Consider the following 70,806-nt stretch of genomic DNA (forward strand, 5'->3'; position numbering starts at 1 on the left):
AGACATATTTACATAAAACATTCAAATAACAAAGATAATGGGCACACTGTTCATCCTCCGGCTTCTAGTTATTGCTCTAACATCTTTACAATTTGTTCGGCTATAGGCTCAGCTTCTTCGACATACTTGGCAAATTTGTCGTCATCACATTTGACGGACATGCCATCTCCAAGAAGAGCTATTCTTGCTGATGGCCAATAGGACTTGACGAGTCCTAGGACCTGCGCAATATACCCTTTGGAGTTCTCAGTTAGGTAGCTTGCAGTTCTTTGAGGAGCTCCACGCAGACACTCTGCCAAAGTCTTGCTAGTCGATGCAATCTCCTTGACTGGATCTATCAAATTAACCACAGCCTGTGCAGCTGTCTTGAGCTCTGACAGCTCTTCCTTCAGGAGATCCCTTTCAGCAGAAACAGCTTTGCACTGTTCCACACTCTTTGTCAGCTTTTCCTGGTCTGCTCGAGAGATATTTTTTTCCTTTTTCAGGACATCATTCTTCTTTTTGAGCAGTAGAAGTTTCTGCCGATCAGCAGAAGTCTCCTTCAGTTTCTGTGACTTCAAATATGATCGATTGGCCATTTGCTGCAAAACAAAAACAGTCATCAAACCCAATCATCCATATACAAATGAAGACAGAAATCAACTGGTTTCTTACCACAGTAGACTTGGAGAACTTTAGGATGTTTGCTTAGAATTTCTTCAAATTCTCAAGAGTTAGCTGCGGATCATCTTCAAGGTCTTCATCATGATTATACACACAAGGGGGAGGAGATGCTTGAATTTCTTCCACTAAGTCATCATCTGACTCTCCCTCCCCCGTGTTTCCTTCTGGAGCACCTGTTGGTTCATCCGCATAAAGGAAGCAAGCAACTGGCAGTTTGATAGAACCATTATATGGTGGCATGATGGGATCACCAGTGGGGATTTCTTGTGACGACAATCCTCCAGTAGCCACTTCAGCTTTTTCCTCGGCCCGTCGTTTCCGATTATGAGATTCATCAGGACTAACAAAAAGCAGTTACAAGCGTCAGAGACTTACCGTCTCCATGGTTAAAGAATACACAAATCGACTACTTACCTGGCAACGGTACTGGCTTTTCTCTTGCGTACAGTTGTCCTCGGCTTCTTAGGACAACTAGTCGCAGCTTCCTCGTCAGGTGACCCGCTGCGTGTGTTGGAATCAACACCTGTTTTACCCTTCATAATGTCTCCAAGGGTAGTATGATCATCGGAATCAGAATCCAATAAATCTTCTGTAACAACAGGATATATGTTGGGTCGAAGAACACGTTATGGCTGATGAGCACTAGGCATCAGATGTCATGGCCAAAAGACTTCAGGCAGCGGAGGATCACTCCGAAACACTATCAAATCAATATGCAAGATAGATAACAAACATCAGCTCATGACAACAGTTACAACTCAATATAACTACTCGATGCAACAGATTATCACCTGATTTGGAGGATTCTTTACATGATACAACTGAGAGATTTTCGGAACAACATTTACTCCTTCAAACACATTATGAATATGTTCCATTGCTTCATCCTCATAAATCCTTTCCGAAGAAAAATGAGATGGATCTGTCAGACCAGCATATTCAAAACAAAGATGACAGCAATTCTGTAATGGCTGAATTTGCCTCCTGATCCAAGACACCATCATCGTCGCGCCAGTCACTTTGTTTTCCCTCAGACGGGCAATTCGCTTCAATAGTTCATCTTCTTGTTCCTTGATTTGACTATGAACAAACCACTCGCTACATACTTGGAGAGGTCCAGGGAGGGCAGGAGCGTGGTTATCTATATAGAACCACTCGGCTCTCCATTCTCCAATTTGGCGACGGGGAGTATATGGGATACACTTTTCTGCCATTTTTTGGCACAGTTGCAATTCGGCACCCCCAACTCTGGCAATGTTTTTGGCATTTGGATGGGGGCTCAAGGAAAAGAGACTTTTGAAAAGATCAACATGGGGATGGATTCCAAGAAAAGCTTCGCACAGATGAACAAAAATCAAAATGTGAAGAATGGAATTAAGAGTAGGATGATAAAGTTGAATCCCCCAATGAAAGATCAAACCCCACAGAAAGTCTTGCAATCGAATTGGAATTGCAAGACCCTGCTCTACAAAAGACTTAAACAAGACCATCTCTACAACCTTCTCATAAGGCCTATTGTGACCTTCTGCTAATTGCCATTGGATTATTGCCCTAGACTGCAGCATGTGTTGGTTGACAAGGGAGGAGATTTCAGATTCTGACAACTTACTTTTCTTCCAGTCGTTAGCCATAGTCACCTCCTTAGTGGTTTTGCCTGATCTCTTGGGCGCCATCCGGAATGTCATGAGTTTCTTCTCTCGCATATGATCGGGGGCTGATGGATTGATTTGGGATCAAAGAATCGAAAGAAGATGGAGTATTTCAAGGAAATTCGCAACGGCGATTCAAATCGGAGATGGCTAGAGCAAGGGGGGAACCCTAGATTGGTTCGTCGCACTTAAATAACTTGGTCAGTGGCAATTTCGAAAATATTGTGAAGTTCAAAAGTCACGCACTAGTTACGGTCCATTTTAAGCAGTAAAATTCGGGATATCTTATAAATTCCAAATCTATTGCAAGTTACAATCTCTGCACTAGTATGCCATGACTTTGGATCCTTAATTCCAAATCATGGGATTTAGATTCAAGGCTCGGGGGCTACTGGATATATGTCATAAATGCCATATTTTTCAAAGGCAATTTGAATTTCAAATGAAGATTTGAAAGATTTTTTGAAGACAGAATTGACCCTCAGCCTGATTATGTGATTCAACCTAAGCCTCGGGGACTACTCCATATGGAGCGCGAGTACATCGCGCACCATATATAGAAAAAGATTCGGGGCCAGAGCACCTCATAGCCTCGATGCAGCCAAGGAAGTACTCGCAAGACTACTCGAAGCACCGGGGCAGCGGGACTGCTCGCAGGCGTGGAATATTCTAGAGTAAGGGATAGCGCATGGGTGTACCTTACCTCTTTTGTAACTACTCGTACAACAGTAGAACTAGTTGATGTACAAGGAAACTACCCGACAACGTTGGAGTAGGACTCCAATAGTACTCAGCTAGGACTTTCTATGTAACTCTGTCCCTTCTAACTATATAAGGGCGGGCAGGGACCCCTCCAAAACATCGAACAACACCTAAGGGAATATAAATCACACACAGAACGTAGGGTATTACGCTCTGGTGGCCTAAACCTGTCTAAATCTTTGTGTTCCTTGCACCATCGCGTTCTGATCTTGGCGAGTCCCTGCCTACAATCAATCTCCTCGGGTATACCTCGGAGAGCTTGGCGGTTAAACGCCGACAGAATCCTTCATCAACTTTGCTTAGGGATTTTGATAACCGAGTTCTTTTTCTAAGAATATAGCACTTCCAACCAAAAACCCGAAAATATGATATTTTTGGCTTCCTTCCAATCAGCAGTTCATATGGTGTTTTGTTGTGAAATCTATGACAATATAGCCTATTTGAAGCATGACAAGCGGTGTTAATTGTCTCAGCTGAAAAACTGTCCGAAATATTATACTAGGAGAGCATTGATTTTGCCATATCAATCAAGGTTCTATTTTTCCTCTCAACAAGACCATTTTGTTTCGGTGTGTATTTGGATGAGAACTCATGCTTGATTCCTTTGTCATCACACAACTCTTCAACTCTTGTATTTCTAAATTCACTTCCATTATGACTTCTCACTTTCTTCACTTTGAGATCAAATTCATTTTCAGCCCTTGTCAAGAATTTTTTGATAATGTCATATGTGTCGCCCTTATCATTTAGAAAGAATACCCAAGTGTATCTTGAGTAATCATCGACACAATCAGCATGAAATGAGCCATCTGTGTTTACCTGACCCATCCTTCACTAGGCGGTTTCCAGCGTTCCATTCCCCGGGCAACCTTCACCATAGAAGGATGCACATCTAGACACATTAGGGCCTCAACCATCTGAGAAATATGATGGGCGGCCGCTGCGGGGTTCCAGCTTTGGCGTCCATGCTTCCTGTAGTTTCTTCCATTCCACAGTGACTAAGTTCCACAAATGATGAGAGCTGCATCAGCCTGGGAGCACACATTTGCTGAGAGAAGATCACTAGTCCATGATACTGGGCGCAGGTCGGGTAGCTTACATCCTGTGATTGTATTTGCCGCCTTCCAGAATTAATTGCTTCGCGGGAGGGCACTGCACAGCAATGTGATATAGATCTTCCACCGGATGACCACAAGCAGGGTCGAAACTCTCCTTCAATGTGCCACCCTTTCAGTTCAGCTTTAATTGGCAGATAGTTATCGATAGCACGCCACCGAAAAATACGCACCTTGGGAGGAACTTGCGGTTGACATAGAGCTTTCCACCATAAAGCCTGATGTGAGGACGATGGATCATCCTGGGCTGCTGCCCCCCGTCAGTTTTGAAAACATATTTAGTTTCAAAATATAAAAGCCATATAGGTAGCGAAGGACAGACAATATCCTAAGCAAACGAACACTGCTAGAAAAACTTACATTAGTACCGGGCGGGAACTCCCGGTTAGTACCGGTTTTCCGCCCGGTAACGCTCCTCCGATATTTAGTACCGGTCACCACGTCCGGACTAAAATGCGACCGGTACTAACGTGCAGGGACGAATGAGCCGTTTTCTGGCAGTGGAAGTATCAGAACTAACCACACAAAAGTTACATGGCGAGAACCAAAGGAGCAAAAGCAGCGAAGCTCGAAGCCAGTGGCGAAAGCAATGGTGAAGAAAGGAACCAGCGGAGGTAACAAACTCAGAAAGCGAGACGAAGGAAAAGGAGGAGGAAAAGAAGAGCAGGTAACACGCAGCCGCAGGACTTACTCCATCCAAGTGCGAGCACGCCACAAACCGGGACGCAACACAGAGGAGCAGCTCAAGTAGGACTTATCCAAGCGCGAGCACGAAACCAATCAGGACGCAACACAGAGGCAGCTCAAGTGGGGCACGTGGCAACTGAAGGCACTGTTCGGTGGTCAACCGACGACTCACACCGCGCAGCTGCGAAAAAATTTACTTGACTGCCGTGAGCCGGCCGATCAAGATCGCAGGGCAATAGATTTTCAGCTGACGTGTCCGGGCTGCCCACGCGCCTCCCCCCGCCACGAATGTTATCGGAGATGCGCACTCGCCGATAATGTAAATTAACATGTTATTATCAAGTCCAGCTAACTTAGTGGGCCATCTCGCGGTCTATTTAACTCATCTCATTCAGTTCGTGTCCCTCTTTGAAGTTCAACCACAAAGTCCTAATAAACCAAAGCCAAGTAGTAGTCTAGAGTAGTTTGCCTCGACAAGGCAGCGATGGCCTCAAACAGCGGAGGAGCCGGCCACCGCGTGGTGCTCTTCCCGTTCCCGTACCAGGGTCACCTCAACCCCATGCTGCGCCTCGCGGCGGCTCTGCACGCTCGTGGCCTGGCGATCACGGTGGTGCACGCCGAGCACCACGCACCGGACCCAGCCGACCACCCTGCTGACTACCGCTTTGTGCCCTTGCCGGCCGACGTGCCGGCGGGGCTTCTGTCCTCCGAGGACGTGGCCAGGCTCTTGACGGAGCTGGACGCCATCTTGGCGGTGCCTTTCGGAGACCGGCTGGTGGCGCTGCTTGCCGAGCAGGATGCCGGAGGTATCTGTTGTGTGATCGCCGACGTTCAATGGTACTCGGCGCTGGCGGCGGCGAGGAAGCTCGGCGTGCCGACGCTGGGGCTCATGACCAGCAGCGCGGCGAGCTTCCGGACGTTCATGGCCTACCCCACGCTGATTGATAAGGGCTACTTGCCTGTCCAAGGTAACTAACTAAAGAACCACCGTACGTGTAGATCGATCTGAAGGTAATAGAGTGTCTGTCAACTAGATACAACAAGAGTATCTTCGTTTATTTGCTATATATTTTCTACTGCATGAAGAGGGGCACAAGGACGATCCAGTACACGAGCTGCCACCGTTCCGTGTGAGAGATCTGCAGCGCATCGACAAGAGCATCCTCGCTGAATTCGCCAGCCAGCTCGAGCGCATCGTCGCCGAAGCACGGCGGTCCTGCGGCCTCATACTCAACACCTTCGACGCCATCGAGGCCGCAGACGTCGACAAGATCCGCCAGGACTTGTCCATCCCTGTGTTCGCCATAGGCCCGCTCAACGCGCTCTCGCCGTCGGTCAGATCAAGCCTGCCGCAAGACCGCGGGTGCCTCAACTGGCTCGACACGCAGGAGCCGGGCTCCGTGCTGTACGTGAGTTTTGGGAGCCTTGTCCCCATCGACGCCGATGAGTTCACGGAGCTGGCCTGGGGCCTCGCTAACAGCAAGCGCCCGTTCATCTGGGTCGTCAGACGGGGGCTCGTTCGTGGCTTCGAGTCAGGCGAGCTGCCTGACGGGCTTGAAGAGGAGATTCGTGATCGAGGCCGGATCGTCCACTGGGCGCCGCAGGAGGAGGTACTAGCTCATCCTGCGATCTGCGCCTTCGTGACGCACAACGGGTGGAACTCGACGGTCGAGGCCATATCGGGAGGTGTCCCAATGATATGCAGGCCTCTTGTGGGTGACCAGCTGGGAACTGCCAGGTATGTGTGCAACGCGTGGAGAGTGGGAATGGAGGTTGAGGTGGAAACTCAGCTAGAATGGGGGAAACTCCAACTGGCCATTGACAAACTCATGGCTGATAATGACGAAGGCAAAGAGGTTAGAGAGAGAATGAAATATTTGACCAACATGGCAGGCAAAGGTGTGAGTGAAGGCGGATCATCTCACACATCTTTCGTTAATTTGGTTGAGTTCATCTTGTCATTTACATGTTGAATGCAACAAATGCAAACTTGATGAGTAATCTTTTGCGAGTTACAAGGGGACGACTTCAATGCATCGATTTAATTGTCACTTTGTGAGCAACTAATCTTGAACGCACGGCACTCGATTCAAATCTCTTTCGGCACTCGATCCCCGGACCAAGCTTAGATTTTTTTTTCCTTTATAAAACTATTGATTCTTGAACGCACGGCCGTCTTCTCCTTCCTCCCATCCTGCTTTCGCCTTCAGACATTTCCCAATGTCCAAATGTCAGCCCCAGATAGCAAAGTGTTTTTTTTTATAAGAAATAGCAAAGTGTAGTTTGTGCGTTCTAGATCAGCTATCGTGTTTCCCCTTTTTAGAGAAAGTTATTTAAACAACATTCTAAAAAATTGTTTAAACAACTTTTCTTAAAAAATAATTAAACAACTTTTTTCAAAAATATTTGTTTAAATTAAATTTATGCAAAATGTTAAATAATGACTATGAAAAATAACTTTTTGTTTAAAGCATTGTAACCAAAAGGAAAAGGAGAGAAACCAAAAGGATTTAGTGGTTCGGTTCTACTCATGAATGAGAGTGAGACTAAAGGTAAGAAAATGCAAGTGAAACGATATGAGAATCAAAGATTGGGAACATATGATCGGTGGTCAGGTATTTAGTGATCCAAGATTTTAGTTAAAAATCAAGATTTCGCCCGTTCCCTCAATTCTAAGATTATTGTAATGGTTGATGAGATGAGAAACGAAGTGAGGTCAAAGAAATGTGATTCCAGATACGTCCGTTCCTGTACATCGTTTGATATCGTCGATGCTAGCTCCCCTCCACATTGTGGCGTCACCATCTCGGGTTGGGCATTCAGGAGAAACCAAACGGTTCGGTTCAGATGTAGGAACCGACGAATTTTGGTTTTGGTTTTTTTAGTTCGGTTCTGATTCTAATCGAGAGAACCAAAAAATTTTAGGATGCACAGATCTGGCGGGTGGGCGACTACACTGCAGCAGCGTGCCCCATGCTCGGTTTGGCCGCACGTCGTCCATCGGCCGCCGCCGCGCTGTCCGGCGGGCCGCCGCCATCGATCCACCGCCGTCGTGCCCTCCCGCGTCGATCCATGGACGCGCGCCGTCGATCCACCACCATCGTGCCCTCCCGCGTCGATCCGTGGCCGCTGCCGTCGATCCATGGCCAGGGGCGCAGGTCCAAGGGCTGGGGGCGGTGGACCAGGCCACCGGGGGCGCAGATGGCGACTTGGCGTCGTCGAGCCGAGCGTACCAGCACTAGGTGTTGGCGGCTGGCGGCGCGGCAGGGTCTGGGGTCGCGGTTCCAACCGTCTGGCGAGTGCCAAGTGGGCGAGCGGAGCGGAGCGGGCAGGGTCTGGGGCTTTGGCCACTAGGGGTGGCGGACGAGAGTGTGGGGCGGCGGATGCGGCGTGGAGGCTGGGTGGGAGCTCCCTAGGGTTTTGTTAGTAGGCTATTGAGCTCAATGCTTACATCGAGGGTAGTAGGCTCAATATTTCGGTTCTTTTCGGTTAACAGAGAACGGAACCGAATTAACCGAGAAAATTTGGTTCCTGAGATATAGGAACCGAATTTCCCGGTTCCGGTTCCTTCGGTACCGATTCTCGGTTAGTTCGGTTCAGTTCTCGATTTTTTATTAAACTAGCAAAATGCCCGTGTGTTGCAACGGGAGAAAAAAAACTCCTTCAACATCTTTTCTATTTAGGTCCAGTTTGTTTCCGATTACAATTGGCTTATCGGTGGAAATATGCGAGAATTCCACTAAACGCCTCGCTTATTCTCGCTTCTGTGGTAATTCGCTTCAGAGATTTGAACTACGAAAATCGAGAAGTGAAAAAAATCTTCATTTCTCTCGGCCCCGCTTAAATTATAAACTAAGCGAAAACAAACGGGGCCTTGGTATGGCTAAAAACTTAGTCTTCTGCAGGAAATAAAATTAATGATTGTTCAATGTTATAAGTAATAAAATGGTATATTAAATTAATACCAACATTATCCGGATAATCCATCTAGTCAAGTAGAAAACCATAAACCCCAGTAATCTTCTCAGCCATATATTTTCCCTAAAAAAAATCGACGTGTGTCATATGCCGTTGCCTGTAAACACTTTTTTACTGTTGTACTGTAGTAGCTATCTCTACTGATTGCACTGTACTGATGCTAGTCTTGTACTGAACACATTTTTTTTTTGTAAACAGCTGCTAGCCTTGTACTGATTGCATCAGAGTATCATAGCTCTGTTATACTGTATTAGCTAGTATATACTGCTAACTGCCTTGTTGAAATTGTAGTTCTCTAATCCGAAAAGAATCCCTTTCAGTTTAAATCTGAAAAAACAAGCCTATCTGTTAGGCCTGTGTTACTTAAATCTGCAGCTTGCTGTTGCATATTTGAACTTGGATGGGATACCATATGAGTGAGTGGACCTTGGAAAACCCCCAGATTGATCCCTTTCGCAGTCACCCCTTTTCATCAGTTGTTCTCATTTGACAGAGCTCTGCGTGCCTCCTGATGCCCTCATTTTGCTTGTTCAAACGATAGCTCAGCTTAGCCTGAATAAACTGTAACATAGTGTTGTGTACTTCTGCTTGCCAGATCATATGCCATATGAAATGGGCCATGCGATCGGGCGCTGGGAAACCTTTGTAGCAGTACTGCTGCGTTCAATTTCATCCAATACAAAAGCATTCCGAGCTAAGGCAACAGGTCGTACAATATTACTGAATTCAGATCATGCCCATTCACAAGAAGTTCACAGATAACAACATTCACGTTCACAGAGCTGCTCACAGATAACTCAAATCACAGAATTTTACATCTCTTGCTAGGACATAAAACAACACAGAAAACATGCTACGACAGCAGCAGCAGATTCCTGTCAACATCTTCAATCTTCAGCAGCAGCTCCCAAATGCCTCTTATCTGACTGTGCAGTAGCAGAGAAGTGAAGACCATCTTCTGACCGGCGACAGAGGCAAAGGCAGGGCTGGGCGCAGGTCGGCACGAGGAGGCCAGTGCGGCAGGCCTGGAGAATGGCGTCACGCGGAGGTCAATGGAGGCTGCTGCGGCCGGGTTCGGCGGCGGAGGCTGCCACGGCCAGGCTCGGCAGCGAAGGCTGCCACGACGGAGGCAGGGGCCAGGGCTGCTGCGGGAGAATGGCGACTCGCAGGCGCGTGGGGCTGTTTCGCGGGCGGCCGTCGGCGGCGAATCGCGGGCGAGGTCGGCGGCGAATCGCGGGCGAGGTCGGCGGCGAATCGCGAGCGGAGGGCGGGCTCGGGCTCGGCGGCGGAGGCTGCCGCGGCCAGGCTCGGCGGCGAAGGCTACCGCGACGGAGGCAGGGGCCGGGGCTGCTACGGGAGAACGGCGACTCGCAGGTGCGCGGGGCTGGTTCGCGGGCGGCCGTCGGCGGCGAATCGCGGGTGGAGGTCGGGGTCGCAGAAAAGAAACGACGCGAGGCAGGCGGGCCTGACTCGACGAAGAAAAGTGTTGTCTGTTTGACTGCGAGTGGGGCCCACCTGTCAGGGCGAACCAAAATCAACGATACCGCGTAAATGGTCCGCTCTTTGTAAGCAGTCTAATTATACTAGTATTTTGCCCGTGCGTTGCTATGAATAATATAAATTTTATCCATAAATATATGAGCTTAATAATTTTTTTTGTGGAAACTCCATATACAACATATACCGTGACTGCGTGAGGTATTAATTGTCCGGTTTTCGATTGTATTGGTATTTGTATTGATTTGTTCGGGTTCCTATTATGATTCCGATTGATTTATTTGGATTCCGATTAGGATTTCGAAACCAAAAATTTAGGTGGAAACCTTACTCGTTTTAATAATAGATATAGATATAGGTATAGATTTTCCCAGCCCCATCACCATCATGCTAGCTCCTTGGGGCGCCGACCTCGGATCCTCTGTAGCGACTAAGGCCAGTCTCAGTGAGGGTTTCATGAAAAATTTCATGATATTAAATACCATCAATTTTGCTGATATGGTAAGGAAAGAGAAGGATGGAGTTTCATGGGATGTGAGGAGAGTTTTATCACCATAAAACTCATCTGACACGATTATTTAATTCTCAATCTAAATATCTGTGTACATAAAACTTCCACTGATCCGACCCCTACACGTTAGTGACAGCAGTACTGCGGATGAATCTCGTCCCCTTGCGGCAGGGTACATCAGTCGCTCTCCAGGCCACGCGGATCAATACAAATCATCCACGAACTAACCGCGCCAATCCAGTAATTCTTCTTCTTCTTTTTTCCCTTTGCTTTCCAAAGAGAACACAGTACAGATTAATCACATCACCACTAGTATCCTGAGATGGTCGAGATCTCTTCGCCAGTGGTGGAGCATGGCAGCGAGGGGCTAGGGTGACCGGTCGCTGCGTTGTCGAGCCAATCAGTGGACGCGTCGCTTCGCTTGGCTTCTCTCTATGTTTTCCTCCCCCAATCTTCAGACTTTTTCTTCTTCCTCAGCCGGACCGTCCCAAGACTGGATTCCTACCTCTGGTGCTGCGATTATTTCTGTCTCGGTCTCGGTTCTTACCTCCTTGGCCGGAATCCTCAGGTTCGGGGTGCCCAGCCCAGCCATGGACGACGTCGTGACGGGGGCGATGACCACGCTCCTGGCCAAGCTGGGCGACCTGCTCGCGTCGGAGTACCAGCTGCAGGCGGGCGTCCGCGGCGACGTCGCGTTCCTCCGGGCCGAGCTGGAGAGCATGGAGGCGGCGCTCCTCCGGATCGCCGAGGCGCCGGTCGACCGGCCGCCCGGCGCCCAGGACAGGCTCTGGGCGCGGGAGCTCCGGGAGCTCACCTACGACGCCGAGGACTGCGTCGAGGCCTTCCTCGTGCGCCTGGGCCACCGCCACCACGCGCCGCCGCCCAGCAACGGCCTGCAGGCCGGCCTCAGGGGCTTCGTCCACAGAGGGCTCAGCCTGCTCCGGAGGGCCAAGGCTCGCCGCGACATGGGCGCCGAGGTCAGGGACATCAAGAGGCGCGTCGTCGAGGTCAGCGAGCGCCGCGTCAGGTACAAGGTTGATGGTGTGGCTGCCAAGCCTGATGTCCCGACCGTCGACAGCCTCCAGTTGCCAGCGCTGTACCCGAAGGCGGCAGAGCTCGTCGGCACCGGAGAGAGGAGTGACGAGCTGGTCAGGATGCTGATGGAGGGCGATGAGGCGTCGAGCCGGCAGTTGAAGGTGGTTTCGGTGGCTGGTTTTGGAGGATTGGGCAAGACCACTCTTGCTAAGCTAGTGTACGAGAAGCTGAAAGGGCACTTTGATTGCGCGGCTTTCGTTACCGCCTCTCTGAATCCTAACATGGAGAAGGTGCTCAGGAACATGCTCTGTCAACTCGGCAATGGATGTGATTCCAACGATGCAACTTGCGGTGGCGAAGCACGGATCATTGATAAGCTAAGAGAATTCCTTCAAAACAAGAGGTACATGCATTACCTCTGTGAAATGGTTATTCAGCATTTCCTTCCCAACTAGGTAGAAATCAATCTTTCCAGGCTATACAATACCTTTGTTTTCACTTGGATAGCTTGATCGTTCTCATGACAGATAATTCACAGTGATCCCTATACTAACATAGTCCTTTGGTTCAATCAAACAGGTACTTGATTGTTCTTGATGACATATGGAGCTCTTCAGTGTGGGACACAGTCAAATATGCTTTGATTGAGAATGGACGTGGAAGCAGAATAATCACAACTACTCGCATTCTTGATGTCGCGAAACAAGCCTCTGGTATAGTCTATCAACTAAAACCTCTATCTCTTGCTTATTCAAGAAAGTTATTCTACCATAGAACATTTGGCATGGAAGACAAATGTCCTCCAAATCAATTAGCTGAAGTATCTGAGAATATTTTAAAGAAGTGTGGCGGTGTACCTTTAGCTGTGATTACAATAGCTAGTCTATTAGCAAGTAAAAGGAGAAAGGAAAATGCAGAGAAGTACTGGTATCAAGTATATCAATCCATGGGTTCTGGAGTAGAGGAAAGCACAGTTGTGAAGGACATGAGAAGGATATTATCTATCAGTTACTATGCTCTTCCCCCACATCTGAAGACTTGCTTATTGTACCTAACTTTATATCCAACTGAGGATTATGGTATAATGAGAGAACAGGTAATATGCAGATGGGTTTGTGAAGGTTTTATCCAGAAAAAACATGGCAAAACATTATATGAAGTAGGAGAGGAGTACTTTGAAGATCTCATCAGTAAAAGTATGATCCAACCACAGTTATATAACCATGGTAATACGGTATGATCTTGTTGCGTGCATGATATGATGCTTGATCTACTCACTTCCATCTCCGAGGAGGAGAATTTTCTAAAAGTATTAAGTGGTTTGCAGCCAATTTCTGTGCAAAGTACGATCCGCCGACTGTCCCTCCAAAACATCAATGCCGAAGACAGCAAGCAGTTGGCCACCATGAACTTGTCTCATTTGAGATCACTTACTGTGTCACCAGAAGCATTCACTTATTTGTTGCCAGCCCTTTCCTGCTTTCCGGTCATACGTGTGTTGGATTTACATGGTTGTAGTCAAGTGGATGACAATCACTGCAAGCAGATCTGCAATTTGTTTCACTTGAGATATCTGAGGCTATCTGGGACATCTATAACTGAGATACCGAACGAGATTGGCAATCTGCAGCTTTTGCAGTTTCTAGACTTATATATGACTAAAATAAAACAGCTCCCATCAACCTTTGTTCAACTTAGTCATCTAGAATACTTGTCTCTTGATAACCAGACTAGATTACCAGAATGCTTGGGGAACCTAAAGTCTCTGCAGAAGTTATCACCACATATAACAATCAGGTCTCCAACCATGCTGCATGATTTGGGCAGGCTCTCCGAGCTGAGGCGTTTGTTTGTCCGCTTCGATGAATGCGACGAGAGCTATGACGAACCTTTTGTTCAATGCCTATCCAACCTGGTCAATCTTGAGTCCATGCAGATATTTGATTGTCACAATGGCCTAGGTTCCAGCATTGGCATTTTAACTCCAGGTCCTCAAAAGCTCCGGTCCATTAACATAGGACCCGGCACGATCAATAGGGTGCCAAGATGGATGTCATCACTCTCAGCCCTGTCAGCCCTCGATATCACATTACTAGCACTACAAGAGGTGGACCTTCAAATCCTTGGGAGTGTGCCGTCTCTTCGTAACCTCTACGTATGGGTGAAAGAGCACAGGAAAGACAGGCATGAAAGGTTGGTAATTGGCAGTGACTACCCATTCCGATGCCTAGCACGGTTCCGAATTGGGCGTGGTGCCATGGAGGTGGAGTTCGCACCAGGAGCCATGCCAAAGCTCCAAACCCTTCATCTGGACTTCCATGTGCGGCACACCATGGATCAGTTTGGTAATTTCGACTTCAGCCTGGAGAACCTCCCTTCCCTCGAGCGTGTCATTGTTCACATCAACTGTTACTATGCGGAGCTTGGAGAGGTGCAGGAAGCAGAGGCCTCAATAAAGAAAGCACTCGACTTGAATCCCAATAAACCCAGACTTGAGTTGGAGAAGGTAATTCAACCCTTAAATCAGCACAGATAGACTTTTTATTTAATCTTTTGTAGTGCACCCAGAGTTATACTAATTCTTACTTCATCTATGTACCTGGTCAATTGAAGCATGGTGATTCATGGAGATCTGGCTGATGTGTCTTCTCTAACGCTTATTAGAGCGGATATTATGCTATCGTTGGTAAGACCTCACAACTTGAATGTTTCGCGCAAGCCATTCATATTATTTGTGTGGTTTGTTGGTTTGCCTAATACAACTTATTGGTCATCTGAATTTTTAATCTTTTTCCATGTTTTTCCTCATTCCAGTGTTTCTCCTCGCGTGTAAATGGACAGTGGCTCCTTTTGAGGTTAGATTATTGGACACTAGTTTTGTATGCCAACCATGCTTTGTGGTGCCTTTGAGGCTTTGTTGCACCGCACCCCTTTGTTTTATTAATATTATAATTATTATTCTTATTACTATATATATAATTATTTTCTTTTTCCGTGTATATGCATCAGACACAATCAGTTAACTGATCTATATTCTGGCACCCAGTGGCTCAATTCATCCTTTCGGTCTACTAGCTTCCTGTAACAACTGTAACAAGGTGTTTCAATAGTTTGTATTTCTCACAATAAATTAGGCTATTTGGCTTAGAATTTGATATCCCACCAATTTCCAAAATTTAGGTATAAGCCTAACCTAAATTCATAGGGTGGAGGATGGAAATTGATTCTATACACCACCAAGCTACGTTTCTATTCCGTAATTTATAGCACGCTCTTTGCCTCACTCCTCTATAGTACAAATATATAGCACATAGATATCTCACTCATATGGCCAACAATAGTATACAAATATATCACATATATAATCATATTAGCTTAATGAAATTGTGTATAAATTATGATAATTAGAATGTAATCCAATTCCAAAGTTCCAAACGAGACCTAATAGAAAAGCAGATATAAGGAAATGAATGCGTAGGCACAAGAATGCTTAAATGCCAGAAGAAAGGCAATACGCAGCTTTGGGCTGGCGTGGGCCAAAACAAAATCACAGGCCGGTGACGGCTAGGAAAGAGAAATGTAGGTGGCTAGTGGGATGATGGTTTTGGAGTTTCAACTTTCAACCAGGGCAGGAATTCCCGTGAAAATTGGGAGAAAAGAATGAAAAGGAAAAGGATTCTTGAGTTGGCTTGGACTTTTGGCTCAAAGTCGTGATAGGTTCAGAAAATGTTTTGGGTATTTTCAAGAGGACAAATTATTCGAATTTTGTTTAAATCCAAATTTGAAAAGGATTGTGTTGGTCATAGTTTTAAAGCACATATAATTGAAAGTGTTCATGTTGGACACTAGTTTTGGATGACAAATATATCACGTATATAATCATATTACTTTAATAGATTTGTGTCTAAATTATAATTATTAGAATCTAACTCAATTCCAAAGTTCCAAAAGAGACCTAATAGAAAAGCAGATATAAGGAAATGAATGCATAGGCACAAGAATGCTTAAATGCCAGGCTTTGGGCTGGCGTGGGCCAAAACAAAATCACGGGCCAGTGACGGCTAGGAAAGAGGAATGGAGGTGGCCAGTGGGATGGTTTTGGAGTTTCAACTTTCAACCCGGGCAGGAATTCCGGTGAAAATTGGGAGAAAAGAATGAAAAGGAAAAGGATTCTTGAGCTAGCTTGGACTTTTGGCTCAAAGTTGTGATAGGTTCAGAAAATGTTTTGGGTATTTTCAAGAGGATAAATTATTCGAATTTTTTTAAATCCAAATTTGAAAAGGATTTGTGGTGGTCATAGTTTTAAGTGAAAGGTGCCTGTTGGACACTAGTTTTGGATGACAAAACATGCTTTGTAGTGCCTTTGAAGCTTTCTTGATACGGGTGGGCTTTGCACTGCCTTTGAAGCTTTGTTATACACAGCACGCATCATAAACGCAGGGAATGCGCGGCCTTTGGCTGTCGTGGGCCAAGACAAAAAATGATGGGCCGGTGTCGGGATGGAAAGAGGAAAGGAAGTGAGTTGGTTTTTGGAGTTTAAGCCCAGCAGGAAAAGAACGAAATGGAAAAAGATTGTGAGATTTTTACCTCTGCATCCTTATGTTTGCTCATGACCTTCGTATCTCTATTTTTTTTCCGTTGCACCTGTATTTCCTACCGCCAACTTATCTTTACTCATATACCCTTTCGGACGGAATGAGCACTAACAGCACCTAACGGAGATGGAAAAAGACAATTTTGCCCTTATATGGAGGAGGAACAGCAACAGCAACCGAGGAACGAGGACTCGAGGAGGGATTAGGGATCCGATGGCCGAGACCTCCGTCCCAGCCAGCCGCCGTCATCGCGCGCCGCCGCTTGTCTTGCCGTCGTCGCGGCTCTCCTCCTCTTCACCACCCGTCTGCGGCGCCCGTCCCCGCCGGCTCGTCCTCGCGTCTGCGCTGCCACCCACTCCGCCCGCACGTCTGTCATGCGGAGCCCGTCTGTCGTGCCCATCGCGTGGCCGACGTCCGCTCCGTCTATGCCTGGCCGCCATCCGCCGCCTCCTGCGCTGTCGCAGCCATCCAGTCGTCGGTCGTCCTCTGCAGCGCCTCGTCCGCCCCATCGCAGCCTTCCTGTCGTCCGCCTGTTGCGGATCTCGCCAGGATGCTGCTGCCCGTGCGGCTCTGCGGCCGGGATTGGAGCAGCAGAGGCTTACTCATCTTTGGCTCCTTCAAATCACGGCCGGCCATATTCTCCGTCATCCTACCGCCCATCATCGCAGAGGAGGTCGCCATTGCTTGTTCACCTGCATCTTCCACTCGTGAGTAGCAGGTTTATCTGTTTCCGCCCGTCTTCAGTCTGTCCGTGCCTTGTTACTCTGTGCTGCAATTGTCTTCTGTTCTGCGGTGCTCTGTTCTGCTACTTGCTGCTGCTGGTGGCCCGTTCTGAAATTGATCTTGTTGGTAGTATTGCTTTGCTTCATTGCACTTGCATCTGCATCCACGCCAATCCAAGTCTGCTAGGCCACTTCTATCCATCATTTGCATATGCATGCTGCTGCTATCTGTCTGTGTGCGCAGCTGTGCTGCTCTGCTCACCTGCTCATATGGTCGGCTGTCCATCCATATCATCTTTTGCTTGTTGCTTGCTGCTGCTTGCATCCATCATCATATCAACGACGACCACGAGCTGGTGGTGGCCAACACGGTGGACCTGCGGGGCCTCACGGCAAAGGGGATGGGGAGGGGGGCGGCCGGAGCGGGGCGGGCCGGAGGGGTTCGGTGTGACACCCTAGGTGTCTGCACAGTAAAACTGTATTTATTTTATGCACCATGTGCTTAATTGCTTGAACAAGGGTATTATTTTAAAAATATAAGGTTAATTGTGTAAATATGAATTAATACATGGTCTTTCCTATAAATAAATTTGAATAGGATGTGCAAATGTTGCTTTTGTGGAGGGTTTATTTGCAAAATTCAGTGTAATTATTACTTGGCAGAAAGTTTTACTTTTTAGTCTAAAATTAAGGTGAATTTGCTTTAAAAAAGACAAAAGTCCATAAATTCAAATTCCCTTCTATGTTTTCAAAATAACTCTCCAACCTTTGGTCAAATCAATTTTTTGCACAACATCAAAGTTGTAGATCTTGAAAAGTTGAACAACTTTTATGTTGGAAACTTTTTCATTTGAGTCCTAGTTTAGGAGTTATTTTTGTTTTACAGTAGGACCCCTGAACTTTTCAGGATTTGCAACTAAGTCCACCCTTCATCTTCCACCTCCCTCCCTCCCTGCTTCCTCTGCCGCTGGCGCAGAGCGGCGCCGCCGGTCGCCGAGGAGGGCCGCAGGCCAGCTCCTGCTTCCCCACCGCCCCACGCGGCACCTCCGCGACCCCTTGGCCCCACTCCCCTCCGCGCTGGATCCCTCCTCCCCTCGCCACGCCGCCCCGTCGAGCTTCGTGGCCGCCACCTCGCCGCCGTCGTGGCAAGCTCGGGATAGAGCCCCAGCTCCCCATCTCTCGCGCGCCTCAGCACCAGGGGACACCCCGCAACGCATTCCCCTCACTCATTCGCCAACTCCCCACCCCGAACCCCCAGAACACCGTCGTCGTCCGCCCGCACGCCGGCGAGCTCGAGCTCACCGTCGCCCCGCCTCTCTAGACCCGCTCCGCCCACGCAGACCCCGCCAATAGCTTCGCCTCGCTCTCGCGCAGCTCACCGACCGCTCCTCGTCGCCTATCCTCCACCAGAACACCCTCGCCGCCGATCCCGTGCACCGACCGCCGCTGCTCTCCGTCGACGACCTCCTTCTGGCCGCCTCCTCCTCGACCCAAACCCACCAGAAGGTAGCGCTTGGCGCCCTGAAGCTCCACAGCCCCTCCACCCTCGCCGCCGGCGACCAGAGCCGCCGGAATCGGCCGGTCAAATCCCTCCCCCTGCTCTGACTCCGGCCAAGGGCCTTTCTGCAAGCATCTTTTTCTTTCTAGGGGCCTAGCTGCAAGATTTCAATCCTTTTCTTTTTGTTTCTAGGCTGAAATTTGATAATGCCTAGAAATTCGTAGAAAAATCAGAAAGATTCAAATCCAAATGTTTTGGAATCCTTGTTATAAGGCCTACAACTTTTGTTACATGCACATCTTCAGTTTAGGTCTGCTTTTTAATCCAAGAAAAAGAATAGAATAAATAGGCTTTAATTGTTCTAGGAGTTGTACTCAGTACTTTTATGTGGTTTTTGGCTACCAAGTGTCTTGCAGTGCTACTAGTGCCTGGTAAAATTTTGAACCCTTTTTGACATGTTTAACTAGGTCAAAGTTTCAAGATTCCTAGATCTACTAGTTTTACTAATGTATTCGTGCTGGTAAAAATATTATAGTTCTGAGTGTGAAACTTTTTCCATGGTTGTATGTTACTAAAGCCTTGTTGTTGCACAAGTTTGAGAAATTTTAGATCTGTTTAACTACATCGTTGAATTAATGCTGGTTAAGTAGGCTTCAATTGTGATAAATAGTTTCCTTGCTTAGAAAAATCTGAGAAAATTTATAGAACTCTATTTTGGTCATATATTCATGCCTGTAAAATTTGAGAACCAGAAATAATATAGAACTTTCTGTAATAATTAGTTTTACCCTATGTGGTTTAATTTTGCCAAAATTATTACTTATTTTTTATGCCTAGATAAATTCAGAAAAATTTATATGATGTTCATAAACATATGAAGCATGTTCTGAGAAATGTTGAGCTTCATAAGTGTTGTAGTTTGTTCTATAGAATTTAATTTTTTTTTCTAGGTGCTATCTGAATAAATATTTTATTCTGAATAATTGGCTGCATAATTTGGTATAAATTTACAGGATAGATTGCTCTCTGTACCTCCTGTTTGCAGTAATGTTTCTGAATTTAAATGCTGCTTGTGTGCTGAGTTATTTAATTCTTAGCAAACCATGATTTACATGCTATATGAGTTAACTAAAACTTAGTTTGTGAGGTTAATCATGTTGTTTGGTGTAGTAAGACTTGTTAAGCAACTACTCTATAAACAATTGCCCATATGCTAAGTATGATTGCTATTTGTTAGACTACAATTTTATCGTGAAATGTATGTGTTTGTAATATCGTTTCTTGTATCACATATAGATACGACTGTTTTATCGGACATGACATACGAGCTGATCCCGGATTTCGAAGAAGGTGATCAAGAAGCCTAGCTGAACGCCACTGTACTGACTGAAGACCCGGACCAAAGTCCGGAAGAGCCCAAGGCTGTTTTAGCTAGTGACTACCGCGAAGGCAAGCCCCGGACATAAACTCAGTATTTCAAATTATGCACTTTTTATACTACTTACTTGTGCATTTACAGTTCTTAGGATTTGAATTGAAACCCTAGATGCATGATCCTAGGAACCTATGTGTTGAACACTAGACTTGAGTTCGATTAATTGCTATACTAATAGGACCGGTAAAAGTCGAGTGATTGCCTGTTACTCGCGAGCTCTATAGGAGTTGCTTGTTTACTTTCTGCAATAACTATAAGGACGACGGACGGGGTCGTGTTCGATATCATGACCTTGGGTGAGACCCCGTCTGTGTTGATGAAATCTGTTAAGGTTGCGGTGTGTGGTAGCGGTGGTTAAGTGTTTGAACATACTAGCCACATGCCGTAAATATGGTACGCGGTAAGCCTAGTAGCTGATCGGACCGGTGAGTGGATATACCTTTCACTCTCTCTTAGAGATAGATTTTTATTTATGTTTATGTTACGCAACACCACGGGTGCAGGGAGGAAATTGGTGCCCTGTAGTCAGGGAGAGTGACCCTATCCACAGGCCGGAATGAAAGATCAACGGTTGTTTGGGAACGACCCGACGGTGTTCCAAACATGTGTGTTAGGTTTACCTTGCAAGGTTGGAAATCCGATTCGAATCGTCCGTCTCTCGCAGATATTGAGACTACTTGATCTCTTTGCCACACAGAGTAATAAGAGCAATGTTATGATGATCAATCTTGATGTTTGACTAAAGTTCTACCATGGTTGATTAGAATTAGTTGCTTACATAGAATGGTTAATCAACTAGAATGTTGAAAGCTAAAATGTGAAATTAAGGACATACTCTTTATTGCTTTTCAGCAAAAAAAAAACCAAAACCTCACAGAACCCTGCATAGTCTAGCTAAGTGGACTAAGTATATCCGTTGACGGTTAAGTCTTGCTGAGTATTAGTATACTCAGTCTTGCTGTTGAATCCTATTTCAGGTATGAGTTTTGAGGACCAGACCGCTAGTCTGACTTGGCCCTATTCTTTGCCCCCTGGCTGGTCCGTAGAGTGGGATCCGTCTTCGGCCGGCAATGACCCTGACGAGTGATATATTGCTTGGGTTAGCTTGGTATACTTTTGCGACGTGTTGTACCCGTCGTGTTTTCTCTCCGCTGCTTAACTCTGAACTTTAAACTTATATTTTGTATAATGTTTTACTGAGTTTATGTTTGTAATAATACTTTGAACTTGTTGTAATAACTGATATGCATGTGTTGTAAAATATATGGTTGTGATATCTCTGGACTCGCCTTCGTGCGGGGTATGCTTGTTCGATCCGAGATCCAGTGGTTGTATCGGGACGTTACCCGACAGACCAAGAATTGTTCTGTTTGAAGTGCGTTGAGTCGGTGTTGCCTTTATGGTGATCTCCAGCGCACTTGAGCCAGGATAATTCAGGTGGTTCTGCCACATTCAGCCGGAGAGGGGCGCTGGCCGGAGGCCGCGGCCAGCGACGGCAGGGGCGTCGGCGCGTGCCTCCCGATCCGATCTGATCGGGGGAGGGGGGGCTTCTTTTTTTTGACTTGGGAATATGAGTAAAGGGATACCCAGGGGCAATAGGTCATTTCCAGTGTTGAGTCCCACCTGTCAGGGCATTGCTTCCGTTATCTTCTAACGGCACATGGACGGAAGGGTATAGGGGTAAAGATAAGTTGGTAGTAGGACATACAGGTGCGACTGAAAAAAATAGGGATATGAAGGTCAAGAACACTTAACATAAGGATAAACAGGTAAAAGTCTCAAAGAGAGATTGTTGAGCTTGCTTGGACTTTATTGGTTTGATTAAAGTGCCATAGGTTTAGAAAATACTTCAGGTATTTCTGACGAGGATAAATTATTCAAATTTGGTTTAAATCCAAATTGGAATAGTAGATTGGTCGTAGTTTCAAAACAAACAAATGCATCACACATGTCGACCTTTATGAAAATTTCAAATTTCGAAAATATTATTATTAGTTATTCCCAAAACTATATTTAGTTATTCCGAGGCTAAAATAAAATAATTTGAGTTTCATTGAAATTCAAAACGGTCCACATTTCTAGTCAAATTGGACAAGTCCTACTTGTATGATACGGCAGTCAACGCTATACCTGACGGACAGTTTAACTTCGGCCGAAGGAATTCAAGTTTTCAACTCTCCAACAGTAAAACTCCACACTTTGTATTATGCGGTGTTCAAGCTTTATACAATATTGAAATTAGGCTAAAATCTAAAGTTAACTGCGAGGCAACATACGCTCGCTTAATATGCAAATTGATAACATTTAGTTACACCTTTAATTCTCTTTAATTTAAATATTTATACTACTTTAGAACCTTATTTTGGACAAATGGAGCTCCGTCCTGGCGTGGTGGCCTGACCAAGCCAGCCCTAGCCATGGTCGTGCATGTTTCTTCAACGGCAAGGCCCGAGGAGCAGTCCGAGGTCAATGCTACACGATCATGTCTGAACGAGTGGTTTCACTAAGAACGCATCTCGAGGAAGAATAAACGTGTAATTGCGAAAATAACTTAAAGCTCTCATGTCGTTCGTTTCTCGACAGATTTTTTTATTTGAAACAACTATCGGCTGATCTTTGCTGCCCCGGTTCACAATGCAGGGAGAGGGAAACACGAGTTTTGTGTCCGCCTGTCTGTCTGAAAGGAAATAAAGAGCATCCTCATCACTCACTCGGATCAGGGTAGTCCAATGCAGACTCCACTCATAGAGTTTAAGGCCGTGTTTGATTGCCTCATGTAAAGTTTTTGAAAAGTCATCTTTCTACATTTGAAGTACTAAACATAGACTAATCACAAAAATAATTACAGAACTCGTCTGTAAATCGCGAGACGAATCTAATGAGCCTAATTAATCCGTCTTTAGATGTTGTTTACTGTAGTATTACTGTAGCAATTTAGCATCTAATTACAGCCTAATTAGGTTTATTAGATTCGTCTCGCCATTTACAGACAGCAGTCGCAATGCGTTTTTTATTTCGTCTAGATTTAAGTCTCCATGCAGGTGCCGGAAAAAAAAATTTGGAATTTGAAATTTTGCAACCAAACACGGCCTAAGTCTCAAAGACTCCATCACAAGAAACTATACTTTTCAATGTAAAGTGTGTTATTTTAATTTATATGACTCACTTGTCTCTCTCACATTCATTCTTGATTTGCGTGAAGACTTGGAGTCTTGATTTCTCTCCCTCTCTCTTTCATAAATATACTGGCACATCAGCAAAACACAATAAATATGAGGTTTAGACTCCATAGTAGAGTCTGGGTTGAGACTGCCTCATGCGCCAATAGGGTTCTAGACTAGGTGGGCCCTCCTTTCCTAAAAAGAAACAACAGCAAGAAACGCTGGCTGCTGGACCCACCGCGCAGCGATAACACAACACGGTGGTGGCCCCCCCCCCCCCCCCCCCCCCCCCCTACCGCTAGTTTCCCCTGTTCCTCCGTCCAGCCTCCCTCCCGGCAGGCCGTGTTGCCCTTCCCGTCGGCGGCGCTACCATACATGGCCACCTTATCGGCCGTCTCCGCCATTGCCGGCGGCTTCGGTGCGGCGACGGCGACCACCCTGAGCTGGAAGGTAAAGCGCCGGGAGTGTGGATTCGGACGGCTCTGTCTGTGCTCGGTAGCATGCATTTATTTATTTCTTCGCCCAATTGTTTTTTCCAGTTTGTGCTTAGTAATTACTAGCACACCACAATTCAGTAATTTCAGCCCAAGTGAAATACTATAGTAGCTTGTCTTAGCTGTTTCTTTCTTTCTCCTCGTCCTCGATGGTTCGTGGCTTGCCTGCTTTTTCAATTGTTTTTTCTCAATCGTTTTTTCCCAAAGTAGAGTACTTGTTGCCTCAAGCAAATTCAGAGTAATGGCGAGTGTGTTTAGAGTTTTTTTTCCTAATAATGAAGGAAAAAAGAAATAAACACCAGCGGCTAATCCGGCCCAGGTGCCGGCCGCTCAACAGGATGTGATACAAACTTTTTTCCCCCTCTCATTTGGGGGTGTACCAGCTAGACCATAACGGAGTTTCCTGATTTGGAATTTTGGATAATTGGGTTGAACATGGTTTTTGATAGGGAACAAAATTGTAAAATCCTCCTACAGTAAGTTACTCTGCCTGCTTCAAGATCTCACCTCCCAAGGCATTTTGTTGCAGAGAGAGCCAACTATGCTCCATACATGTTTTTTTAGGGGTGTAAAGAGGTGATCCTTAGATGCACCTCCAACACAAAATTTTGAATTAAAGAGGGTTGGAGGTGCACCTAAAAGATATCACTTTGCACCCCTATGTTTTTTTATCTGTCAAAACAAACAAAAACTACCCTACGTTTTCACCTCTCCTCTGAATAATCTGACTGTGCCACTGAAACTTTCAGGGAAGCAGGGTTTCAGGCCGGAGCCTCATCTCCATGGGGGCGACGAGAAGCCGCCTCGTCTCCCTGCGAACACCTCGCTTCCGCGTCTACGCGGTAACGTCCAGCGGCGGTGCTTGCAAATTTTAAATTTCCCCCCCCAACAGTTTCGATCTATCTGAACTGGGAAGCGACACCTGCTGCTGCAGGCCAAGCCGGAGACGGTGAGCAAGGTGATGGACATCGTGAAGCAGCGGCTGGCGCTGGGCGCGGACGCGGCGGCGGCGCTGACGCCCGAGTCCAAGTTCACGGACCTCGGCGCCGACTCGCTCGACACCGTGGAGATCGTCATGGCGCTCGAGGAGGAGTTCAAGATCACCGTCGAGGAGGACAACGCCCAGAACATCACCACCATCCAGGACGCCGCCGAACTCATCGACAAGCTCGTCGGATGATTCCATCATTTTATTTTATTTTTGTTGGAAGAATGATGAACGTTGTTGGTTGGCCAGGATCGATTTTCTTCTTCTTCCTCTTAGCTCCTTTCCAGCCTAGCGTACGTCTTTACTTTATTTGTTTGGGCTCCGATCCCCAGCTCTTGTTCCCGCCAATTTTTAGCTGTACGTGACGTGGCTGCGTCTTTTTGAAAGATTCTTCATGTTAGGATTCATCACCATGTTCCTGCACCGACGCACTTGTGAATTGTCAGTACAATCATTGACGAGGCATTGGAATATCATTTTCACAAGATTTGTTTGAACTCTCTGTGTGCCAAACTGATATAGTGGAAAATTGTTGCTTGATTCGGAATTCATGCTATATTGCTATATATGCTGTGGATTGGTACAGATCATCACCTAGTTAGTCCATCCATACCTTTGTTTTGAAATTATCCGAAAAAAGATCCCATATGATTGTCTTGTTCCAGTTTTCCTTTTTACTCCAGTGATCTAATCCAATTATATTACATGGGTTAATTCTTTACCGATTACATTATTGACTCCAAAAAGATATAAACATGCATACATACTGTGGAAAAGAGAACAGGAATAGTTAGCACTGCCATCAAGCACATTCCGTGGCCACATGAATGTTGAACATATATATCATTCTGTTCTGCTGGCAACTAGCAGCAGTGCTTTTCTCTCACACCAAATCAGCACCGGCCACCAGCTAGCTAGCAATATTTTTCTTTCACAGCAAATCAGCACCACCAGCTACCCGCCACAGCCAGCCGAACAGAGTAATAGCGAACGAAATCAGCTTCGTTCCAATCCATATGTTGGTTTGCTGTACTTCCATCGGTCATGTGTACTCATCTGAACCTAAATGCATGCGTCTTTGCACGGGTCATAAAAGCGCAAATGAAATTTCATACCAAACAAGTATCAAAATTCAGGCCAGGGCATCAGATTGGACCCAAATTAAGAGAGAGAGAAAAATAAATCATACAGTATCACGGAAGAGAAAGGCGTTACGCATTTGTATGTGTTCCATCATGTATGTAACTAATTTTGCCAAGCTATATATATTCAAGTAATTTCGACACTAGCCCCTTGCAATTTTTAAACAAATAAATAAATATACGACATTGTGTTGTCCTACAAAGAAAGAAAATAAATTATTTTTAGAGGACTTTTACAGTGCAACTGCACCGTAAAAGAGCTCTACCAGATAGGGCCGGCGTCGCCAACGGCCTTGCGCGTGGCAAGGGCCACCAGCGCCTGTCCAGGGGCGGGAACCCGATCTTCTAGCCGCCAACGACGATGATGCCCGACGCACGCAGTCATAGGGTCGGGGAGGAGGCTGTGGCCGGTCAGGGGCGCCACCACGATTAGCGTCCGATGAGGGCCGACGACCTGGAAGGGAGGAGGAGGGGGCACGATTGACGGCCCGGCGATCGTGAGATTCACGACGCACGGGAAGGGCGGGCGGGCGGGCGGCGGCGACTGGCGGCCTGGTACGAACGAGAGAGCAGATGGATTGATGGGGCTAAATTGTAAAAAAAAAAAATTCTTCCCAATTTATATTAAGCTAATAATGACAATCCTAACGGTAAGGATCACCGGGGTGTCCCACCCTAGAGGGGGAGGGGGTGAATAGGGTCGCTAATCGCTTTCTATCCTAGGCCTCAATCTATTTGCATAGGATAAACCTAACACGTCCTACGCATACTAGTTATGACTAAGGTTTATCTATACTACTCTCTACTTATCCCTAAAAGACTTGCAACCTATAACCAATCCTAATCAAACTAACTAGGAAAGTAAATGCACGCAAGATAGAGTAAATATGGAAACGTAACACGGTAAGTAAAGAGTTAAGGAAGAGAATATGCAAACTCCCGTGAAAACACCAAGACACATGATTTAATGTGGTTCGGTTAGGACACCAAGTCCCTCCCTACGTCCACGGCCACTTGTCCAACACAAACAAGTGTGATGCCGAGTCTCTTCGCTTGATCACCGTCTTGCGTTCGCCACCAAGGCTCCCGACAAGCAAAGCCTAAGTGACCCCAAGTCACCAAGACAAGGCCACCGCCACCGTCTCTCTCAAAGCGTCACCAACGGCACCGTCTTCACTATCGGAGCTTCTCACCAAGAAGGGTCTCCTTACCCGCACAAAGTGTCGTTGCCGCTCTACACCAAGTCGGAGGGTCACACGACGAATACAATGATTGCTTGCCGCAGCAAGACTTTGCTCAAGGTTGATCTCGCAAGATCAAGTCCTCCCAAGCACTAAGCTTTTCAAGCTCACACTTGCACTAAGCTATTCTAAGTTTGAATGTGGCACTAAGCTCAATATGGTGGATGGAGTTGATGTTGATCTTCAATAGAACTTCCAGTCTCCAACAACCTCAAATGACCTGGCCTTGGGGGTATATATAGGCAGCACAAGCAAATATAGCCGTTGGAGAAAAGCTGTCAAAAAAATACTTAACGCCGGTTAATCCGACACACCTCCAATAGCCATCGTCGGTTCAACCGTTGATACTAAACAGCCCGCCTCAAAAACTAGCCGTTACGTGTACGGGCAATCAACCGATGCTGCGTCGGTTTAACCGGTGAGTGTAGTTGTCCTGTGAACTCTGAAAAACAAACTCTTTGGACAATTGCACCGACGTTCACCAAGACCCGATCGTCGGTTCATCCTGTGTATAGACCTTGCCTCAGCTTCTGGGTCCATTGCACCGACGTTTTCAACTTTCCTAACGTCGGTTCAACCGGTGAAACCAAAATTCCTGGTGTGCTCCAAGTCAATGCACCGACATGTCATTTTTTCAGCGCCGGTTCAACCGGTGATACTAAAGTATCTCTGTCTTGATTTCTTTGACTTGGATTTCTTCACGGTCTCTTCAATTCTTATCATTTGTCATCACGGTCTCTTCAATTCGGGCCTAGTTACGCCTATCTTCTCTTTGTCATCACTTGAATCTAAAAGCCTGAGAATGGTCATCTTAATAATCATATTAGTCCAAGTGTTGTGTTGTCTATATCAATCACCAAAACATTATATTGAAATATGGCATGAGAGACCATTTTCGCTACACTAACCCTTCTAATAAGCAGTTGGATCTTTTTTATACTACATACTATCAAGTGGTAGTATTGTGCATCGTAAAAGACCTCTATTTTTAACTCGTGCATTATGGTTAGGATTACTCACTCACCTCTCTGCTCATCTATCTTCATAGAATCAAAGCACCGACCAGCGACCACACGTGATGAAGTGTTTTTTAAATAAATAATATGCATACTACTGCGTTATGGTTAGGATTACTAATTCACAGACTCGCTCATTTGTTCATCTCCACTGAATCGAAGCACGGACCAGGCGGTATGAAGCTACTATACTAGCTACTAGAGGGCCGGTCCAGGGCAGAGCAATGCTCTGCTTGTACACTATTCGAGCGGGGTGGGGGGGGGGGGGGGGGGCACATGCCCATATATCCTACACAACAATACGATTACACCGACTCCGATCCATCATCATCCCTTATAGCAGGGTGGGGGGCGCCTTTTTTTTTTTGCTTGTTGACCCTTTTCACAAAAGATTTTCACAAATAGACCCATGATAAAATGATTTCTGTTTTTGTATCCAGGAGGTCAGCGCCACATGTCGTGGCACCGACCTTTCACGCCACATGTACACCGACGTGGCAGTTGACGTGGCCGAGGTCGGCGCCGTAGATCTTGACGCCATAATCTTGGCGCCGAGTGGGAGCAATAAAGAGCAGACGTTCCTCCCTTCCGAGCCGACCCGCCTCTCTCTTCTCCCTCTCTCGGACGCTCACCTCGCTCGGTCACTCCCCTTCTGCGCCGCCGCAGCCCCCGCCCGCCGTTGTGGATGGCCTTGCCGAGGCTCAGCGCGGCAGCCCAGGCTCGGCTTGGGTGGGCACGACGCCCACCGCGGCTCGGTGAGGTCGGCCACGGCACGCCCTGCCGCGGCGGCGGCGAGGCTTGGCCCGGCCAAGCGAGCAGCGGAGGCCCGCCTTGGCTCGCCGGCGTGGGGGCGGCCGCAGCAGCTCCGGCCTCCGGCTCACCGCCCTGCCCCGCGGCCCACAGACGCCCTGCCCTAGCGTCAAGGTGAGATATTTGTTCATCAATTTAAATATGCTAGTTCAGCTTAAAGTTACAAATGGTTAGTAATTAATTAGCAAAATTGTATATAGAAATTTAGTTTATACTTGATTTTGTAATTTAGTTAGTAATTTAGCAATTTAGGTAGTAATGTAGCTAGCAATTTAGCTAGTACTTTTGTAATGAATTCAGCAAATATTTAGTAAGTTTCTGCGAACAATGAATTTAGTTCGACATTAGTTAGAAATTAGTAAGCAAGCGTCAATAACTTGAGATATTTTGAGGTTGGAATTAGTTAGAAATTAATTAGCAAGTCTCCATATATGAACCATTTCATTTATCTACATTGTATCTGTAATTACTCTCGTGGGGGGGTGGGGGGGGGGGGCACATGCCCATATATCCTACACAACAATACGATTACACCGACTCCGATCCATCATCATCCCTTATAGCAGGGTGGGGGCGCCTTTTTTTGCTTGTTGACCCTTTTCACAAAAGATTTTCACAAATAGACCCATGGTAAAATGATTTCTGTTTTTGTATCCAGGAGGTCAGCGCCACAGGTCGTGGCACCGACCTTTCACGCCACATGTACACCGACGTGGCAGCTGACGTGGCCGAGGTCGGCGCCGTAGATCTTGACGCCGTAATCTTGGCGCCGAGCGGGAGCAATAAAGAGCAGACGTTCCTCCCTTCCGAGCCGACCCGCCTCTCTCTTCTCCCTCTCTCGGACGCTCACCTCGCTCGGTCACTCCCCTTCTGCGCCGCCGCAGCCCCCGCCCGCCGTTGTGGTTGGCCTTGCCGAGGCTCAGCGCGGCAGCCCAGGCTCGGCTTGGGTGGGCACGACGCCCACCGCGGCTCGGTGAGGTCGGCCGCGGCATGCCCTGCCGCCGCGGCGGCGAGGCTTGGCCCGGCCAAGCGGGCAGCGGAGGCCCGCCTCGGCTCGCCGGCGTGGGGGCGGCCGCAGCAGCTCCGGCCTCCGGCTCACCGCCCTGCCCCGCGGCCCACAGACGCCCTGCCCTAGCGTCAAGGTGAGATATTTGTTCATCAATTTAAATATGCTAGTTCAGCTTAAAGTTACAAATGGTTAGTAATTAATTAGCAAAATTGTATATAGAAATTTAGTTTATACTTGATTTTGTAATTTAGTTAGTAATTTAGCAATTTAGGTAGTAATGTAGCAAGCAATTTAGCTAGTACTTTTGTAATGAATTCAGCAAATATTTAGTAAGTTTCTGCGAACAATGAATTTAGTTCGACATTAGTTAGAAATTAGTAAGCAAGCGTCAATAACTTGAGATATTTTGAGGTTGGAATTAGTTAGAAATTAATTAGCAAGTCTCCATATATGAACCATTTCATTTATCTACATTGTATCTATAATTACTCTCGTGTTCTGCATACAAGTAGATGGACAATGTAGTCACCGTTTATCATGGAGGAAGTGTCGAGTAAGATGATTTTTGGAAATATTAGATTTGTTGGAATGCAAAGGATCCCTTTCTTGTTCGTTAGACGTCCGTTGTTTGCTGAGGTGCTTGCAAGGGCTCTTGATCAGATTCATTGCAATTCAAATGAGGGTGAACTCAAAGTTGAAGGGGTACTTCACTATGTTAAATCAGACTTAACTTACCATAGTCGGCTGCTCACAATTGCATGCCAGGATGATTGGGAGAATTACATAAATGGTGTCATGAATAATGAAATTCCAGTAATGGATTTGCTAGTGCGCAAGTTGTCAAGTGATTCAAGCCCTCGTATGCATTCTCCCCCTCGTAATATTGCCATTCACGCCCCTCTCCACGCTCGTGGGTTATCGCGGGAACAAGAGTTTGCCGGACCTCCTGACCCTCCAATACAAAACCGTCCGAGAAATGTGCAAGATACGGTTTTGGTCTCTAATGCAGAATCCGGCCCTAATTTGGATGGCAATTTTCCTGATCCCGCCGCACATTGTCGTAATCATGATGTTGTAACGACTGCTCATGAGATTCCTTTGAGTCAGAACCATCCAAGTAAGTCGAGTGGTCTTTTACACTCTTGATTCCAATTCACGTTTCCACTTTCATATGAATATTTCTAATTCACTTAGCCAATATTTTACTTCATTATGGTGTGAATGCAGTAGACATTCCAAATAATGCAGCTGTTCCTCCTGTGCCTCCAGCAACCAGTACCGGAGTACCCCATGGAGTTGATTTCCTTCAAGCATTTATTCATCTTCTTTACTTGCTTGTAAAGGTAGGGGTTCATTGGCTCTTGATCATCACTTGAGGAGCTTTGGCATGCCTCCTCTTCTTCCTCTTCACTTGAGCTACCTTTGATGGCCATCTTCTTCAACTTTTTGACTTACTTGCATGCAAGTGCACTATGTGTTGGTGAAGAAGGTGGCGCTCCTGGCTTGATATCATGACGTAGCTCATGGGTGATCACCTTGTTTAGGACTTTGTTTGGTGTCATTGTGTTGAGATCTTTTTCATATAAAATTGTTGTCACCAAATCATAGTCCGGCCTTCGGAGTGAGTGAAGGATCTTGCGAATGAGTTCCAAATCTTCAATTTTCTTCACATCTAAAGAATTAATCTCATTCACAAGAATATTCAACCGTGAGTACATAGCTTCAGCATTTTCATGATCAAGTTGTTTGAAGCTATTAAGTTTATCAATGAGAACATGATATTTTTCATTTTCAACATCTTTTGTGCCTTCATGGTTCTCACTAATAGTTTTCTATAAGTCATTAGCATTTTCGCAAGCAAACACACGGTTGAACACATTTTCACTAAGAGAGTTTAAAATAGCACACTTGGCTATAGCATCATATTGCTTCTCTTATTGACTATTACTCTTAGTTCCTTCACTCGTTACTCTCCAAACATTTAGGCCCTTTGCTTGGAGGTGTGATTGCATCAAGATCTTCCACCGTTGGAAGCCCGTGCCATCGAAACGTGGAGGAGATTCTAGAGAATCTATCCCTTCCCCTAAAAGAGCTAACTCACTAGGCGGTGAAGCCTAACCGATCAAGTGAGCCGGTAAATACAAATTGCCAATAGAATTGGCTTCCTTTGTGAGAGGAGTGAGTCATGGCTCTTATACCACTTGAAAGGGATCGGGTGCTCTAGCCTAAGAGGGGGGGTGAATTAGGCACTCTCAAAACTTAGACCTATGGCTCCAACTAGTTTGCACAAAACTTAAACTAAAACAAACTCTATAGATGTGCAACTATGGTTGTTCTAGTGTGAAACCCCTATCCCAAAAGAATTTAGCAACCTATAGCCTTTCCTATCAAGAAACTATTTTATGAAAGTAAATGCATATAAATTGCTAGTATGAAATGCGGAAGCTTAATGAGCGGGATAGGAGATAGCAAACTCTTGACGCGGGTGTTTATCCCGTGGTTCGGTTAGCCACAAAGGCACACCTACATCCACGTTGTTGTAGCACTCACTAAGAGTATTGCTACTCGGCCACCAAATCTCTTCCGTGAACACAATCACGGTCACCTTGGCCCCGAGTTCCACTAAGGAGCTTCTCCACAAAGGATGGGGTCTCCACGTCCCCCCGCACAAAGTGTCGTCGCCGCTCCACACCAAGTCGGAGGGTCGATGACGATGCCGGCGAGCTTCACAGCTCTAAGGGGCCGGCGCACCAAGCTCTTCTTTTGGTTCACTAAAGAACCACAGCACAAAGGCTCAAGGCCTTGCAATCTCACTCACTAAGAGCTAATCTAGCACTCACACTTTATAAGGTTAGTGCTCAAGGATAAGGATATGATCAATGGGCTCTTGTATGGCTTGGAGATGATCTTGGGTGTGTGTGTGTGACTTCTAGCAACTCCAGCAAACTTCAAATGACCGGGGTGAGGCGTATATATAGGCCATCAAGTCTTGTAGCCGTTGCTCCAACGGTCAGCAGAAAATCTGCGTATCATCGGATGAACCGATGCCTCTGGCTGGGGTAGCGTCGGTTCATCCGGTCACTCTAAGACCCGAAGTAGCCGTTGAACTCCTGACAGCTGACACAGTGACCACCGGTTGAACCGATGCTTAGCCGTCGGTTAAACTGGTCACTCACAACACTCAACTAGCCGTTGGCCCTCTTCTCTTCTGCTGGCGTCATTGCATCGATGGTATGCACCGATGCTTCACCGGTTCAACCGGTGCTAAAGACTTGGCTCTTACGCGACTTGCATCGTCTCTGGAACACAGTACGTCCAATGCACCGATGCTTCTCTTGACACCATTGGTTCATCCGGTGCTTCACTTGATGTCCAGAGGCGCATAGACTTGTGCCACCCAATAGGGCGTCGGATGCATCGATGCTAGGGCATCGGTTCTTCCGGTGCTACTGGTTTCGGTAGAACTCGTCCAATTCAGCGTTTCTTTGAGTTCTTTCTTCGTGTTTTGCTTGGCATGACCTTTTTACTTCATCCATGAGACTATAAATGTTCTCTTAACAAAATCATTAGTCCCATTGATTGATTTTTCATTTGATCACCAAAATCACTCGAAATGGCATAAATGGTGCCATATTCGTTACAATATAAGATTCACATATTTCTTTTATTTTTTTTTTATTTTTATGTTAAAGTTGGCTGCAAAGTTTCAATCCATCCGTACTTTTTCGACTCTTCTCTCAGTTCTACCTCAGCGTTTAATTCAAGGGTTTTTTTGATCTATGCCATTACAATTTTCTAACTTCTGAGATACGCCATTACAATTCACCTATTTTGAAACTTGCCATTACAATTCTTCGTTTCTTTGAACCGTGCCATTTTATACGTCTTTGATGCCCTTGGACTCACTCGCAGACCTGCGTATTTTCGTATGGCCTAAAATGCCCCTACTGCTTCTCTCCCTTCAACTCACTGACGTGTGGGCCCCACACGTCAGTTTCTTCTTCAACCTCTGGCCTCCACCCCACACGGCTCACTTCAGCCCTCCCCCGCCACTGCCGGCGGCCTGCTCCCCTCCGCCCTCACCGCCCCCTCCCCAGCGAGCTCCTCCCGCCGCTGGCGGCCTGCTCCCCCTAGGGCGAGCTCCTCCCCCGCCTGGCTTCGCGCGGGCAGGCCGCCGCCGCGCCCTTGCCCGGGCTGGCCGCCGCCGCGCCCTCGGGCGGGCTTGCCGACGCCGCGCGAGGAGGCCAGTTGCGCGGGCTTGCCGCCACCGGCGGCCTGCTCCACTCCGCCCTCCCCCTCCGGCGTGAGGAAGGCCGCGCACGCGAGGAGGGCGCCAGGGAGCTGCAGGTGCGCCTGGATCGGGGTCGGGCGGTTCACGAGGACGAGATCCTGGGCGCCCTGGGCGGCAAGGAGCTGCAGGCAGCGCGGGAGCTCGTCCCGGTGCGTGGCCATGGGGGTGGCCATGAGGTGGACGCGGCGGAAGGGGTCCGGGTGCCTGGCGAGGGCGTGGGACACGAAGGCGGGGATGCGGGCGGCGGCGGCGTGGGTGGGGAGCAGGTGGTTCGCGCGGCGTCCCTGGCAGGGAGGCGGCCACGGCGACGGGCCCACGCGAGGGCGGCGGCGTCCCTGGTGGGATGCAGCCACGACGGCGGGCCGTGGAGGGGCTCTCCCGGCGGGGAGCAGTCCTGCGGCGGCAGGGGGGCGGAGGTGAGTAGCGCATGGTGGAAAAGAGGAAGAAGGTTGAAGAAGAAGCTGACGTGTGGGCCCCACACGTCAGTGAGTGCAGGCAGGGAAGCTGCAGGGGTATTTTGGGCCATACTAAAATACGAGAGTCTGCAGGTGGGTCCAAGGACATCAAAGACATATAAAATGGCACGATTTAAAGAAATGAAGAATTGTAATGGCAAATTTCAAAATAGGTGAATTGTAATGGCGTATCTCAGAAGTTAGGAAATTATAATGGTATGGATAAAAAAACCCTTAATTCAAGCAGCGAGAGAAGGAACAATCCTGAGCATGACGTCAGCGTGTCGCCGCGCCGCCATCTGCTTCCTCCCCGCCGTAGCAGACGTGTCCGCATCTTGCACCGTCCAACTCAAACCCCGACGGTCGGATCCCGCCCGGCGTGCTCTACACCTCCGTCTCGTCACCCCCCTTCCCCCGCCCCTCTTCCTCGAAGCCTTTTTTTCTCCCCAAATCTCGCGTGCTGCCCCCGACCAGCCCCCCCCCCCCCCCCCCCCCCCCCCCCCGCGCGTGCGTGGCCGTCGATTGGCGCTGCTGCTGTGGTGCGGGAGCGCTCGTTGCCGGCGCGGGCTGCGGATCGAGGCCCGGGTCGGCGGATTCGGGCGCCGCGGACGAGACCTAGGCGGCGGTGCGCCGGAGTTTGTGACGGACTTTTGGGCGGCTGTTGGTGGAGGGAAGTAGTAGTAGGAGGTGGGGTTGCATATGCGCGTGACGGTCACGCCCAAGGACGAGGAGCGGCTGGTCGGCTTGATGGCGCGGGAGCGGCCGCGGTCGGCGGTGGTGACGGCGGGCGGGGATTTGGTGACCGCCCCCGGCGGTGGCGAGGGGTCGGACGGGGACTCGTCGGGGTCGATACAGGAGATCACCGCCGACGACTTCAGGAAGGACTCGTCGTCCGGCGGCGCGTTGGGGGCCGGTGCTTCGGCGCCGCTGAGATCTAGGTCTTGGACGGGCCCGCCGGCCATGGGGTACATGGCGCGGAGCTACGGGCAGGCGTTCCACAGCTTCGCGTGGCTGCAGGCCGTGCAGAAGAAGCCGCTCGTGGCGCGCCCGGCCCCGGAGGAGGAGGTGGACGAGGACGAGGTGGAGCACGCCGTGGACGACGCCTCGGACGGGGAGAAGGAGGAGGGCGAGATTGAGGAGGGGGAGGCTGTGGAGGGCTCGTCCTCGCCCCCGCGACCGCCTCCCGAGACCATCGATTTGGACTCCGATGAGAAGTCGGAGTCGGTGGTTGCAGAGGGGTGCGGCGGCGCGGCGCCTGCTACGGCCGCCCAGGAGGTGGAGGTGGACTATGACCAGCGCGTGGGGAGTATCCTGGAGGAGCTCGAGATGATCTCCATTGAGGAAGCTGAGAAGTACGGATGGATGCTTCATGTTTTTGTTGAAGTGTGGCTTCAACGTCAATTTTGAACTCTGAGAAAAACCAGTTTTCGTGCTGATGTGTTGCAGGTCGTTCGAGGGCACGTGCGCACGTCTGCGTACATGCTTTGAGAACCTGAAGCCGCTGTACCCGGAGAATGGGAGCCCAGTGCAAATTCTTGATCCCCTAGTGCACCAAGCGTTCATTGGAATTGACACACTCACCACTGTAAGGCCTGGACCAAGTGTAGGTTGGTTCCCTTCCTTGACTACAAGGCTGACCCTTCACATTGCATTGCTGCAGGTGGCGAAGTCGTTCAACTTGCCGAGGAGGGAGCATAATAAGACAATGCTTTTGAAGTACACGACTCATCTTCAGCTAATTACAGAAGAAAACTGCCACATTTTGTGTGACTGAAATGATTTCCTCTGAATGATGTAGGTTGTTGTTTCACATCAAGAACAGATATTCATGCATGCTGACACCCGACCAGAGAGATGAGGTCAGTAATGTTTCTGTTCTGCTACTTGCGAGCTGAATTCTGAAGTTGCAACCTCAATTTTCTGTCCTGTTCCTGTGCATCAGCTGGACAGCCGTGTGAGGCAGTTAGTTTTCGAGGAAAAAGACAACGTCAGTGACCCAAGTACCAGTGCTGGCACAAAAGTGACAAATGTACCGGATACATCTGGTCAGATTTCATCAGGGAGATTGCCATTTGAATCTGGAGCAGCAAATCCATTAAGTGCCTCTAGCTTGCTGAGGTTGGAAGTACCTGCAAAAAGGATTAGTCCCTTGTTGGATCTTCATGCAGACTATGACGAGAACAGCTTACCTTCGCCCACACGGGATAATGCACCTCCTTTTCCTGTGCCAAAGCCTGTTGGGTTTGGATCATTTCCAATGGTACCTGAGCGTCCATCTTTCCCAGAGAGAGCTGAGCCTGGAAGGAATTCGATATATCCATCCTTAAATGATCCTCTGAAGGCTGTTTCATCATATCAGCAGAAGTACGGGCAGAAATCTGTCTTTCCAAGTGATGATCTGCCAAGTCCAACTCCTTCTGGTGATGAGGGTAAATCTGCAGACAAAGGAGCTGATATATTTGGTGAAGTTTCCAGCATCCCAGCTCCAAAGAAGACTGCACTGCCAAGTACAAGTCAGATGCCTGCCTCCCAACCTAACACAGTCAGCAGCAGCAATGTTAGTTATGCAGGTGGTCCACCTGGCTATGGTAAACAAGCTGAGCAGTTGGCTGCTGGTCCAAATCATGCACTAAAGACTACATCCAAAAGTAGAGATCCAAGGCTCAGGTTTTTGAACCGTGATTCTGCTGGTGCCACAGATGTGAATCAGCGTGTGAAGGATGGGAATTTGGGTGTTGGAGTTCCAATTATTAACCGTAAACACAAGGCAGCGGATGAACCTCAGGTGGATGAAAACTTGTTAAAAAGATTTAGGAATGGTTCCGGGGATCCAAGAAACATGCTGGTGCCAACAGGGAATCCGAATCAGCTTATGACCAACATGAGGGCTCTGCCAAATAGCAGTGGAACAAATACATCATTTTTGCAACCCCATCAAAGTTCTGCACAAATCAGTGCACCTCCTGCTGTTTCATTGCCGCCTTCTCTATTAAAGGATATTGCTGTGAACCCAACAGTGCTGATGAATTGGATTAAAATGGAACAGCAGAAGATGTCAGCATCGGAACCTCAGCAGGTAGCTACTGCCAGTGCCATCTCTAGTGGTATGACCAGTATTGGAACTGCTGGCATGGTTTTACCACCTGGCACTGCTCCAAAGACCACAGAAGCTGCACAAGTTCCCTCCATTAGGCCACAGGTTCCTATGCAGACACCACCTTTGGTAAAGCTTGTAATACTTTATTATGGTCTTCTGTACATACTGTTTACCTTGATTTACTTTTTTTATATGTTATTAGTCGAAGGTGTACTCTATATTCATTTAATGCCAACTCTTTTCTCTGTTAGAATATTTTACTAACATTAAGTTTATTTATGTAGAACTCACAAAACGATGCCGGTGTACTACGTATGAAGCCCCGTGATCCCAGGAGGATCCTTCATAGTAACGTAGCCCAGAAAACTGATGCAGTGGGCTTGGAGCAAGTCAAATCTAATGGAACTACTAAGCCAGATTCTCAGGGAACCAAAGATCAGACTACTTCAATGGTTTCTCAACCAGCATTGCTGCCTAGCATTGCACGGCCGTTCACCATGGGCACAAAGCATGTCGATCCTGTCTCAAATTCACAGTTAGCTGCTACAGCTCTTATGGCTTCCATGGTACAAACCTCAGGCAGCATAAATAGGGCAGATCCGAGGCTAGCAGTTGAACAGAATGGTCATAATGCTGATGCAGCAAATGCTCCTGCAATACCACTTGAAGCTGTGCAGCCAGTTAGCCCATGGGGTGATGTTGATCATCTCCTTGATGGTTATGATGAACAACAGAAAGCTCTCATACAGAAGGAAAGGGCAAGACGGATCACAGAACAGCAAAAAATGTTTTCAGCGCGGAAGCTATGCCTGGTGCTTGATCTGGATCACACTCTACTTAATTCTGCAAAGGTATTAGACGCTTTAGCCTTTGAGTTCTAAGTTTAATTGTTTTCTCATTAATGTTTTGCATACTTCTTCAGTTTATAGAAGTGGACTCTATATATGAAGAGATCTTACGGCAGAAAGAGGAACAGGACAGGTCATTGCCAGAACGCCATCTCTATCGTCTTCATCATATGAATATGTGGACGAAACTGAGACCAGGAATATGGAACTTCCTTGAGAAGGTTTGTTGTGTATTTTTTTCAAGGAAAAAGATGGAGACTTTAGTGTCTCTGCGCTGATGTTATTTTTTGACGTGTCTGTTGCCTTGCTATAGGCGAGTAAGCTCTTTGAGCTGCATCTGTATACCATGGGAAACAAACTCTACGCTACTGAGATGGCCAAGGTTCTTGACCCTACTGGGACCTTGTTTGCGGGGCGAGTCATCTCAAGAGGTGATGATGGTGATCCATTTGACAGTGACGATCGAGTGCCCAAGAGTAAAGATCTGGACGGTGTGTTGGGGATGGAATCTGCAGTGGTAATCATAGATGATTCTGTGAGAGTGTGGCCTCACAACAGACATAATTTGATAGTTGTAGAGAGGTTTGTGTCACTGTTTATTTTTATTCTACCTACACGAACTGATGGCAGCTACATTTGACTGAACACTTTCCATGAGATTTTCTGCAGATACACATATTTCCCCTGCAGCAGACGTCAATTTGGCCTTCCTGGACCATCGCTTCTCGAGATAGACAGAGATGAGAGGCCAGAGGATGGTACCCTTGCTTCTTCACTGGCGGTACACACTTGTTTCTCCACAATTGAGCTTACGTTGGGCTGAAGTCCATCTTTGATTGTTCTAACAGAGTTATTGTGCTCTCTGGGAGTAGGTCATTGAGCGGATTCACCGCAACTTCTTTTCTCATCCTAACCTCAATGAGGCTGATGTGCGAAGCATACTAGCAGCTGAGCAGCAGAGGATCCTTGCTGGCTGTCGTATTCTCTTTAGCCGGGTTTTCCCGATTGGGGATACCAAACCCCACGTGCATCCTCTGTGGCAGACTGCAGAGCAGTTTGGTGCAGTCTGCACGAACCAGATTGATGATCGGGTCACTCATGTTGTTGCCAACTCCCTCGGGACAGACAAGGTGAACTGGGCACTATCCACTGGCAGATTCGTGGTGCACCCAGGATGGTGAGGAATATTACTACTCTCATTTGCTTAAACCTTTTTTTCTACTACATACATAACCTTGTTTTCTAACTTGTCGAGATAACCCATCACATGATTGAAATTCTGTAACATGTTTGCCATCAACAGGGTAGAAGCTTCAGCTCTGCTGTACCGGCGCGCAAATGAGCTTGATTTTGCCGTCCAAACAACCTGCTGAGGCCCAGTTCTCCATAGGCCCCGGGGAAGAATTATTAGAATTATTCTTCTCGGGTTGGGATCCGGTCATGCAAACATAACATGATAAAAAAAAACTAACACACTAAGACCGGATCCATAAATCGCGACCTCCAACAGAATTCCAGGCTTTAATACAACTGGTAACAAAAAAAATGATTTATGAAAAGCCGGAAAAGAGGGGTCTGGGAGAAGCGGCCGATGTCATTATCAGAGGTGGTGAGTCACTTGGTTCAGAAGTATCTCAGAAAAGAGCCGAATGTGCGCCAAAGGGAAGTCCATTGTGCGCTCACCACGTGCCCTTTGTATAACATGTAAAATTATGCAATTTTGGTAGGAATCGTAGGTTCAGATGCCACCACAAAAATGGGATATTTTGGTAGCCGCCGTGTGGGTCACCCATAGAAGTGGCAGTTGAACTCACAAGGGCGGCAGCAATTTTGAATAAGGAAGTTTGTGCATGTATGTCTTGGGGTAACCTCTTTGGGTAAACGCTGAAAAAGGCACGTGGACAGTGACAACAGGGGCGGCTCGTTGGCTGGTTTAGTGGGTCCGGATAAAGGGTATGGAGAATTGGGAGGTGGCTGCGAATGTGATCGGTTGGTTACATGTTATTACATGTGAAAGATTATATTGAAAAAAAAAGAAAAGCGTGACCGGGTGTTACCCAAAGTGTATGCAATCTTTAGGGTTAAAACCAAAAAATCGTTAAGATTTCCCCGTACCTGACTAGTTTTTTTTTCTCCTTCCGGGTGAAAGTGCTGCCGGTCTTTGGAGTCTTCTTTGGCCTGGAGTCCACGTACTATAGGTGACTAGGTGTAGATGCTTACGTACATGTATACACGCTTTTAAAAGTTTTTTTAAAAAAACTTTATATTTATATGTGGAAAATAACATTGTTGACATTTTTGAAAAGTCATAAACGTTATGTAGAGAAGAAGTAGACAGTAATACTCTTTGAACGTTGATGAAAAATTATGACATTTTATGTTTTGTATGAGCACGTTTTAGGAAGAGCTAAAATTGCATAAGAAAAGATATGCCCTTTTGAACACTCCCAAAGGGCGACTATATTGCTACACGTTAGCAATTTTATAGGTTGGCTCATATATCCACTTCATGTAGAATTTTTATGATGCAGAGAAGAGAGGGAGGGAGAATGAGGTGGTTGCTTCCCAAAACAACCAACTCATATATTAAAATTAAGAATAATGAGACCGCTTACTCACCATTGTACGATTAGTTGGCATGCTAATCATAATATTTTTTTTCATTTTGCAAATTTGGGAATATAGTACTGCTACGATAACATCTTATAGAGGTCGTCTATTTAATCGTCTTATGATGATGTGTAATTGCATTAGATCGCCTATTAGACATGTCCAATATATACTTGCCCTAAACAAAGAAAAGAAGAGATTTTATAGTTGGATGAAATTAGGGATGAAAATATATGGGTATTATTCCTATCTTGAACCGAGCCCTTCTGAACTTTAAGAGAAAGAAAACATGAGAATCTACAGTTGGATGAAATTAGGGATGAAAATCTGTGTATATATTCAAGTTTCCTATCGTATCGGATATTTAGAGTCGTATGTTTGATATCCAATGCTGCTAACACTATTTGTCAAATAGGATCCTAGATAAAAAAAGATAATTATTTGTATTTGTTCCTGTATATATCCATTCATATCTTATATGTTTCATCTAGATAGCTGATAGAAAGAGTAAAATCATTATTTTCTAAAAAAACATGTCACTAAATTTGGTACCATTTCACATCATATCAAGAACATTTTTTTTACGTCACCATCATATGAACTTGTACTCTATCTAACTAGATTCTCGAAACGAGAATCTGACTCCCTATACCTTCGTGATAGTGCCTGGATCAGTCAGTACCACGTACGGATCTCATTTTAAAAATATATCACAATCATACAACACACTAAATCAATACACAGGTTTAATTATTATATAATTCGAAGGATTGCAGCACGGTTCCATTACAAGCCCCTCCGGCTAAAATCGAACATGAAGAAAGGCTTCAGGGCCATCCTTCATCTTGGGGATATTTCTCCACAGGCAGACTTGAGCGAAGCACGAGTCTCAGTCATACAATCAATCATCGTTAGGGTCGAACTCCGGGTCGGATCCTGCATCTAACCAAACTATTCCTAAAGAATGGAATAGGTTTACATCAGAATTCGTATGCAAGCTTTAAGGTGGCCTATTCTAGTAATTTAGTAATTTTAAGAAATAAAGTCGTGGGTTCCTATGCACAAGCAACAATATAAGTAAGTCATCATCCAATCTCAAAACTCGGGCTGTCTTGGCATCCCGAGTTCCCGGTCTGCACACACCTTCAAAACCACCAAGTCGGTGTGAAAACTCCCGTTCCTCACACCTCTATGACCCCAGACAGGAAGTAACCACAAGAAGAGGTAGAAATCAAGTAACACTATTCTAGTAAGAGTAACAGAATGTAGGGTTGTCCATGACTGTGGGCGCAACTATACATTTAACTCCGCAGAGGTCGTACACCTGGACCACTCAAAGTCAAGTCAGACAATCTGTCTACCGCCTAAACGACACGACACCAGTCATACACTAATGGTTATGGCACCATCCGGCTTTCTCGGGTCTTGGGCACATCCTCCCGCAAGAGGTTAACCCCGGGACTGTGAAGCCTCCCCACCTGGATCTGCGCCTCAGGGTTAGCAACACCCTATTTTTTTTAGGGGCGAGTCAAAAAAATAACTCGTTCCTACGGATACAGTGAGATCACTATAGCTTTTAATTCACCTCTATAAATGCATTTTTAGGGGCGGGTGACATCATCACCCATCACCTGCCCCTACAAATGAGTCACAGTTTTAGGGGCGGGCGATGGCGTCACCCACCCTAAAAGGAACATTTTCAGAGGCGGATGACGTCATAACCCGCCCCTGAAAATGGTGGTATTTCTAGGGGCGGGTGATGGCCTCACATGTCTCTAAAAATGCATTTTAGAGGTGTGGCCTAGCAGCCGATGCAGCAGGGGTGTAGGTTCCTTGGATTCTAGGGCCGCGGTGTGGCGGTGGCGTGGCTCGACGGTGATGAGGTAGGGGTAGTAGCGTCGCATGGTAAGGCCAAAGCATTGACCTTGCAGCCAGTCGGAGGCTTGGGTGAGCGCATGCTTGGGCGATGGCGTAGCCTAGGCCGCGGCATGAGTGTGATGCCCACGGCACTCTGGCAGAGCCGGACCGCATTGGCGCCGAGCTATTGGACGTGGAGTGGGGCGATGGCATGGCTCCTGCAAAAAAATGGATCAATGGCCAAGCATAGAGGACGGGAAGGTCCTAGGGTTGCTCTAAAGAGGGTTCATTGGTGGCCATAGCTCACCGGCAGCACGAGGGTGGCAGGGATGGCGGTGGCACTAATAGGTGGCTCGAGAAGAAGGTGAGGCAGCTAGGAAGCGTGCTCTAATGAGTTGAAGCCATGCAGAAAGCGTGGCAATGTCGATGTCGTTGATCGTTGTTGGGTTGGTGAAGCCTTGTAGTGGTGTCCTCGGCTCGAGCGGCTCCTCAGATTGCGGCAGCGGCAAGGGGGAAAAGCCTGGGGTCGGCTAGGGTTTGCGAACTTGGGAGCTAGAAGGCTTTGTAGGGGTAGCATTAGGGTTTTCAGGTCGCGGCGGTCCTCGACGTCTTGGCTGCACCCATGTCGTTGGCATCCGGGGTGGTGAGCTAGGGTTCGTCGTAGGTGGCTATGCTCGTTTGGCGGCTAGCGCGCGTGGTGAGGCAGGGGCAGGGCGCGCACGGCTGGTGGTGAGGCGGGGGGCGACAGGCTGTGACCAGCATTTGCTTGTCTTCTTCCCCGCGACTAGGAGGATGCGCGCTAGACAGGCGGGAGCAGGCAAGAGCAGCACGGTGTGAGGCTGGAGGAAGGGGGAAAGGTGCACTGGAGCACCTGACAAGTGGGATTGGGCGGTCAACGGCTAAATGGAAAGGACCATGTTAATGCGCGACAGGTCGCGCTAACGTGGAGCGCGCGACCTCTTCGCTAACGTGGAGCGCGCGACCTCTTCACTCTGGTCCTCTTTGTATGGAACTATGTGCAACCTCTCCGTCTGGCACATTTTTCCCAAGTTTTGCTTTCTCTCTCCCACCTGTATAGCATGCCCATGGAAACTTTTTTAACATGCAGTTGGTTTACAAAAACTATTTTATCTCTTTTATATGATGTCTATTTTGAATACTGATTGCACCATTGTATTCTACGTGACGAGACACACAAAACTAGATCCCGCTTGCATATATTTTGAAAACATTTTGCACTAGTGGCAATTTATATGCAAATTTGAGTTTGATATTATAGAAGGAGTTGCTACAATGTACATATATAAGTTGCCACACATATAAAATTGTCAAAAAAATATTTGTAAGTTATCATGCTAACAAAGTTGCCACAAAATCATAATTTGTTATAAGTATAAGTTGTAAAAAAAAGAATCTCTTATGTACGTAAGTTGTCACAAACACAAGATGTCATAAATATTTGTAGAAAAAAGAGTAAGTTGTCGAGTTTATATATAAATTATCATAAAAATAAAAGTTATCGCACATTTAAGCAAAAGTTGCCAAAAACTAAATCTATTATACACTCATACATATAAGTTGATACAAACGCAAAGTTGTTAAGAATATAAATTATTACTACACCAAGCCGATATATATATAAGTTGCTACAGAAAGAGAGAAAATCATAACATAAGTTATTACTAGTTTACAAACATCGTTAAAACATATGCAAGTGGGGTCTAGTTTTGTTCATCTCACCGCGTAGAGCACAATGGTGTAATCGGTTCTTGAAATAGAGGTAATATGAAGAGCATAAATAGTTTCATGGACAAGCATCATTGAATAGAAAAGAATGTAAGAGAAGGAAGGGGTGGACACGTGACGGAGGCAAAGGGGGCATGGAGATATGGTAATTGAAGATTGAAAATCAAACTTTAGTGATAACTAGAGATTGCAAACTGGACCAAGCATTACGTTGCGATAAGCAGACACCGTAATATTCCTTGCAGCGAGGCTAGAAATGTACTATTTAAGAAATGAAATTTATGTTTGCAGCACTTGCTCTGAAATTGGGAATCTTATTTTGGTTCAAAAAGAAATTGGGAATCTTATCTGCCTGCCTTGTTAGCGAGAAATTGTATGGTTTTGACAAGTGGTAGTATCAATCGCTTACGTGAACTAAACTACGCCAAAAAAAAAAAAAATCAGATATTGGACAACAAGCTCACACAGCAGTCGGCAGCCAAGCTGACGCAGAAGTCTTGATTAATCGAAGATCTAGATAAACAAATAAGGTAAAGAATAGAGAAAGAAAATAAAACAAAAGGAGAAAAAAAAGAAAGGTTGCAAAGAATATTTACTCAAGGATTAGAAATCAAAATTAGAAGAAAACTCTGCTATGGAGAAGTTGTATGTATACTATAAAAGTTGAAGCAACTGAAAACCTTTCTCACCAAAATTAGCCCACCATACCCCTCATGTAGGTCCCACTTGTCAGGTCCAGAGGTTTGATGAAAGGGGGTGAAGTCTCATTTTTTGCTAGACGGGAAAATGTTTCCACCTAAAAGGCTTTTTTTTCACCAAAAGTTTTACCCACCTGTTCTACCCGCAGTTTACTTTCCTTTGATATGACACGCCGGGAGCATGCATGGCAAAACAAACCACCATGCATGGCCGGCCATTCAATTCCCGGTGGCCGGCCATTCAATTCCCATAATTCACATAAATGTGAGGAAGGAAAAAATACGTTTGGAAGGAACATATTCTTTTGTTTCTTTCCTTTGCTTATTTCCTTATGCACACGCACACGGTTTATTTTTTCTTTCCTTATGCACACGCACAAGGTTTGTATTTGGAAGGAAAATATATTATTTTCTTTCATTTCTTATGCACAGGCACATGATTTAGCTTTTTTTTTTGGAACAATACATTGTCTCCTGCCTCCATTTTCCATGCCACCGGCGTCCATTGTCCGTGCCACCAGCATCCAGGCCTCTCCACCCGAACCCCAGGCCACCAGCGCACACGTCTCCTTGACTCAGCTGTCCCTGCCACCGGCGCCTGTTTTTGTTGTAGCCACCGACGCCCCTGTCCACCGGCGCGCTGTTGATCTGCTGACCACCGGTGTCCCATATTGTTTTGTCGCTATTAAAGATATTGTTCTTCATTCCATTAGAACGTTGTGTTTCCCTAGTCGCCGGCATCCCGACATTCTCCCAGCCTAACATCACACATTACACAGTCATCGTCATCAGGGCCCTTTATGTCCGTGGAGGTCACCCTATGCGCCCCTAACGTGCTTCTCACTACCGTATCAATGGAAGGTCGAGCTCTTTGCTAAAATTGCTAGAGGTAAGATATTTTTCTCATTCAACTTTTGATATATATTTTTTTACTGGGACCTTACAATCTGTATTGACGCAACAACAGTCTGGTCGATTAACTAGGGCGCACACTAGAAATATTGATCGAAAGACCAGTTTGACTCGGGTTTATGGGAACTAGATGATCCGATGCTTGGAGTTGAAGGTATATTTTTTCAAACTAGCTTATGAAAATGTATTCTTATATGATATACATGGTAACTAATTAATAATGATATGATTTATTATCTAAATTTATATTAGATGAGATTGGATTGCTATGATATTAATAAATAAATTTAAATTTAATAGTCGTTCAGTGCAATCCAAATATTTTTAAATATTATTGTTCTTTTAACACATGCATCTCCACTAGTAATGTTGAAATTCGTAGAAAACAAATTGCAAAATACAACTCATTATGCCATTGGCAGTTACACCACAAATTCGATGTACTGCTTTTTGCATACCATCCTAGCCTCAAGGATACACAATATGTGAAACTCCGGAAATATTTGGCCCAAAAAGAATAATGCATTGAAATATGCCCCCACTAATAACCCACCCAAAAAAATGGGGATAGATTCAGCTGGAAATTACACTTGATAAATAATTAGAAAAAAGAATAACAAATATAGCACAACACCATTACAGGCCAACCTCTCTTCCTGGCAAAGATATTGCAATAGATACAAATGAAATACAGTGACGAGACCACTTCTGATGGCGGTACAGCACATGCATGCAGCAAGGGGCATGAGCATCTGATTTGCAGAATGTCTTCGATAAATTTTTGCACTGATACACGTGTCAGTTATGTTCTCACTGAACATCGTGGCATCTTGCACCTAGAGAAGCCTGAGATGTGCAGTATCGTTCAGCCTTTTTATTTGCCATCCTGTTCTCGATGAATGCTCAAGAACTGTAACCGAGGAATCATCTATACATATTCTCTGTGACATCGTAGGATTGCAATCCAGTAGACCTGCAATCAGACAACGAATGGGGGTCGCATGGCTGAAAATTGCAATGGAGGTGGCTACAGAACTCCCTAAGCTTCCTTCATGAAGGAGATGCCTCTGGTTTATATCTTTAGGGGAGAAGTCATCCTCAGGATCATTGTCCCCTGAAGTGACAAAGTGGAGCCGGCTCTTCCCAGATTTCTTTTTTTGGAGGCTATGTCGGTTGAGCCTGTATAGCAGATCCCAAGGAGGACCATCTTGGACAGAATTGCTGGAGCTCTGCCGAGATAACCCTTTGGGTTCATTTTGTTGTGATAGTGTGTCCCCCATTGCTACCTTTTCTGGTAGCCTTAGGATGGTCCGGTTGAGGAATTCCATCATCCGAAACTGTACCTGCCTGAGGGACTCACCAGATGGTGCTGAGAAATCAGGTTGGGAACTCTCCATCAGATTGACCATTTCTGGAGTATAAATTTCTGACTTTGGGCAGCCCTCCCACTGACCTTGGCTCATCTCAGTCAGAGAATCTGATAATTGAATCTGCTCCTCCGGGAAATCAAGTTCCTGCAGATTAACATAAAAAATATTACAAACTGCAAACCAGTCAAAATAAAAGTAAAAAGAAACGTGTGTTGTCTAAGGGAGGAAACAACTGTGCCTATGCAGAAGTTATATGCAACAATTTTGTTGTCCCAGAAATAGTAAGCAACTGTCATTTGCATAATATTATAACAAGCTGATTAAAGTGCACTAGGGTATTGCATAAAAATCTGCAACGGTCCCAGTTCAATTCCATATTATAACAAAGTCTATTTCAGGAAAGCTCTCATTTATTCATTTACTGACGCGGACTTAAGACATGTCTAAAAACAGTGAACTTTACACCCAGATCCAAGGAGTTGCTATCATAAGATGAAAGGCTTTATGGTGTAACAGTCAGAACTCATTGGTTAATAGAAGAAAAGGGACATTGACAGTTTAAGAGAGATGCTAACACAGATACAAGATATTATTTAAATATCACAGAAAACAAATAATAGATCATTAAAAGTTTGTAAAAAAATGATTTAACCGTGAAACAAGCAACATATTCAGCACATAACATATCAAGCCAGAGTCAAAAGTCTCAAAATAATGTTTTGATGTTTAAAGAGTCCAACATTACCAGCATCCGATGTTTCGAACAACTTTGAAGCAAAACAGCAACACATCATAGAATCCGATATACACTTCGGTATGTCTGCATTTGAGGAATGTCATTTTAAGGTATAAGGTATCATCTGTTCTACAAAACTGTGGTACAGTTTGAATCAAATTTAGAGGCAAAAGTTTCCATAAAAGGTTACAGGAGAACTGGTGAATTTTTAGTTTATTAGTTGCAATAGATTGCCATGAACCAGGCCAGTTGTTCAATGTAATCTGTAACAAAAAGATACTCTTAGAGGATAGAAATCTTATGATTTTTAAGTTCACTGTTCCAAAAATGGAAATATTTTGATTGCAGTGACTTGCATGCTAAGTTGGGGAATGTCACCAGTTCCCCGTCACAGATAACCCAAATGGCTGTAGGCTTCTGAAATAAGGGAATACACTGTAAAGGAACAAGTTACTGTTTTGATATTTCAGAAGTACTACGTCCTATCATAAATGTACAGCGCATGACCCTTCATTCAAATCCTAAAGGACCATTCTTCAATAAATTTAAGTCCACAACAAGAAGAGTCAATCCCCCCAAAAGAAGTTAGTTCAGAGAGTAAAGAGTAAATGTTTCAAATGCACAAATAATTGAAATAAACATGAATGCATAAACAGAAATCAACTCTCCAAGAAGAACATAATATGCAGATTGCAGAAGTAAAGCTGCTGACACCATCATCTCAGTTAGGTTCAGTTGCAGTGTAGTACCCTCATGAAACCCCACATTTACCAGTACTAGTTTTTACCAAACCCACCAAAATCTCACCAAAGCATTCAATCTACAATTCCAGTAAATTTCCGCAACATTATTTTTTAAGCAATTTAAATATTCATTTACGTCAAGTGTTTTCATTTGCCATAGCCATTCCTGTAATTCCTAATGTGTAACGTGCTCAAACGACATTAATGCCAATAAAAAATTGCAGATATTGTCAAGCAGGAAACGTGTAAATATTGAAAAACCTACCAGTATGCTACATAAAGGCAACAATAAAAGCTGACAAAACTTTCCTAACAACAATCAGTGTCAGGTTACTATGTGTGCAGTACAAAATATTGTCATCTAGCTCTAATTTATACTAGTGTCATTTGAATGATGCAGTCTGCTCCAAACAAGCACAGCCATTCCTGTCAGGCTAATAGCACATACAAGGTTAAAAAAAAAACAAGGGATTCCCTCTCGGTCCCTTCTAATATATTTCTATCTATATGTTTTCCTTACTCCCTATTGGTACTCCATGTGAAACTGCTATGCATTGAAATAAGTACATAGTGTACTATTTAGAGCTCTAAGGTGAGCACTAATGCGAGATGTGGGTTTAATTGCTATTTATCACTATTAAGAACAATATAACATATAACAGCATTAGTTTCACCACAGCTTGCTAGAAGACTCTCGACAAAAAGCTGACCTTGCCATAAAAGCAAATACAGCTTCAAAATAGGAACGTGGAAGACTCTCAAAGTTACCAGTAACCGCTATCTTACCATTTAAGTGAACTAAATAACATTCATATATAACATAAAAAGAAAAAAACATCATTTAAAGAGTGAAATAAAATGGAAAGAAACCTTCAGAGCTTGAAAGATAGCACAGCAGCTTGCTAAAAAAAAAAAGAATCACATAAGAACCTATGCCAATCAGTTGCAAAACACAATAAGAGAACTAGCGTGCATTATCAGTGCAAAAGTCGAAGGGTTGCATTTCCAAAGGGAATCGAACCCTTGCATATGAAGTACATTCAACAGCAGTTCCATAAACACTAATGCACTCCTGAACTTAAAAAAACAGAAAAAGAACCTCCTGAACTACAATAATAGGGACGAATCAAAGATCCACCACCCATATGCTATATCAGTGTTTTAGTGACTGATTTCAGGCTTTCAGCAGAATTATAAGGCACGATCCCAGAGAACAAACACAGGACACAAAAATGTCACAGTCTATCACAAGAGGTCAACATTTCTTGATAAGATTATTCATTTAGAACAATAAGGAAAATTCCAAGACAAGGCGAGAAGAATGGTACAAAAGCAAATGCACAAGCAAAAAGACTAATATTGGTTTCATAGTTCCACTACCACCAGTACAATGCAGAATGCACAAGCAAAAAGACGAATGTTGGTTGCATAGTTCCACATAGTTTGTCCTTACGATGTACAATCTACAAGTTTTCAAAGTCAATTCAGGCGCACTCCAAGGCAAAAGCGCATTAGCAGCAACCCAATCACAATGTGCTATCAGGAGAGAAGAGCAAGGAAGTGCTCACCCTGCAGATGAGCGCCGCGGTGGCGCGGGCGCGGTCGAGCGGGGACGCGAACGCAGCGGTGAGCCTCGCGCCGCGGGAGCGCAGGAACACGGCGAGAGCGCGCGCCTGGCGCTCCCCACGCGCCGTGAGGGCTGCGGCCGGCCACCGGCCGCCGACGAGGTCCGGGCGCATCGCGGCGGCGCACTCCCCGTGGCTGACCACCACGACCTCCACTGCCGCGGCGGCGGCGTCGGCGTGCCTGCCCGCGTGCGCCGCGGGCGGGGGCGGGAGGAGGACGTGGCATGGGTCCCAGACCTTAATGCCGGGGCCCGCGAGCAGGCGCGGGGTCCCCGCCGCCGAGGGCTGCGGCGAGAGCGGCGAGTCCGCGGCGAGGCACGGCAGCACCTCGGGCTCCTGCTCCAGCACCTTGGACGTGGACGCCGCCGGGGGCACGCGCACTGGCGCCGGCGCGAGCGCGGGCCGCCGCGGCGCCGGCGGGCCCGCGGAGGAGGGGGCGGCCGCAGCGGAGGGCTCCTCGTCGTCGTCGTCTTCGCCGCCGGCGGTGGAGACGGAGTGGGAGGAGTGCGCGGAGCCCATCGCGGCGGGCGCGCGCGAGATCTGACGAGGTGGGAACGCGAGCGAGCTGGGGGGACGACGGCGAGCGAAAGGGTGTCGGATTTGTGGGCCAGTGGGCTTCTGGCAGGGAGCGTGCGCGGAGATTCGTGCCGCAGCGCTTATGTCCGTTGATCCCGTTTTGGTCACATTTTCTGTTTTTTTTTCATTTTATTTTCTTTTCTAAAGTCAAGGCGCTTCGCTTTGGTTTTTTGCCAAGAAGGATAAAAAAAGTCCTCTATTTTAATTAGGAGGGGGCCATAAATCTCTGTGCCAAAAAAATGTTTATGTTTTTTTTGTTTAGATCCAACGTGCGGTGGATTCTTCATTTTCACTAGTCTTTTTTCTGACACGGACATACTCTAAAAAAGTACAACTGACACATCATATGTAGCGTGGTTTTAAAATAAAACTAAAACATATCATAAGTTCAAAAGCAAGCATCAACAAAGAAACAACACGTTGGGGATGTTTCTGCCAAAATCTAAATTATTTTGTCACTGGACGGCTCGCCTGCCCGCTTGCATACACGTTCGTTTGGTTACCCGGTCAACGCGCGTTTCTCCTTTTCAGTTTCCTCTGCTTCGTGCGCCTGCTTTCTCCTCTCACGCTCGCTGTGCGCACACCACCACCGCCTGATGGCGCCCGCGCACAACTGCCTCCTCGGTCACCGTGCACCACCGCCACCTCCCCTCCTCCCGCTCAGACATGAGGATTCCTCAATGTTCTACGAGCGCTGCGCAACGCCGCTCGGAGGGTGGAGGCCAGCGACGGCTGCAGGCGGGCGCTGCAGGTGCTCGTTGCGCTCGAGACTGGCGTCGACGACCTTCTCGCCGGTGACCCAATCTCTCCGTGCTGCGCTGGCTCCTCTACCAGCTCAGAGCCCTCTTGTGCTCTGTTGACCTGTGCGGGACCGAGGAGGAGGGGAGCGGGTTGATTGGGTCCCTGTGCACGCGGTGCCGCAGGTGCAGAGCGCGGAGGGGGATCGCCGGGAGATCCAGTCTTGAAAATCTCGTGGCGTGGGAGGAGATCGAGGCTGAAGAGGAGACAGACGAGGAGGACGAGAACCACCGCCTGATGGCGGCAGCGCACCACGGCCCCCACCCTCGCCGTTGTCCGGGCACTCTACTAATATCTGATCTCTTGGTTATGCTTTATTGTTTTGACATTTCATATGAAGCATCTTGCTTGTTATATCTGAATGTGCAGTGACCTTTATGCCCCCTTACCTGCAGACTAAACCATTATGCCAGAACCTGTACCGGAATTCATTCACTTATCACTGCCTTCAAGAGGACAAAACTCTGCAGTTTGATGATGAAATCCAGTTTCTAGGTATACATGCTACTCTCTCGCTCTCTCTCACTACCTCTTGAGATCATAGGACATAGGTTAATCTGTTTCTCAGTAAGACAGTTGACAACTAATTGATACGTTCGTTTGGATTTCAGAACAATGTGAGGGGGAGAATGCACGTGTCCTTGTGCATTGCATGTCAGGGAAAAGTAGGTTGTACATATAGATAGATTTTCATTGGAGCTATTAACTTCCATACCAGTGGCACTGATTTGACTAATTTTATCAAAACACTTTACCAGGTCGGCAGCATTTGTTATAGCCTTCTTGATGAAATCAAGGGGATGGAGACTGGCACAATCTTTTCAGTGTGGGTGAAAGAACGGAGACCAAAGTACAACTATCTGATGGTAACTTCATAATTTATGCATGCCTTTTCTGATATGTTTGTTCTCCGAAACTTCTGAAAGGAGAGAGAGAGAGAGAGAGAGAGAGAGAGAGAGAGAGAGAGAGAGAGAGAGAGAGAGAGAGAGAGAGAGAGAGAGAGAGAGAGAGAGAGAGAGAGAGAGAGATTGATATGCGAGTTGGGCCTGCATGCATGTGTTTGTGAATTACAGAGTAAGATGGCCACCTCTCACGTGCACACCCGTAGGCATATCAATGCAGTACAGGACATAACCATTTTTTGGAATATAGTTTATCTTATGAGTTTGATCTGACGTTATTGCTATTATTGCACTGGATGACACGGTGGGGTTTCTAGCCTGAATGGAAATATCAATTTATGGTGGCATAAAACATTTTTATGGTAAAAGGTGAAGTTGTTGTTCTTATCTAGTATCCTTTTCTGGTGTCTGCTAGATAATTAATCATTATCAGCCCAATTTTCTCTACATGATCCAAATTAAGTAGAAAGGCAAGTTGGCTAAGCCAGAGTTGGAGGCATGGTTCCAAACGGTCAATTTGAGCAAAGAAAATGGCAAAGTGATTGTAAGTAATAGTATTTTAGAGTATCAAACTATTCTAAGATAAGAATGCATATAACTTTGTTCTCAATTATCCGTTGCAATTCCTATTGCATTGAATTTTTGTCGACCTAAGCAACGAGGTAGTAGCGATATTTATCATGATATATATTTTTTTAAAACTTATTTTGGATATTAATTTATTTAACACTTAATTTAATATACTTTCGAATTAAAATTTATTTAGGTTTTTAAAATTACGTGTGTCACACGAGTAATACTAAAAGTTGAAAAGATATAAGTTTCTGATAGCACTACTTTCTAAACATGGGTGTGTTGTAAAGAGATGTTAAACCGTTCATTAACTGGCTCCAATTATATTTGCTTTGTGGTATTTTAGTTTTTATATATCCAACTTGTGCGTGTTTTCATCGTGTGTTTTTCCTTCCTTAGGGAAAATTCTTTGAGAAACCTCCTTGCTAGTTCGATCGTGTGTTGGCCTGGATTGTGCGCCAACATATTTTGGCAACTCCGCTGGGGACAGAGAGATCTTGGTTATAAAACCGATCTAATCTACCCTAAAGAAGATGGGTTCAACTACTGAACTAGACGAGGATAACATCATTGAAGCGAAGGTTCAAGATCTTCCCGAGGACATCCGCCAGATGCTGGAGGAGCGTAAGAAGAAGTGTGATGAAGAGGATCCAAAAGCGGCGCTTGCAATCATTAAAGTTGATCGACGTGGCAAAGTCACTAAGGTCACGGACATTGTCTTTCCCTCTGCCTCCACGGATGCACCTAAGGTAACACCCCCTGTAAGTGTTACTATGGAGCAAGTTGAGAATTTGTTCGTTGAGCGAGGTGTACGATTAGTTAATCCGATTAGTGTTAGATAGCTGATAGCAGCCGGTAAACAACCAGAAATAACTAATGATACATCGCTTGTTTCTACTGTTTCTACTGAAATTCCAGTCTCTCGACCATCGGCAACATTACCTGTGAGCCAACCACAATATGGAATGCCGATGCATTATTTCAGTGGTCAGACACTAACACCAACTAGCATGTTGGTGGCTCAGCAAACATATTCTGATCCAATCACGAGCATCCATAGTTCGGCTAACTTTCGCCGAACAAATCTATTGCAATATCTATGGCACCAACAAACACATCTATTGCAACTAATCTTTCTTCCATTGCAACTACGATTTTTTTTTGCAATAGCATCTTCTCTAGTGCAACGATTCTGGTCTTCGATGCTATATCTACATCATGTTCCAACGATTCGTGTTAGCGTCATCATACCTTAGAGCAATTTGCAACATTTTCGATCCACGTTGCAATATCAAAGATCTCATTCACAACAATTGCATTTTCATTGCTATATGTAAGACCCTTTTGCAACACACGATACCACTAATAGCAATGTGTCATAGTCCTTGTAACATGGGAAACTATTGCAACCATTAGAAAAAAACATGGCAATATCATCGCCGCAATTACAACAAAACTATATGCATTGTGATATACCCTTACGTATGGCAACCAACGGCATTAAAATAGTAACGCTTCACAAATGGTGGCAACATACCCCCTTATCGCAACCAATATCGACTATTGTTGCATTAACCCCTGTGTATAGCAACGAAAATCCCATGTTGCCAAAAAAAATCTGTGGCACAAGGTCCAAAACCTTGTAGTGTACCAAGTGATGACCTGTGAGTACATTAGTAATTGAGGCTTATAATTAGTTTCCATTTGTGAATAGATAAAAGTAACCACTATTTCTATACAGGCAATTTACTTATCTCAACTACAAGCCTATACATACACTACTCAGATAGGGGCCATTCTCAAGAGAGAATATCCAGGTTTGGTTGAAGATAAGGATGAAGATGGTATTGTCATAGAATTCTCGTCGAGCTTTGGATTGGACTAATTATTTTTTGAGTACCTCCAATGAGTTAGGAGTGACAAGTGGAGAGATCGTGTGATTTCTGAATTTTGGTTAAGCAACTTATACTTTGCAAGTCAATTTTACTGCTAATTCTGCACCTTTGCTACCAAAATTTAGTGAACTCTCTCTGCTGTTTTGGTACACATGCAGCGCTTGTTTGAGGTTGGAGAAGATAAACAACAAGAGGCGGACCGTGTTATGGAAACCTATTTGAAGAAAAGGGTGAGAGACGTGATGTATCAGCACGTGTGGACTCTGTAAAGGTGTATCATGGAAAACGAGATCAGATACTTGATGATACACTAGCCCACCCAATAAAGCTTGAGTATGAACAATACTTGGATGGCTGGCTCAAGTTGTGCAATGATGAGGTATGGCCTAAACTCTGCCATTATTGGTGCTCAGAAGAATTCAAAAAAAGAAAGAGAGGACAGGACTGCCGCTTGAGCTGTGAAGATGATGCTCAAAACCATGGAGGTTTGAGACCATTCACTGAGACACAACAAGTTTGGTATGTTCTGTAATGTCAATTTTGCATGCACAACTAAATAGGACTATTGCTTTGTTCCTATCTCAGTCTACTATTTATTTTCTTTGCATTCTACTATTTATTGTCTTTGTAGGAAGCTAGGTTTGGACTAGAGAAGGCTACTCCTCTTATTGTATATATTGTGATGCAATCTGGCATAAAGGGTGTTGATAGCAATGGTAGTAGTGGTCCAATTAGGAGCCGCAAAGCACAAAAACGTGTGGTATGTATGTTAAGTTGTACATTTTTCACTGATTCAACTACTTTTTGCCCAGATTGAAAAATGCTAGTGACTCTACTTTATGTATTCTATTTCTTCCTATTTTTGTAGGATGACTACATTGCAGGTGTTAGGAGGATTGCATGGACAGAAGACGAGGATGAAGATTGTGAGGGCATTGAAGTAAAAGATGAAGAGGAAGGGGAATAGCAGCAGCAACGGCAGGAGCTGGAGCAGGAACAACAATTGAATGGGAAGGTATTGTATGACATGTATGGTGGCACACCACATGTTCATTTTCCCATAGGAAATGGTGCTGTTAGGGCGGTTGATGTTAGAGCTGCTATGAAGAAAAATAGGGCACAACCATCAAACTCAGTATCTATATGCAAAAGCATGGCCCGAGAAATGGCACGCCTACGCCATGCAAATGAAAGGCTAGAAAGAGAGAATTGAGCAAAGGATGCTTCATTGGAGCAAAGCAAAGTAGCTACAGACCTAATATTGGTACATATAAGTAATTCCATATTATCATTTTCTACAACTGATTTTTTTCTTGCTCTAAATTATATATATGGTTTCACTATACTTTATCAAGATTTAGGAAAGGAAATACTAGATGAAGCGCAACAACGTCTGTCAGCTGTCTAAGCAATTGTGAGTGTATATGCCTCATGTTGATTCTTGCATAGCATCTGGACTTAACTTGCATTATTTCTGATATCATGGTATGGTAGATAGATCTCATGGCTTTAATCATAGTTGCATCTATGTTTTGAAGTCAAGTATTGGTCAAATATATATATTTCTGTTATCTTTTCACATAGCATATTCAAACAAGTATTGCAGTACATTTTATTTGCCTAAGACAACCATATAGTACCTTGCCTAAGAGCACCAGCTTATCTAAGTTTGATTCCAATTCAGGCGACTGGTTCATCTCATGTTAGCTCGAAGTCCACGCTAATAACAAGGATGTTAATGCCAACAACTGGGAGGGCCTCGGCGGCACAAACAATGCATTGTGTGATGATGCATCTTGATCATAGTGGACCAATGCATTGTGTGGAGGGGCTGCTTCATGCTTGATCATTTAGGAAATAAGAATGACAGCTCCCAGTTCATATTTTGTAGTGTTGTGCCTATATATATGCATGCACGCACTTTGAAAGCTGGTAGTATAGCTCTAGATACTACCATGACATAAGTTTAGTGGGCAACTTATTTTGCTAACATGTACTGATCAATGCCCACATTTGGACATGATGTTATAATATCTATGTAATGGTGGATGTGGACTTTATATGTGTTACGAATTACGATTCTGATTTCTTGATGAACAATGTTCTCGTTTGCTGATGGTTGAAGCTGGTTATATGCTGGTGCATTATATAAATTGGCATGATATTTATTTCTCTGTTGGCTAAATGGTGGTAGAAAATGAAATAAACAGTTGACATGCAAATGCATTACCCTGTCGGTTTTGCAAAATAAAACTGTCGACAAAAGAAACGATAGGGAAAAGGTACTTTTCTTGGCGGTAAACTGTTGACAGGGAAAACATTTTTCCTGTCGGTACAAACTAATTTCCCCATGCATCCCGATCGACAGGGGAAAAGGGTCAGGCCTGGTGACTGAAACAATCCCTGACGGCCTATCATCGACAGGGATATTTTAGTTACTGACAGGAAAAAAATGACAGACAAATTGGTATTCCCCTGTCTTATTAGCCGGTAATTCCCCCGATCAGTGGACAGTCGGGGAAATTGTTTTTCCATTATCCTGTCAGTGTTTTCAATTTCCCTGTTGGTGTGGTAACCCTCAGGGAAATTCAATTTTCCAGTAGTGTGGCTGCAACATGGCAAAAATCATATATCAAATCAACTCAAGCGTGTAAAATGCACAGTACTGATAGTTTGAGAACCAAAAATAGACTTTTACCCTTTTTTTTTACAAAATTCACTCTTCATTGTTTTTTAGCGTAAAAGAACTCTTTTTGGAATCTGACAAAATGATGTTTGTTTTTGCTTGACTACAGGCTGCTCCCAATGCAGTGTCATGGCAATGTTATGGTAATGAAATATGAATTCTTAGATGTTCTTATTGGACAGTCATGTCTTTGTCCAGCTAACTGTCCATAATATTTACTTTCATTTGGATATATGTTGTAGATCAAAATTCAGCAGGGGTATCAGGTATGAACAATGTATGCAAAGATTCTTCCTAGGATAGGGTCACATTATGCTGGAGTTAACTATAAAGAATTAGGTATTCAATATTGCATTGCCCGCCCTTTTGAGAAAGCTGATGAACCAAGGAGCATATACAACCGATTGATCCGATGTAAGCACCCCAATATTTTGCACCCTCTTGGTCTGTGGATATGTGATACAAAAGTGAAATCGGGTAGGAAAGAAAAGGTTGAGGGGCAAATCGTTGATGAGAACTAGAAGGCTGAGACTGCTAAGGAGTGTCATTCAAAGAGTGATGGAGATACAAAGAAGGTTATTGAAGCCTTCATTACCTTTCATCTCATTGATGGTTTCCTGATTGATGTGCCATGAGAAGATATATTTTTGGTGGAGAAGGATGGCAACCAATCTACTGCTTATGGTCTCACATGTGAAGGCTCCAAAATATTTTGGTAAGAAACTATTATCATGAGTACATGTTACATAGTAAACTGATCATCCCTTGTTTGATTCATATTCTTTTCACACCGTCGATGTCCCCGCTAATATGCACATCCAGTCGATTTCACAGTGATGTTTTGGGTGTTGTCAGGCATATAAATGGGTTGTATGGGCAGGTTGCTAGTACACCTAGTGTAGAATCTACTTCTACCCCAAAAGAATCTTTCTCTCTATGCTCAGTTAGATTTAACCTTGAAAGAATTGTCTATAATCAACTGGCAGATCAAGAGTGGGAAAAATAAAAAAGAGATATCTCCCTCAGATACAAATTCGGATGAAATAATAAATATGTAATCTTTTACGTAATTGTGGAAAACTATGTCAAATTTCATAGAATACACTTTTATAATTCATATTTAACACAAAATCAATACAATCTATTTACTCCAACAATTGTTCTTGTATTTGGCTTTTAGGCGTTTTCATTCATCAATCTAGATACATGAAGAAGTACAACATGATTATGTTAGAAATATTTTTATTTTATTTACTCTAATTGTTTATCAAAATAGGATTGTGTCATAAATATAGCTGTATAAATTCGCAAATATTTAGTTTAGTTAGAAAACTAGTGTAACATATATTGGTAATCTATCTGTTTATACCAGTATTAAAAATAGCGGGCTAAGGTATTTAATGGTCGGTGTTTGTAGAGGGTAAGAAAAGCTATAGCGGGCTAGCCTAGCTAATCTATTTAATGGTTATGTGAATACTATGTGTTGAGAAATTAACGCCCCTAACCTTGGCACCAACTTCCGAGAAGTGATACCAAAGTCAGTACCACTTCTTGCATAGACCCTATACCCACACTACACAAGAAAATCTTCACCTAGACACTAATATGAGAGCCCAACTCTATATGCGAACTCAACTCTTTATTGACTATAACTTAGTACAACACAAGACTCTTGCACTCTTTATGTGGCTACCCTACCATGACACTAATACACTATATGAAAATCTTGCTATCTCCTACTTGAGATCTCTTATGCCATGGTATGGCAAGAAGGAAGGGGAGCACCAGTATTCATAGGACTCCATGGATCATATGATTTTGTCATGTGTCCATATTCTTCACACCTCTTTTACAAAATATCTAACTTTAGAATTTTCCTTATGCTTATCTAACCATACAAATATCTAATTTTTAGAGTATTCCATATTTCACCATGAAGCATGGTAACCATAGTTCTAGAAGCTTCTCACAATTGCATTTCTAGTTCAACCTCATGCATAAATCTATGAGTAATTTTGAATATAAACATTAAATCAAGAAAAATTCATGTACTAAAGTACATCCTGGGCTTCATTTCCTTGTTACATCATTGACGAAATACTAAGTTTTATAAACGATTTCAATATTAAACTAACAATAAATAAAGACTAATTATGTGGCTTAGCCGGCTAAATAACCCTTAATTTAGTAGCTATAGCAGGATATAGCTGCTTGTTAGCGTATTTAGCCTTTTAGAGCTAAAAGATGGATATTCTAGGCTATAGTAAGCTATAGCGGTGGTTATAGCTGGCTATTTAGAACATTGGTTTATACTACCAAGACTTCCCAGTACAAATCTTTTTTTGGGAAATAAATGTCCATTACTAGACAACATGAGTCTATGGGTACATGCCAAATAATTCTTTTATTTATTTGTAACATATCTCATATCAAAATTTCAACAGAGTCAACAGCCATCGAGATATGGTTAGCTAACTGGGCCGCCATTGCTACATTCTTAAGAACCCTTTGGATGAGCTTTGATGTTCAACCAAATGTGGAATTAAAATAGTTAGCCCTCATGTTGATTAGGAAATTGTCTAAGGGTGATGAAGCAATGAGGTTAGCTGACCGATCCTCTTATCATTAATCCTAAATATATGTTTTTTAATAAAAAGTCATACACATGCATGCATTTAATTCAAAAAGGTGAATGTAGCAGTTTGTTTAATTTGTTACTCTTATATTTGGTTGTACAATTTCTGTAGGTACAATAATTTGCTTTGGGAGCCTGCAGGACTATTGCTAGTGTAAGATTCATTTCATTAGGGAAGTGTTTTAGTGCTTTGATGACAAAAAGGCAAGAGAGGACTTACTGAAGTCGAAGACAAGTCTTGGTCTTCAAAATTTCATTGGAAGCTTAGGATTTTCTATTGCAGATAACAACCTTTATGATTCCATACAGTTCTTAAGGAAAAAGGTTGTGGCACACCAAGACTATTCTTACGAGTCATACAAAAAAGGGATAGCCATTTTTAACTCTAGAGCTTAACCCACCTAATCACACCATATGGCGTGAGTTTTTTTTTTCATATTCTTGTGGGAAAATTCAGTGCTATGTGTAGTATGAGGTGTTTTGCTTGCTGTTTTGGGACTACAAGAGCTGAGAGGACAGACTAGTGTCTTTGAAGCATAAACTTTCTTCTTTAGGTTGCATATAAGTACATATATATAGTGGAGGCCTAACACTACTGCTGCTATCTAGCACCTTGAAAAATCAGCTTGACTACTGCTACTTGCAGGGAGCTCTTCAAACCTTTAAAGATGAATATCACTTATTATGGCAATTCTCTGGCGCCAAAGGGCTTACTGCCCTGAGCCATGGGAGTGCTATAGTTGCTAATTAGAAGAGGTCTAGTGTTTGTCAGGTCCCTTTTTACCATTTGTTTGTAATAGTGTGGTTCTTGTTTCAGTTACATCACTTACTGTAGTCCGAGGTAACGTGATGGGGTTGTATTTGGAATTGTTTCCTCTCTTAATACAAAGATGCACATCTCTCTTGTGTATTCGAGAAAACAAAACTACTGCTACTTGCTGTCCAAGGCAGCTGCTAGACTTACTTGCTGGCTAAGGACATTGTTGACCAAGGACTAACCTTGTTGACTAAGGACTTACCTTGCTGACCAAGGGATTGGGAAAACAGGAAGCTAACTTACAGTAATAGGACAAGACTAATCTATAACTCTTATAAAGATGATCCCCACTCATGATCATTGACTGCTATTTCTCTGAAACCACATTGAGCCATGTCACCTTTTTTTTTGAACGAACGACACTCGACGAGTGCGTTTCTATTAATATAGCAGAAAATACAAGACTACGGCCCTGGGAGGCCATAGGCAGGGAAACAGAAAAGAAAAGAAAAGAAAAAACAACTATACTCACCCGGTTGGATTGGGACATCAACGCGGGGTACCACTCATATCCACCCATCGGCGTCAGCCCCACACATGAAGACGACAGCGGAGAGAAATGAACTGCATCTCCGACCCACGTACCGCACCCTTGCAGTCATCGAGACTCTGACGTGATCTGGCGCTGGTGAAGGAACAATGGAGGCAGACGCCTTCATTGGGCGTTGCAACAAAGCAGGACCTATCCAACGGGATGAGAAATACCGAGTCCGATCAAACCAAACGCGCGGGGGCCTCGCCGCATCCGCCGTTGGACGCCTCCTCTCTCGTGCGCGGGGGCCTCGCCAATCCCGCCACAACTCCATGCTCGAACTCATTCCTTAAGTTGCCGTCGAGATAGCGAGCATAGCCGCCCCGCCTCCAATGGTCACCTTTTTTGTTTCAGCCGTTCGATCTTAGGTACAAACTACATCCTAGACATCCTTTCTAGAATACCAATGGTCTTGCACTTCATCTCCCCACTCAAGTCATTGTTGCGAGCACCCATGAAACCGCATTGAGCCACGTCACCTTTTTTGTTTCAGCCATTTGATCATAAGTACAAACTACATCATAGACATCCGTTCTAGAATACCAATGGTCAGGCACTTCATCTCCCCACTCAAGTATTGTTGCGAGCACCCAAGAAAATGGCAGCATGCAACACCCACCTTGGCCTCCAGATCAGAGCTGAAGGTAAATTATCTGTTAGCTGTATGTGTTATTACCCTACAAATAAAGTGGGTTCCTCAAGGGTGATGGTCTTATATGCAGAGTTGGTTGTGTGATCCTTTTATGGAACAGCTCTATCTTATAAAGAATTAATATTTATTTTGCAGGAAATTAAATGATGGAAATGCAAAGCGGCAGGACGGATCGCAAAGGCTGTGACAAATGCTCATTCGAGCTGTCGTTTCCTACGTCACCATTTTACATATGCTTCTGTTCCTTTGTTTTAGGGAGATCACGAGATGTATGTTCATGACGACCTGGCCTAAGCAGTCAGTAAAAGATGGACTAAATCAGAAACTTCTTTATAGTTTCCTCCTTCACTCAACATTCTTTGCCAATAATTATTCAGATGATAATACTACATGCAAATACGAAGTTTCTTAGCAAATTGAGAGAGCGTTTGGATGTAGTATAGTTTACGGTCCATTATTACATATATCTACTTTTCTATACTCTTTCATGTCATTGATCATGGTGGCACCTATTGCCAAGTGATCTATTCAGCTCTGTCTGTTGATTAAATTCTCCTTATGCAGTTCTCCAAAGTTAAGGCATCCTCACTAATATGTGGAAAGTGATCATCAATCAGATTTGAGAGAATTGCCTATTTGGCACTGGAAAAAATGAGGTTTGCTCATTTAACACTGAAAACTCAGATGTTACCTATATGTCCATAAATTCAGTTTTGTTTGCCAGAATGATACTCCCGTCACCTTCTGTTAGCTACCTCCGTTAGATATGGCGGGGCCCACCCGTCAGCTACACGAGCCAGCTTGCCGCCGGACATCCCGAACCCACGAACCATGCCCGCGTTCGCTAATCACGCGAGACATCCCGAACCCACGACCCGACCGCGCTGTGCCGCCCATCGCTGCGTCCACAGCCCGCTGCAGCCTTGCTCGCCGGCTTTTCCGCCTCGTCGCTCGCACCCTCAGCGCTGCCGTCGTCTCAGCTCGCAAGTGGTCGCACGGCCACATCACCTCCATTCAATACGGCCGGTCGAACTCGCCTGCGCCGCCTATGAAAGGCACCCCAGGCCGCTCTCCATCGTCGTCCCGAGCTCGCCGAGCCGCCCAGCTTCGCCGCTCATCCTTCCTCCGCTCCAATTTCGCCCTTCTCTGTTCTTCACCGAGAACAGAGCCACCCCGTCGATCTCCTCCATCGAGCCGTCTTGGTCCAATTGCTTTCAAGGTGAGCATCTCCTGACCCTCCTCTACACGCCCAAGCCACGCCCTTCTCTTTCCCCGCTGGAGTAGAGCTCCTCACGAGCTCCCTGGACAGCAACCATGGCCGCCCGGAGCCGACCATCTTCCAGCCCCTCTCCCATGCCCGGAGTGGCCGGAACGGAACTCCCTCATCTTTCTCTCTCTCCCCGTGCCCTCGGCTCCGAAAACAGTGGACTGTAACTCGATTCCGGCGAAGCTCCGGCGAGCTGCACCCTGAGTGCGCTGGTGGCGGCGCCGCCTGAGGACGTCGTCGTCCTCTGCCTCTACCCCTGTCCCGTGAGCAGCTAAAAGCCTATGGGCCTTATAGTCCTGGACAAGCCCACCAGCCCAGCCCGCAAAATGCCTCTGCTGATGTTGGACTGCTGCTGACAGCTGATGGGTGGGTTTTCTCAAAAAAAAAAGATGATGGGTGGGCCCCGCCATATCTAATGGAGGTAGCTAACAGAAGTGACGGCAGTGTCATTTTGGCAAACAAAACTGAAGTTGTGGACATATAGGTAACATCTGAGTTTTCAATGTCAAATGGGCAAACCTCATTTTTTCCAGTGTCAAATAGGCAATTCTCTCATCAGATTTTTGCTCGAGATCTCCCAGGTAAGCACTAAGCACTCCATGTACTTCAATCGTATCTATAATTTTTATGACATCATCCTTAGTCAAGTGACAATGAAGTTTGTTGTTTGCTAAGTTACCCTGGCTTTAACCTTTATGCTTCTAGCTATATTCTCACAAGATGCTGGCTACATTTATTGGTCAGCCGTAAGTACATTTGCATACAGGTGTAGAAAAAAAAGCATAATGTCAGTGTCATATATAATTGTTCCATATTCTCCTATGTATCCTCCTTTTTCTTCATATTTATTATGTGTCCTGCGTTCTGCTTCATATGTGCTACCAATGTATGCCTGAAGATAATTGTTTGTTGTTTCTTACTTTGTTCAACCATTTAGTCATCAAACAGGCAATTTCTTTGATCGTATCAGATATGAACTTTTATATCATGTTTTCATCATAATGTGATATGCTTTTCAAATATTATGTATTCATAAACTATTATTCTTAACAATTCCCGCAGCAACGCGCGGGGTATCGACTATTACTAGATATATAAGCAAACACAAAGATTATTTCTAGCATTGTCCCCTTAATACTTGTGTCCATCTTGAATTTTGACCATTCCAGTCCTTGAGTTGAGCTCATGGAAGAGAACTCAACCTAATGCCTTCGTTAGGATGTCTGCAAGTGGGTCCTTGGTGCTAACAAATTCAACAGAGATGCTCTCGATCTCCGAGCACTTGCGGATGAAGTGGTACCACACTCGATATGCTTGCTCTGCTCGTGGAAGACCGGGTTCTTGCTAAGTGCCAGCGCAGACATGTTGTCCATCTTTAGCTTTAAGGTGTTAGCATCCTTCCCTTTGAGGTCACCGAGCAACCGTGCTAGCAGCCAGATAGCTTGGCTTGCCGCCATGGTGGCAGCAACATACTCTGCTTCATAGGAAGATGGAGCAATGATCTGCTTCTTCATCGATTTGCAGCTAATGAAGCTAGCACCGAGGAAGAACAGAGCACCAGAACTGCTCTTGCGTGGGTTGATGTCACCGGCAAGGTCGCTATCTGATTAGCCAACCAATTTGGCCTCTCCTGAATCGCGTGGGTAGACGAGGTTGTAGTCAATCATGCCAGCAAGTAGCATAGTGGACGCTTCATGGCGCCCATGTGCTCCACGAGGGACGCTCCATGAAGCGAATGATGACATATCCCACTGAGTAGGCATAGCTCATGTGGATGAGGTACCGCAGACTCCCGATGATCAGTCAGTATGTTGTGGCGTCGAGCTCCACCACTGTGCTTTCACGCAGACTCCCGATGATCAGCCACTACGTTGTGACGTCGACCACCTCCAACATGCTTTCAAGACTCAGTGTGAGTCATTCCTCCATGGGTGTAGGTGTGGGATTGCAGCCGTTTATCCACGGCATAACTCCTTTGATTCAATGCGATTCCTCTGGCATTCTGGCGCACCTCAATCACCAAGCAGAAGGAGAGGAGCCAGAGATTGCTTATGTGGAACTGCACCTTCATCTCATCCTTTAAAGCGGTTGATCCCGGCGGCATTGGATCTGGTGATCACCAGATCATCGACGTAGACGCCAATGAATAGACACACTCCGCCAGGCTGTGTCCACAGATAGCATGCTCGGTTCTTCAGTGTAGCGTCAAGGCACACATTCCAAGCGTAGGGGGCGAGTTCGACATGGAGCCTAGCGTAGTAATTTGATTGCCTTCTTGCCTAGGGATGGTGAACCCAGGTGGCTGCATCACATAGACCTCCTCTAGCTTTCCATTGAGAAACAATGACTTTATGTACATATGATGGATCTCGTTCCCTCTTCAATTGCTACTTGTGAAGGTGAGATTACCTGTTCGACAGCTGTGATGATGAAGTTGCTGCAAGATGGAGTAGCATCGCCGGCCTTCCAATCCTAGCTTGCCTCTTCGTTGAAGATGGCATCGCAAATCACATGCATGCGTTTGTTCACCGGGTCGTAGGCACATAGCACTTGACGTGCTTGTCATAGCTGATGAAGATCATAGTGTGTTGCGGTCATTACGCTTACGGAGTTGTGGGAGAACATCCTTGATGTTGACCACACACCAAAATGTCTACAAGTGCTACACAGCCGGCTTCCTGCCATGCATTCCTCTTACAATGTCATGTTGTCGGCTCTTGGTGGGAGCAAGATTCAGCAGGTACACAACCATCGTGACCGCCTACCCCCAAAACTCTGCTAGTAGCTTTCGCCACTTTAGCAGTGCATGTGCTGTCACCATCACGGTCGAGCTTCGCTTCTCTACAATGAAATTTTGCTGCGGCTGTACGGCGCAATGAATTGGCACTGCACACCATGCTCCTCATAGTGGCGTGCAAACTCTTCTTAGGTGAATTCGCGACCATTGTCGGTGCGCATAATACGTAGCTGCTTGTCGCACTCTGCTTTGCCACCACATGAATAGAATGAATTGAAGCCGTCGAGCCGCCTTTCCCAGCTAGGAGGACCACCCACATGTAGTGATGAAGTCATCGACTAGTAACAACACCTGGTGTCACAGGCATGACCGGACCATAGACGTTGCCATGGACGAGATCGAGGCATCCTTCAGCCTGAAGACATACCATGTCGCACTTGCCATGTTATGGGACATGGGCCTCAGCTGATCCAGGAGTGTGGCAGAACTGCCAAAATTAATCAAACTTAAATGCGCTAACCATCACTATTACTACTAAAATGGTTAACACGCACTTCAAACAGAGAAATTTGACAGTCTGTCGGGTAAACTCCCGATAAAACCACTGAATTTCGGATCGAAACAACATACCTCACTCGAAGGTGAGCCCAGAGATTACAATAACCATAAATTTTACACCACAAAGTTCAATAGTAAATGTTATTATAAACTGAGTTTGAGAATTCAGATAAGGTACCTCAGAAAATTGAAAGTAGATAAGTTCTTCAGAGTTTATAAACAGTGGAAAAGAAATTTTAGTTGAGAGGAACAAAGTTATAGAGCTAGTTGAGAGGAACACAACAAAATTAATTTGGCATTTTTCTGATTTTCTACCATTTTCTAGGATTTTTCAAAGTTCACAAAGTTTAAAAGAAAAGGGACTGATTATTTTACAAAAAGGACCTTAAGAAGATTTCAAATGTTGCAATTGGGTCCCTGGGCCATGGCTGACCCTAGCTCTGTTCCGGCCATGTTCCGGCGAGGGACGGCCATGAGAGGAAGGGGGAGGTTGGGGGAAATGGAGAGGGGCTAGGGCGCACCGGTAGAGGGGTTTGGGTGGGGCTGGAATGGCCTATGGCGGGCTGTCCACGGCGAGCAGGCAACCAGCGGCGAGCTATGCCATGGCGGCGGTGCGCTGGTGAAGCAAGGAGGAGATGGCCAAGCCTGGAAGCTTTGTTGGGGTGAGGGCAAGATCGGGGACTGCTTGATTTCGGCAGGGTTGGAGTGGAAGGGCGGGTCCACGGCGAGGTCAAAGCTTGGGCATCAATGGCGGGCGGTGGCCATGCTGGGCTGGTATGTGTGCAAAGGGAGCTCAGCTCTGCCTTTTATAGGCACGAGAGTAGAAGGATAAGCAAGAGGGAAGGGAAAGGAGCTCGGGGATGAGCTTGCCAAGGTGATTCCGTCGGCGGGGTTGCGGTCCAACGGCGACCGGCGATCGTGGCGCGAGCGCTGGGCGCCAGCAGAGGAAAAGGAGGTTAGGCAGAGTCGGTTTGGGGTGGCGGCGGCCCTCCAGGTGCGACACATGGGCGTCGAGATGGTGCTCCGAGGCGGAGCAAAAGGCTGGGGGGCGGGGAAAACGGCGGCGACCAAACGGCGGTGGCGCCTCTGTTTCTGCAGTGCAAGGAAGAAGAAGACTGTGGGAAGGATCTGTTTATAAATACAGAAAACTTCAGGGGTCTATCAGAAAAATAAAATTTTCCGTTGATCTAGGACTCAAATGAAAAAGTGTTCAACATGAAAGTTGTGTAACTTTTTAAGATCTACAACTTTCCTGTTGTGCAAATTTTCACTAGATCAAAGGATTTTGAAATCTGCCAATTCTTTTTAAATGCAAAAGAACATAGGTTAGTTTTAAAAATTGCAAAGGTAACCCTAAACATAAATATACCTTTTTATGAGGGTAAAAAGTGAAAAACAAAATATGCATTTTAATCCCACATAAATTTTGAAAATTTTCCTTTTGCAAAACTATTTTGTAAAAAGGACTTTATATTTTTCAAAAATTACAAAAATACCCTTGCTCTGAAATCATGGTTTAATTTTTTAAATCAACACAAAAAATTTATTTTTAACCCCTAAAACTTGGATTGTCACAGCCTTCCCCCCTAAAAAGAATCTCGTCCCGAGATTCGAGAGTAGAAAAGAGCTAGAAGATAGGGTGCCAATGTCAGACTTGCTTGATGCTTGTGGTCTATCAAGGGTAATGCATGCAGGCAGTAAGATAGATATGTGGATGGCATGAATGTTGTAACAAGGATCATCTTGAAGGAGTAGAAATTTTGACAAAGTTTTGCCATCTACATCAAAGGATCAAACGGCGAGATAATGATAAAAGACTATCAAAATGGTTTTAAGAAATCTGAGGAAAGATGTGATTATGATTCATTGAAACATGGGGTTTCATAAGAATCCAGAAATGATCAAACTACAAACAAGACTAGTTGATCATTTGAAACTCCTTGAACAAAAGATCAAGGATGCAAAGGTACTACCAAAGGTAGCTAAACACGACTAGTTTTATTTTCCTAAGGTCCACAACTTAGGTAGAGCCTGAGAAAGATTTAAGGTCCACAACTACTTAAAAAGGCTAGTTGTCTTAGGTAGAGCCTGAAGTTTTTTTTTAAAACAAGGCACTCACCAAATTCTTACTAATCAATCAAACGAGATAAAGCACTCTAAAGATCCTTAGAAAGATGCTCAAAACATTTACTCACTTAAACAAGAATTAAAGCATTCAAGTTTTATGCATGCACATTCTATCGTCCTCACAATAAAAAAATAACTGCCAAATATCTTTGGCCTTATGTGGTTAGTTTCGGTGGCAATATAGATACGTATCTCCCTATAGTATCGAGTCGATAATTCCTAACCGATCTGTAGTTAGTGTACCTGCAGAAAATATATAGTACATATATATATATACTCATAGCCACCTTATAATACCCATAAGATCACTCTAGGGCTTTACGATCTAAGCACAATCCTTAACGAGTCCAACGTAGTTTTTATAAACACTTTGTTGAGCACATCTTTTATTTCAAAAGCAGTTTTAAAGTTTATCGTAACCTCGAGTGTGTAAAACGGCTCTGATACCAGCTGTGGCAGAACCGCCAAAATTAATCCGTCTTAAATGCGCTAACCATCACTATTACTACTAAAATGGTTAACACGCACTTCAAATGGAGAAATTTGACAATCTGTCGGGTAAAATCCCGATAAAATCACTGAATTTCGGATCGAAACAACATACCTCACTCGAATGTGAGCCCAGAGATTACAATAACCATAAATTTTACACCACAAAGTTCAATAGTAAATGTTATTATAAACTGAGTTTGAGAATTCAGATAGGGTACCTCAGAAATTTGAAAGTAGATAAGTTCTTCAGAGTTTATAAACAGCGGAAAAGAAAATGATAACTAGTGTCGATATATGACATCATGATGAAGCCCATACATGACGTCAATCTCACAAAGTATTCACAAGATTACCTGAAAACAAAGTCAGAAGCAAGACTGAGTATACTAATACTCAGCAAGGCTGACCCGACTAAGGGTATATAACATCCCTTTAACTAGACATGCAAGGTTTGTGAAGGCTCTGGTTTTCTTTTGCGGAAAAGCAATAAAGAGTATATCCTTAATTTCAAGTTTTAGTTTTCAGGTTTTAGTTGGATTAACCATTCTAGTTTTGCACCTATC

General features: G+C 45.2%; 5 protein-coding genes across 6 annotated transcripts; 4 read left to right on the plus strand and 1 right to left on the minus strand.

Annotated features, from left to right (window-relative positions):
• The first annotated feature begins 5,278 nt into the window (after positions 1–5,278).
• LOC120644461 (DIMBOA UDP-glucosyltransferase BX9-like) lies at positions 5,279–6,939 on the plus strand. The gene is made up of 2 exons (XM_039921091.1): positions 5,279–5,844; positions 5,963–6,939. The coding sequence occupies exons 1-2, from the start codon at positions 5,361–5,363 to the stop codon at positions 6,847–6,849; spliced, it is 1,371 nt and encodes a 456-aa protein (XP_039777025.1). The 5' UTR covers positions 5,279–5,360; the 3' UTR covers positions 6,850–6,939.
• Positions 6,940–11,147: 4,208 nt separating this feature from the next.
• LOC120644462 (disease resistance protein RGA5-like) lies at positions 11,148–14,958 on the plus strand. The gene is made up of 5 exons (XM_039921092.1): positions 11,148–12,300; positions 12,477–13,131; positions 13,225–14,403; positions 14,511–14,583; positions 14,712–14,958. The coding sequence occupies exons 1-4, from the start codon at positions 11,297–11,299 to the stop codon at positions 14,535–14,537; spliced, it is 2,865 nt and encodes a 954-aa protein (XP_039777026.1). The 5' UTR covers positions 11,148–11,296; the 3' UTR covers positions 14,538–14,583; positions 14,712–14,958.
• An 8,645-nt stretch (positions 14,959–23,603) lies between these two features.
• LOC120644463 (acyl carrier protein 4, chloroplastic-like) lies at positions 23,604–25,287 on the plus strand. The gene is made up of 3 exons (XM_039921093.1): positions 23,604–23,758; positions 24,552–24,644; positions 24,737–25,287. Exons 1-3 carry the CDS (start codon positions 23,684–23,686, stop codon positions 24,980–24,982), a joined length of 414 nt encoding a protein of 137 aa, XP_039777027.1. The 5' UTR covers positions 23,604–23,683; the 3' UTR covers positions 24,983–25,287.
• Positions 25,288–35,268: 9,981 nt separating this feature from the next.
• On the plus strand, positions 35,269–40,821 carry LOC120644464 (RNA polymerase II C-terminal domain phosphatase-like 3). 2 transcript variants are annotated; one of them, XM_039921094.1, is made up of 11 exons: positions 35,269–36,106; positions 36,201–36,339; positions 36,415–36,470; positions 36,553–36,613; positions 36,697–37,977; positions 38,136–38,702; positions 38,774–38,920; positions 39,013–39,281; positions 39,369–39,480; positions 39,572–39,876; positions 40,003–40,821. In XM_039921094.1, exons 1-11 carry the CDS (start codon positions 35,454–35,456, stop codon positions 40,070–40,072), a joined length of 3,660 nt encoding a protein of 1,219 aa, XP_039777028.1. In that variant the 5' UTR covers positions 35,269–35,453; the 3' UTR covers positions 40,073–40,821. The 2 variants fall into 2 exon arrangements, with proteins under 2 accessions (XP_039777028.1, XP_039777029.1); XM_039921095.1 differs by having other exon boundaries at positions 36,697–37,953; positions 40,003–40,761.
• Positions 40,822–46,912: 6,091 nt separating this feature from the next.
• On the minus strand, positions 46,913–51,590 carry LOC120644465. Its single transcript, XM_039921096.1, has 2 exons — positions 50,940–51,590; positions 46,913–48,036 (listed from the first exon to the last, which is right to left on the minus strand). The coding sequence occupies exons 1-2, from the start codon at positions 51,513–51,515 to the stop codon at positions 47,359–47,361; spliced, it is 1,254 nt and encodes a 417-aa protein (XP_039777030.1). The 5' UTR covers positions 51,516–51,590; the 3' UTR covers positions 46,913–47,358.
• Between the last annotated feature and the right edge of the window lie 19,216 nt (positions 51,591–70,806).

Source organism: Panicum virgatum, chromosome 8K (assembly GCF_016808335.1).
Source record: "Panicum virgatum strain AP13 chromosome 8K, P.virgatum_v5, whole genome shotgun sequence".
In the NCBI taxonomy this organism is placed as follows: Eukaryota; Viridiplantae; Streptophyta; class Magnoliopsida; order Poales; family Poaceae; genus Panicum; species Panicum virgatum.

Coding starts and splice junctions, on each gene's coding strand:
- LOC120644462 (XM_039921092.1), top strand. CDS start 11,297: ATGTTTTCCTCCCCCAATCTTCAGACTTTTTCTTCTTCCTCAGCCGGA. Junction 12,301..12,476: donor GAATTCCTTCAAAACAAGAG/GTACATGCATTA, acceptor TCAATCAAACAG/GTACTTGATTGTTCTTGATG. Junction 13,132..13,224: donor TATATAACCATGGTAATACG/GTATGATCTTGT, acceptor AGTGGTTTGCAG/CCAATTTCTGTGCAAAGTAC.
- LOC120644465 (XM_039921096.1), bottom strand. CDS start 51,515: ATGGGCTCCGCGCACTCCTCCCACTCCGTCTCCACCGCCGGCGGCGAA. Junction 48,037..50,939: donor CCGCGGCGCTCATCTGCAGG/GTGAGCACTTCC, acceptor GTTAATCTGCAG/GAACTTGATTTCCCGGAGGA.
- LOC120644461 (XM_039921091.1), top strand. CDS start 5,361: ATGGCCTCAAACAGCGGAGGAGCCGGCCACCGCGTGGTGCTCTTCCCG. Junction 5,845..5,962: donor GGGCTACTTGCCTGTCCAAG/GTAACTAACTAA, acceptor TACTGCATGAAG/AGGGGCACAAGGACGATCCA.
- LOC120644463 (XM_039921093.1), top strand. CDS start 23,684: ATGGCCACCTTATCGGCCGTCTCCGCCATTGCCGGCGGCTTCGGTGCG. Junction 23,759..24,551: donor CGACCACCCTGAGCTGGAAG/GTAAAGCGCCGG, acceptor TGAAACTTTCAG/GGAAGCAGGGTTTCAGGCCG. Junction 24,645..24,736: donor CTCGCTTCCGCGTCTACGCG/GTAACGTCCAGC, acceptor CTGCTGCTGCAG/GCCAAGCCGGAGACGGTGAG.
- LOC120644464 (XM_039921094.1), top strand. CDS start 35,454: ATGCGCGTGACGGTCACGCCCAAGGACGAGGAGCGGCTGGTCGGCTTG. Junction 36,340..36,414: donor GAATTGACACACTCACCACT/GTAAGGCCTGGA, acceptor GCATTGCTGCAG/GTGGCGAAGTCGTTCAACTT. Junction 36,471..36,552: donor AATAAGACAATGCTTTTGAA/GTACACGACTCA, acceptor TGAATGATGTAG/GTTGTTGTTTCACATCAAGA.